The sequence below is a fragment of the Camelus dromedarius genome, chromosome X (genome assembly GCF_036321535.1).
Source record: "Camelus dromedarius isolate mCamDro1 chromosome X, mCamDro1.pat, whole genome shotgun sequence".
Lineage (NCBI taxonomy): Eukaryota > Metazoa > Chordata > Mammalia > Artiodactyla > Camelidae > Camelus > Camelus dromedarius.
The window spans coordinates 17,442,526-17,514,614 of NC_087472.1; the positions used below are offsets into that span (position 1 = coordinate 17,442,526).

Consider the following 72,089-nt stretch of genomic DNA (forward strand, 5'->3'; position numbering starts at 1 on the left):
TCAAAATCATAAAGGATGGGAGAGGGGAGCAAGAAAACACAGAATTTTTTTTTTTTTGGCTCTTCTTTCTTTTTTTTCTTGTTTTCTTTACTCTTTTTAGGATACATTTGAGCCTACATGACTACCAGTCTAGAGCAAACAGATATAGTAAGGGGTTAACATACCTGAAAAACAGGGTAACCACAAATCAAAAGCATACATTAGAGTCACAAAAAGAAACCAAACTAGTACAAAAGAAAATTATCAACCACAAAAAGAAAAAGAAAAAGAAAAAAAGAAGAAATACTAAGTCAACTGGAAAACAAAGTTCACAATGGCAATAAATACACATCTATCAGTAATTACTATAAATGTCAATGTCTAAATGCCACAATCAAGAAACGTAGAGTGGCAGATTTGATAATAAAACAAAAGCCTACAATATGTTGCTTACAAGAAACCCACCTTAGAGTGAAGGACACACATAGACTTAAAGTGAGAGGATGGAAAATGATATTTCATGCAAAAGGAAAAGACAAGAAAGCAGGAGTAGCAATGCTCATATCAGACAAAATAGACTTTAAAACAAAGGCCATAAAGAGAGATTGAAAAAGGACACTATATAATGATCAAAGGAGCAATACAACATGAAGATAATACATTCATTAACATATATGCACCCAATATAGGAGCACCTAAATATATGAAACAAATACTAAAAGACATAAAGGTTGAGATTGATGGGAATACAATAATAGTTGGAGACTTTCACAACCCACTAACATAATTTGACAGGTCTTCCAGAAAGAAAATCAATAAGACAATGGAGATACTAAATGACACAATAGAACAGTTGGACTTGGTTGATATTTTTAGGACATTACATCCCCCCAAAACAGAATATACATTATTTTCAAGTGCTTGTGGAACATCTCTAGGATAGACCACATACTCAGGCACAAAAGAAGCCTCAACAAATTTAAGAGGTTAGAAATAATTCCAAGCATCTTCTCTGATCACAATGGCATAAAACTAGAAATTAACCACAGAAAAACTACAACAGAAAAATAACAGCATGGAGACTAAAGAACATGATACTAAAAAACCAATGGTTCAATGATGAAATCAAACAAGAAATTTCAAAATACCTTGAGACGATGACAATGAAAACACAATCACACATAATCTATGGGATGCAGCAAAAGCAGTCCTTAGAGGGAAGTCCGTAGTGAAACAAGCCTTCCTGAAAAACCAAGAACAAACTCAAATAAACAACCTAACCTACCACTTAAAAGAATTAGAAAAAGAAGAAGAAACAAAACCTAAGGTCAGCAGGAAAAAAGAAATAATAAAGATCAGGGAGGAAATAAATAAAATAGAGATTTAAAAAATAGAAAAGAAATCTATCAAACCAACACTGGTTTTCTGAAGGAGTACACAAAATTGACAAACTTCTGGCCTGGCTCACCAAGAAGAAAAGAGAGAGCACACAAATAAACCAAATAAGAAATTTGAATGGTGAGATTAAAATCAACATCACAGAAATTCAAAAAATCGTAAGAGAATACTATGAGCAACTATACAACAACAAATTTGACAACTTAGAAGAAATGGACAAGTTTCTAGAAACATACAGTCCACCAAAACAGAATCAAAAAGAAATAGATCATTTGAACAGATCAATCACTAGAAATGAAATAGAATCAGCAGTAAAAATTCTACCTGCAAACAAAAGTCCAAGGCCAGATGTCTTCACTGGGGAATTCTATCAAACATACAAAAACAAGCTCATATCAATACTTCTCAAACTATTTCAAAAGATTGAAGATGAGGGAACACTCCCAAACTCATTCTATAAAGCCACCATCACCCTGACACCAAACCCAGACAGACACTATCCAAAAAGAAAGTATACGCTAATATCGTTGATGAACATAGATGCAAAAATCTTCAACAAAATATTAGCAAACAGACTCCAACAACACATAAAAAAGATCACACACCATGATCAAGTTGGATTCATCCCAGGGACACAAAGGTGGTTCAACATATGCAAATCAATCAATGTAATACATCACATCAACAAAAGAGAGGACAAAAATCACATGATCATCTCAATAGATGCAGAAAAAGCATTTGATAAAATTCAACACCCATTTATGATAAGAACTCTAACCAAAGTGGGTATAGAGGGAACATATCTCAACATAATAAAAGCTATATATGACAAACCTACAGCCAGCATAGTACTCAAAGGTGAAAAACTCAAAAGCTTCCCACTAAAATCTGGGACAAGACAAGGCTGCCCACTATCACCACTCCTATTCAACATAGTCCTGGAAGCCCTAGCCACAGCAATCAGGTAAGAGAGAGAAATAAAAGGGATCCAAATTGAAAAAGAAGAGGTAAAAGTGTCACTATATGCTGACGACATGTTACTATATATAGAAAACCCAAAAAGGTCCGCACAAAAACTACTAGAGCTGATCGAAGAATTCAGCAAGGTAGCAGATTACAAGGTTAAGTTTCAAAAATCCGTTCTATTTCTTTACACTAATGAGGAATCAATAGAAAAAGAATATAAAGAAGCACTACCCTTTAAAATAGCACCCAAAGTAATAAAATATCTGGGAATAAATCTAACCAAGGAGGTGAAAGAATTATACACAGAAAACTATAAACCATTGATGAAGGAAATTAAAGAAGACTTAAAAAATGGAAAGATAGCCCATGCTCTTGGATTGGAAGAATCAATATTGTTAAAATGGTCACACTGCCCAAGGCAATCTACAGATTTAACACAATCCCTATCAAATTACCCAGGACATATTTCACAGAACTAGACCAATCATAATAAAATTTATATGGGACCACAAAAGACCTAAAATTGCCGAAGCATTACTGAAGAAAAAGAAAGAGGCTGGAGGAATAACGCCCCCCCCCCCCAGACTTCAGACAATACTATAGAGCTACAGTCATCAAGACAGCATGGCATTGGTACAAAAGCAGACATATAGACCAATGGAACAGAATAGAGAGCCCAGAAATGAACCCACAAACTTTTGCTCAACTAATCTTCGAGAAAAGAGGCAAGAATAAACAATGGAATAAAGACAGTCTCTTCAGCAAATGGTGTTGGGAAAACTGGACAGCAGCATGTAAATCAATGAAGCTAGAACACTCCCTTACACCATACACAAAAATAGACTCAAAATGGATCAAAGACTTAAACATAAGGCAAGATACAATAAACCTCCTAGAGGAAAATATAGGCAAAACATTATCTGACATACATCTCAGAAATGTTCTCCTAGAACAGTTTACCCAAGCAATAGGAATAAAAGCAGGAATAAACAAATGGGACCTAATGAAACTTACAATCTTCTGCACAGCAAAGGAAATCATAAGCACAACAAAACGACAACCTACGGAATGGGAGAAGATTTTTGCAAACGAGGAAACCGACAAAGGCTTGATCTCCAGAATATATAAGCAGCTCCTATGACTTAAAAAGAAAAAAACAAACAACCCAATCTAAAAATGGGCAGAAGAACTAAACAAGCAATTCTCCAAGGAAGACACACAAATGATCAAAAGGCACATGAAAAAATGCTCAATATCACTAATTATCAGAGAAATGCACATCAAAACTATGATGAGGTATCACCTCACACCAGTCAGAATGGCCATCATTCAGAAGTCCACTAATGACAAATGCTGGACAGGCTGTGGAGAAAAGGGAACCCTCCTACACTGCTGATGGGAATGCAGTTTGGTGCAGCCACTGTGGAGAACAGTATCGAGATTCCTCAAAAGACAAGGAGTAGACTTACCATATGACCCCAGAATCCCGCTCCTGGGCATATATCTAGAGGGAACCCTACTTCAGAAAGACACCTGCATCCCAATGTTCATCGTAGGGCTATTTACAATAGTCAAGACATGGAAACAGCCTAAATGTCCATCAACAGATGGCTGGATAAAGAAGAAGTGGTATATTTATCTTTCTCAAAGGTTCTGTTTTTATTGTCTTAGAATTTAATTCCTACCTTATAGTTTATTTGATCTATCCACTAAAGTTTTATTAATATTTCTTCTGTGGTTCTTCAGAGTTCTTTTATTCAACCAAGTTTATATACATTAAAATTTTTAGAACTATGATTAAATTGACATCTAAGTGCATATACTTAGCTAAAAAACAAACAAAAGACTGTAAAACAGTCCATGTCAATGTCAATATAATCACTGAATGAGTAGAAATTCAGTCATTGAAGTGATCCCATGAAACCTTAAGTTCAGCTGAATTTTGGGCAACATAGCATTTTACATAGATGTATTTAATACTCATTTTCCTAATGAAGATTTTTGGTAGAGTTGGAAGACAATGAAGTATCCTTTTTTAAAACATTTTTTATTGAGTTATAGTCATTTTACAATGTTGTGTTAAATTCCAGTGTAGAGCACAATTTTTCAGTTATACATGAACATATAAATATTTATTGTCACATACTCTTTCACTGTGAGCCACCACAAGATCTTGTATATATTTCCCTGTGCTATGCAGTACAATCTTGATAATCTATTCTACATTTTGAAATCTCAGTCTGTTCCTTCCCACCCTCATCACCCTGGCAACCACAAATTTGTATTCTATGCTATGAGTCTGTTTCTGTTTTGTATTTATGTTTTGTTCTTTTTTTAGATTCCACATATGAGCGATTCCATGTGGTATTTTTCTTTCTCTTTTGGCTTACTTCACTTAGAATGACATTCTCCAGGAACATCCATATTGATGCAAATGCCGTTATGTTGTCGGTTTTTATGGCTGAATAGTATTCCATTGTATAAATATACCACCACTTCTTTAACCAGTCATCTGTTGATGGACATTTAGGCTGTTTCCATGTCTTGACTATTGTAAATAGCCCTACGATGAACATTGGGATGCAGGTGTCTTTCTGAAGTAGGGTTCCCTCTAGATATATGCCCAGGAGCGGGATTCTGGGGTCATATGGTAAGTCTACTCCTTGTCTTTTGAGGAATCTCGATACTGTTCTCCACAGTGGCTGCACCAAACTGCATTCCCATCAGCAGTGTAGGAGGGTTCCCTTTTCTCCACAGCCTGTCCAGCATTTGTCATTAGTGGACTTCTGAATGATGGCCATTCTGACTGGTGTGAGGTGATACCTCATCATAGTTTTGATGTGCATTTCTCTGATAATTAGTGATATTGAGCATTTTTTCATGTGCCTTTTGATCATTTGTGTGTCTTCCTTGGAGAATTGCTTGTTTAGTTCTTCTGCCCATTTTTAGATTGGGTTGTTTGTTTTTTTCTTTTTAAGTCATAGGAGCTGCTTATATATTCTGGAGATCAAGCCTTTGTCGGTTTCCTCGTTTGCAAAAATCTTCTCCCATTCCGTAGGTTGTCGTTTTGTTGTGCTTATGATTTCCTTTGCTGTGCAGAAGATTGTAAGTTTCATTAGGTCCCATTTGTTTATTCCTGCTTTTATTCCTATTGCTTGGGTAAACTGTTCTAGGAGAACATTTCTGAGATGTATGTCAGATAATGTTTTGCCTATATTTTCCTCTAGGAGGTTTATTGTATCTTGCCTTATGTTTAAGTCTTTGATCCATTTTGAGTCTATTTTTGTGTATGGTGTAAGGGAGTGTTCTAGCTTCATTGATTTACATGCTGCTGTCCAGTTTTCCCAACACCATTTGCTGAAGAGACTGTCTTTATTCCATTGTTTATTCTTGCCTCTTTTCTCGAAGATTAGTTGAGCAAAAGTTTGTGGGTTCATTTCTGGGCTCTCTATTCTGTTCCATTGGTCTATATGTCTGCTTTTGTACCAATGCCATGCTGTCTTGATGACTGTAGCTCTATAGTATTGTCAGAAGTTTGGGAGAGTTATTCCTCCAGCCTCTTTCTTTTTCTTCAGTAATGCTTCGGCAATTTTAGGTCTTTTGTGATTCCATATAAGTTTTATTATGATTTGTTCTAGTTCTGTGAAATATGTCCTGGGTTATTTGATAGGGATTGTGTTAAATCTGTAGATTGCTTTGGGCAGTATGACCATTTTAAGATTATCGATTCTTCAATCCAGGATCATGGGATATCTTTCCATTTTTTAAGTCTTCTTTAATTTCCTTCATCAATGGTTTATAGTTTTCTGTGTATAATTCTTTCACCTCCTTGGTTAGATTTATTCCCAGATATTTTATTACTTTGGGTGCTATTTTAAAGGGGATTGTTTCTTTACTTTTTTTGTTGTTGTTGTTGATTCATCATTAGCTTTTGGTTTGATTGATGTTTTCCATTGTTTTTTCCATCTCTATTATATTTATTTCTTCCCTTTTCTTTATTATTTCCTTCCTTCTGCTGACTTTTGGTTGATTTTGGTCTTCTGTTTCCAACTCTTTTAGCTGGTGGGTTAGATTGTTTATTTGAGATTGTTCTTCTTTTTTGAGGAAGGCCTGTATCACTATAAACTTCCCTCTTAGCCGTGACTTTGCTGTGTCCCATAAATTTTGTGTGGTTGTGTTTTCATTTTCATTTGTCTCAAGGTATTTTTGAATTTCAACTTTGATTTCATCATTAACCCATTGGCTTTTAAATACCTTGTTGTTTAATCTCCATGCTTTCCTTTATTTATCCATTGTTTCTCTGTTGTTGATTTCTAGTTTATGGTATTGTGGTCAGTAAAGATGCTTGAGATAATTTCTATCTTCTTAAAATTGTTGAGGTTTCTTGTGCCCAAGTACATGATCAATTCTAGAAAATGTTCCATATGCACTTGAAAAGGATGTATATTCTATTTTTGTGGAGTGTAATGCTCTGGAAATATCCACCAAGTCTAATTTTTCTATTGTATCGTTTAATTTCTCTGTTGCCTTACTTATTTTTTTTCTGGAAGATCTGTCTAGTGATGTTAATGTGGTGTTAAAATATCTGACAATGATTGTATTCCCATCAATTTCCCCGTTTATCTTTGTTAGTAGTTGTTTTATGTACTTAGGTGCTCCTGTATTGGGTGTATATATATTAATGATTGTAATATCCTCATCTTGTATTTCTCCTTTAATCATTATAAAATGTCCTTATTTATCTTTCTTTATGGTCCTTGTTTTAAAGTCTATTTTGTCTGAAATCAGTACAGCTACACCTGCTTTTTGGCTTTTCCATTTGCATGGAATATCCTTTTCCATCCTTTCACTCTCAATCTATATGTGTCCTTCTCCCTAAAGTGGGTCTCTTGTATGCAGCATATTGAAGATTCCTGCTTTATTATCTAGTCTACCACTCTTCCTCTTTTGACTGGAGCATTTAGTCCATTAACATTTACAGTAATTAATGATAGATGTGTGTTTATTGCCATTTTGAACTTATTTTTGCAGTTGATTTGGTATTTCCTCTTTGTTCCTTTCTTCTTCCTTTTGTGATTTGGTAATTTTCCTTTGTATTATCATGAATTTTATTTAGTTTTTGTGTCTCACTTGTAAGTTTTTGGATTGTGGTTACCTTTTTTTTTTTTAAAGTCTATTAACCTATTACTACAGCTGTTTGTACTAAACAGAGAGTAATATAATCTCAAACCCATCCTGAAACATCCTTAATTTGTGGAAATTATCTACCATAAACATACAGTAAACATCACATTTTATGATGAAATGGAAGAAATTCCATAAAAATCAGGAACAAAAAAAAGAGTGTAAACTCTCATTGCTTTTATTTAGCATTGTACTGGAAGTTTAAGTAAATGCAATCATACAAGAAAAATAATAAATATAGAAATTAGGAAGGAAGAGGCAAAAATATAACTGTTTTCCTTGAAAAAGCCAAATAAATCAATGAAGACTTACTAGAATGCAAAAAGAAAATTTTTTTTTTCCTTTTTCATCCCTAGATCCTTTTGGCACATTCGAGGCATCAAATATTTGTTAAATGAATGAAGTCAATGAAGCAACCAATTGAAAATGTAATAAGAAAACAAATCTCATTTACAGTAGGAAAAAATAAAGAAGTACTTAGGAAAAAATGTAATACAGCATTGAAATGTGAATAAATCTAATAAGACACATCCAAGACCTACATATAGAAAATTCTAACACTTTACTGAAAGTCTTAAAAGAAACACTGAATAAATGAAGAGAATTACAATTTTCCTGGATGGGATGTATCACTATTACAGAAATGTCATTTGTATTCAGATTAGTCTGTAAATTAAATGAAATTACAATACAAATCCATGTAGGAATATATATAGAATATGAAACTGATTCTAAAACCACCCAGAAAAAAAACTATCCAAAAATAACAAAGATAATTTTGGAAAAGAAAACAAGAAAAAGAAGAATTTATTCTATCAGATATTAAAATATGTTAACAAAAACTACAGTTATTCAGATAGTGTATTACTGATAAAGGAATAATCAAAGATATCAGTGAAGTATAACATAAGGTCCTAAACCAGATGCATGTAAATAAATGGAAATTCAGTATATGATTAAGAAGAAAGCAAATCAGTGGAGAGAGGATGAACTCTTCTTGTTGTCAAGACTTGGTGACTGAAAAAAAATATACGTAGACACACATACATAGAAAGAAAGTGACATTAGAGACAAAGACAGATAAATCTCTACCTTACAGTATAAACACAAAGAAATTCCAAATGAATTAAAGAGCTATATAAAAAATCAACTATTAAAATATTAGGAAAAATATGGTAGAAATAATTTAAAATGAGAGACTTTTTAACCAAGACTTAAAATCCAGAAATCATAAAGAAAAAAATGTGTAAATTTGACAGGATCAAGAATTTTGAACTTCTGAACAATAATATTCATCATAAGGAAAGTTAAGAAAAGAGATTGTAGTCTACGGTTACATAATTACAATTCAGTTATGATTTTAAATTTATAAACATACGCATTTATTTAAATATAAAATTATCCTCCATATTAATGCCAAAAATGTAAACAATCAATAGAATAAATGGGAAAACAATATGAAGGAGTAACTTACCAAAAAAAATGGGGGTCATGCAAGTTGGCAATAAACAGGAAAAACTGTTCAAAGTCAAAAGTAACCACAGATGCCATTTTCAACCATAAGACTGGCAAATGAAACAGTGTTGATAAAGTTGCAGTGAAACTGCTACCTTGTGTGTAACTTGGTTTTACAGAGTAATTTGACAGTATTTAATAAAACCAAAGCATTCAGACCCAGCAATTCCATGTCAGAGAATATACCCTAAGGAAACACTTGCACATCTGTACAAGGAGATGTCTAGGGTTTTCCATTGCATAATTGTAACTGTAATCATTTGTAAGCAGGCTATATATTCATTAGTGGAAAAATAGCTAAATGAATGATGTTATATACATACTATGCATCAGTTATAAAAAAAAAATGAGACAGGTTTAACAGACATGGAAAACAAGCTTATATTTACCAAAAGGGAAAGTTGGGGAGGGATACATTAAGAGTTTGGGATTAGCAGATACAAACTACTATACATAAAATAGATACACAAGGTCCCACTGTATAGCACAGGGGACTATATTCAGTACCTTGTATAAACCATAATGGAAAAGAATATGAAAAAGAATCACTTTTGCTGTATACCAGAAACTAACACACATTGTAGATCAACTATCCTTCAATTTTGAATAAATAAATAAATAAATTAATTAAACAAAAATGAGGCAGATTTATATGCACTGACATGAAAATATCCCCAAGACATACTTTTGAATGAAAAAAAAATCAACTTGCAGAACAACACATATAGTTTGATAGAGTTTATTTTAAAAATAATCCCCACAGGGTGGTAGGTATAGTTCAATGGTAGAGCAGCATGCACAAGGTCCTGGGTTCAATCCGCAGTACTTCTCTTAAAAAATAAAATAAAAATAACTCCCACAAAACTATGTATGTGTATCTGTATGTCTATAGATACATAACAATCATCTGGTAGATTACACTACAAATATAATTTCTATCTTGGAAGAGATATGAAGTAGGGGATTGAAGGGGGACTTTGATATTGTTGAACATTTTTACAATGAGAAAAGACCCACATAGTACTAGTGAAATTTTAAAAATACATTTAAAAAATAAATATCCATTCAAAAAAGTGGCAAAGAGGGCAGTCAGGAACTTTACTGCAATTCCCACATTTTATAAGTGAGAAAACTAAGCTAGAGAGAAACTGGGTGACTGTCTTCAGGTCACACAGTTAATTAGTGGCAGAACTAGAATTGGAATCCAGGCCCCTGGTCTCCCAGGCCAGGAAGCACCACATAGATATTCATCTTCATTATTACTTAGAATCTTGATTGTTCCATCCAACAATAGAAATCATTTTGTGAAGTAACCAGGATTGTCATTTTGGGATCATTAGATCAGTACCCTCTTTGTAAATGATATACAGGCCAAATAGAACCTTTTGACCCCTGTATAATGGAACACAACAAAACATTTTTTTTCTTACCACCTATTAACTTTAACACAAATTACCTTAGTAATCACAATACTGTATGTTTTCTCTATGACGTGCAAAAGGGAAACAATTCACAACAGACCTCATCTAAATTTTTTGTGGTGCTGAATGATTACTTTTATTAAATATGTTTCTGTCTGCCTTTTGTGTTTGATTTATCTCCAAAGTCCTCTGTACAATTCTGAAATATTTTCATTTATACTTTCTGAAAACTTGTTTAGCTTCTGAAATTGTCTTTAATAATTAAAGTACTAGATGAAAGATAAAGGATATATTCTTTGGATCAACATTCTGGGCCCTCTGAAACATAGTCCCAGATAACCATTGCAGGAATTCTTTTCTCTATTCTCCTGCAAGAATTCTTGTATTTAAGTCACACTGGACTGAGATACTTAGTGTACATGGGACACATCTTGTCCACTCTTACCTCTAGGATATTGTTCAAACTTCTATCTCCTTCCATTTTGGAATACTCAGCCTTATTTACCTAGCCACTCCCATGGAAAGGAAATATTATATAGTGGTTAAAAGTACAGGCTCTGTATTAAGACTGAAGTTCAAATGCTCTCTTAGATTTACCTTGTAAAGTGAAGAAATTTATTTAACACATTTGAATTTCTGCTTCTTTATGCTTAAAATGGCAATAATACTTACCTCATATGAAGGTTCTGAATATATGTAACTCCCTTAGCAAAGTGTCTAAACCATGGTAAACCACTATTATCATTACCCATCTTTCAGCAATCTCCCCACGCCTTTTTATCTTCAAATATGTGCAAGAGAACACTTAAGCTGACATATGAGCTTACATGAACTCATGCGTGTGGAGAGGCTGATTCTCAACCTATCAACCAACGAGAACCAGAACAACTGTTCAACAGCCCTGTAATAATATCTTCCCCATTCATACCTCAAAGATGATGAAGGCTTACCTTCAGTTCTCAACTCCACTCTGCATGGACTAGAAGTATTCAGTGGTTGACTGCAAAAAGTAGACTGAGCCAAAACAACTTCCACAAATGGGGAGAAATTATTATGTCACCCATGCCAGAGTTGGGACTTGTTAGGGAAGAGAAAGACCCAGCCACCTCTACTCCAAAATATATCTCCCTGGTCAAATTTACTAGGGCCTGAAAATTTCCCATTAGAGTTTTAAGTATGAAAGATCTGGGATTTGGAGATTGGTGCATGAGTTTCTAAAAAATAAATTGATTGTGGGCATGAAAATTTTAAAAGAAGGACTTATGTCTCCAAATTGACTGACCGGTCTTCATTAAAATGCAAATACATTATGAAAGGTACAGAATTAAGTTGTTTTCATCCATTTATACTACAGTGTGAATTTCTATATCAGGTCTATTCCAAGAAAAATAACCGGAGAAAACAAGCTTTCAAAGAGGGAGATTAGAGAAAAGAAAAGGTCACTGCTGTGCACATGGGCAACTACCCTTATGGAGAAGGACACAGAAAGAGGGTTGTATAGAGGACAGCACTTAAAGATCATGTTCTAATGCAGGGACATCTATTTACAAAGTAGGTTAATCAAAAGATGCATCCAACTTACTTCTTTATGTACCAAGGCAATCTAAGCTCTCCAGACTGATCAAATATACTAGTATGGGGCGATTGCTGTTAAAGGGAATCACATTAGTCAGTTGTGGGCTAATTTCCTAGTGTATTTCCCAGAATTTCAATGGGAAAAAGCATTTGAACAATATACCTTTCTTTAAAGACACTGACTGATGATTCATATGATGAACACAACTCCCTCACTCTATGCAAAAAAAATCCTATTCAAAAAATAAAGTAGTGACTGAGTATTGCTACTCATAGGAAACTGGAGAAAGAAAGGGAAAGGGTGTACCTGGGAGCCAGGAAACATCGATTCTTATAAACTTTCACAACTGGCCTCATCCCCCGACTGGTGAAAGTTTCCATGCTGTAAATCAATCTATAATGATATGACTATTCTTAACATATGACATTGCCATTATCTACTGAAGTCTCAGTACTCCAGAAAACCACAAGCTACAGAAAATCAGAGACTGTGACATCATCATCAACAGACTCTCAACTCTTTGTATAGTGTCTGGCACCTGAGATACACTCAGTGGAGTTGAACAAATGAATGTGTAAGTGAATGAATGAATGTGCAAATGAAGGAATAAATGACTGAATGGAAATCTAGAAGCCAGAATGGGGAAAACTCCTGACTCAGGTCATCCAAAGCCTATAGTTGGAAAAGGATATTCCCCTGTGGGAGACTGAGAACGAATTACTTGCCATCACCCTCATTGAAAATAGATTAGAGATATCAAGTTCAAGCACTTCTGCAAAGCTCCTAGAGTTATAGCAGTTAAACAGAATAAGTCTTCAAAGACCATCCTCCTACCTTCCAACAGTCTTCAGAAGACAACAACATCTCCTGGGAACATGTTGTCCTCAAGCCCCCGTATTCTCCTAAGGAGTGGAAGAAGATCCAGATTTGGAGCCAGATGCAAATCCTGATTCTGCAGTTACAATCTCTAATTTCTTAGGGAAGTCACTTGAATCTTGAGAGATTCAGTTTCACCATCTACAGAATGGAAATCATTAAAAGAGTCTATTCTGCTGGGCTATTTTGCTGATACAATGAGTCAGCATATGTGAAGGCATATAGCAAGGATTTAGAAAATGTTGGACCCTATCGTTTATCCTTTTCTTTCAGTGATACTCTTGGCCTAGATTAGGAATCCTTTAGGGCCTCTTAGATTCTAGAGGCAGATATTTCATCAAATCTGACTTCTCAGATGTCAGCAAAGGCCTTGAGAGTATATGTGGGAGGTAGAGGGGGATGGGTAAGAGCAAGGGGTGGAAACACAGAGAAGTGAAAATAGGGGAATCTGGGGAAAGGAAATAATAGAAGAGCTTATAATATTTTAATTATGAGAGGAGGGAAGAGACAAGCATCAGAGAGAGGTTGATAGCGAAGAAGTTGTAGTTTAGGAGTGATTGGGGATGCTGGAAAGATCCCTAGAGTAAGAAGAACAGTACCCCTTGGCTTTGATTTGTACCCTTATCCCATGGTGGCTGCCATGAAATAGGACTTTAATCTACTAAAAGGGAGGCAGCAAGAAGCTGTCAGGCACACCCCTTCACAAAAGGAGGTGTGATATCCTGCTGTATCTCCCTTGGCACAAGCACTGCCACATCAAAAATTCTCCCAATCCTGGGCTAGAATGGTTGGTTATGAGTTAGAGGGGAGACAGCAGATCTGTGTGGAGAAACGAAGGGTCTGGGCATGATGGATTCACTTGACACTCGCACCCATCATGGCCCTGAGCAGGTTTGCAGTAATTTCCATAGATACCCTGCTTCCTTTCAGTTATGGCCCCCTCAAAGGGAGTTGGAGTTAGAGGAGTAACCAAAGAGGAGTGATCCTCAGGCATCAAGAGACTGGAACAGTATCTAAGAGTTTTCCTCAGCACTCACAGAACAACTCTAGAAGTACCTCCACATCAACTTAATTCCCTAAGCGCTCCAACATGTCCCTAAAAGACAAAGGTCTACTATCTCTTCCCTTTAAAAGATCATATTCCTTCTCAAAGTTTCTTCTTTGGAGGCCTCCTTTGGGTCTGAGATAGCTACATGGTTGCTAAGGGAACCAGCCCCGCCATTTGCCTCTAATCACCTGTTCTAGAGGGATAAAACTTCAACTCTCATTTCTATTAGATGAGATCACATTATCAGTTATGCAAATTTCCAATAGTGTTTCTGAGAATTTCAGCTGGAAATAGCTTTTATGTTTTGTTAAAAGAAGCCAGTTGTTGATCCACGTATTGCACACTGCCACCACCCCTGCCTGCTCCTGTGAAAACCTTGCTGTTTAATACACTTGAGTCCAGCCAGAGAGTGAGTATAAAATTTCATTCCCTCTGGAGTGGGTTTAATACATCAGATGTCAGAGTTGAAACTTTTATATTGTCAAACTACCAGTAACTTTTAAAAACAGAAGCTAGAGAAATGAATCTTCAATTAGGATTACAGGTGAACTATTAGTACACAAAGTTGACAGAGAGTCCCACTTATGTGGAACTGGCTGCAGGTCCCTATGTGTAAAGTACATTTTCTGAATTCTTAGATTTGATCAAGAAGGAAGATGAGAAACCCACAACCTTTCTCTCTTGCCACCCTCTTCTGTGCTATTCTCCTACTAGTGGAAGCTAAAGTCCTTATGACAGTAGAACTGTGAATAGTTTTGTGCCCAGAGACTTGGGGTGAGATGGAAATAACAGCTTCCCCTCCCTGAGATGACTTTCAACTCTCCAGTTCAACTCCCTCTGGCTTCATGATAGAGCCCGGAGTACTTGTCCCTGCTTCTGTCCTCATCTACCCACTCTGCTCTTCTCATCCCTATCATAACCCTGAATGGGGCAGAGCACTCCAGTTGTTGACCCATGACAGTTCAAAGGCCATTCTGCTCTCCACCTCCACCTTCTTGTACTGCCCCATACAGAGCATTGTGCTTAGCACAAAGCCTGTTGTAGAAGCTTAACACAAACAGACAATAAAGCAGGCACATTTGCATTTTCAATTCGGGGAGAAATTGGGTTAAGGGGAACTTCAATGCCTGAATATTGGATAGATGGTAGGAATAGAGTAAAGGACAGGGTCTTCAGAGAGACGCCAGAATCAGTGGTCCAAGAAGGCTGGACTCTGGAGACAGGGAAAAGCAAACAAGGAATCCAAGGCTAGGATAGGGAACTATAAAAAAGGGGGTACAGTTTGCATTATGCCGGGTCTTATTCGTGAATTATTTGTGATTTGAAAAGAGCCCAATGCCCCAGCGCTAAAAATACTGTGTCCCCTCCCCATCTTACAAGGACATAAGAAGGATGAAGAAGGGAGGCAGACCCACCAGAACTATGAAACACTTTGTAGGGAAAAGACTTTAGAGCTACCCGCAGTGCAGTGAATTTTATTAGTGAGCATTATCTCCTTTGCTTTCAGAAAATAACAAATGGCCTTAATAGCTTAAGGCATCATTACAAATAAAACATACACTGCAACTTCCTTCTAGCATTTTTCACTATAGAACAAAACAAGTCAGGTCCATCATGGACTCCATTAAAGCAGCTTTAGTTACTGAAGTATCAAAAGTATCTTGCCATTAGGTGTTCCCAAGGCAAGAAACCTGAAGAGAGTGTAATTGTGATGCCATGGGTAATAAAAGCATCTAGCAAAGTGAGATGCTTTCCTTTGCAGCAATGACTCTGCCAGCTACTAGCAGGACCTACACTGACCTAGGCCCCCTCATGGCCAATAGCAACAAATCTGTAGAACAAAGGTGAGCATAGCTTGAGTCAAGGTCAATACCCCTACCACATTAAATCTAAGCAGGGGTATATGAGGAATTTGACAAGCCCACAAATAAAATATCAGACATCCATATGTTTGTTTATTCTCTTTCTACTTTCCAAAAAATTTGAGGTGGCTTACTATTGGTAAATTCTTGGTACAATTAAACTAAAATCTGTTAACAAAGAATAAAAACAGTGCAAAGGGAAGGAGATGGGGATAAACAAATATACGGACCCCTCCCCCCCAGATATTTCTAGTATGCTAAAACAACTGAGCATAATTTAGAATAGAGCTTCCTGGCAGCCAAGGTGAAAATCAAAACTCAATGTTAATACCTGGATTATAGTAGTAACATCCATGCCAGTCTCCACATGGATTTCTGCAAGATGTGATCCATTTGTCTCATGGTCAGTTAAAAAAGGTTGTGAGAAAGTATGGCTGAACTGGTCCAAGGACTTAGTGGGATTTAGAAAGTCAAATATTTCCTGTACCTCATCACAGCAGGCTTTGTGCATTTCTTTGAAGCTACCAGATCAGTTGATCTTCCTGGACTTCCCATGGACAGTTAGGCCTTTTTTCTGCCTGATTATTACCAGTTCCCAGAGCTTGTTGTTCCTTCACAAATCAGTGATACTTGAGAGGAATGCCCATCTGAGATCTGTTTCTTAAAAATTCCTGGATTTTCCTAATCCTGGGGACTAGGACCAGCTCTTATTTTTCTGCTAGAGAATCCCCTAACATGGGTCATCTTAGAATTTGATGGTGTCATCACTGTTGCCTAGGAATTCTCTGGATTCCCTGTTAGGTCTTTGGTATATGGCTGGTCAGTCCTTCTCTTCAGAATTTTCAGCTTGTCCTGCTTCCTCAGTCTTGAGTTAGCTCTGTGAACTTTCCATAGCTTCTCCCTTACCTCTGACACTTCTCCTCTCAGCAGACTCAAAACTCATTCGGCTGGAGAGTTTATGTCAACACTCTGGCTAGGGTATGGAGGTAGAGGTACTTCTGTATAACGGGTTTCATTGCTTTCATTGTCTGGCAGAAACAAAGTTTTTCCTGGCCCTGATCTTGGAAGGGAATTTGCCATGAGATTTTATATAAGGTGGAGCATTGAGCAATATAATAGATGATGTCCTGGAACAGGAACAAAATATTGGAAGCCAGCTGCTAACTCTACAAAAAACATCAGTGCACAACTGTGCATCTGGTTCTCATAAATCAAAACCTCACTGAGTTTATGCTGCTGTTACTGACACTCCAAGATCACCAAAATTTAGTCTAGGGCCAGGCACTCCCCCAGACTCCCATCCCAACAAATATATCCATGGTTTTAAGAATCTTAGCTCCCCATGTTCCCATTCTCCACTCTCTTCATTGGGCTTCAGCTCAGACCTGCCAGCTGTGATTAAAGCTATTCCTCATGATAAGCATCAGGCGGAGAACCTTGCTTATGAGGGTCCCTACATCCTAGATAGGTAGAAATATTCAGCACCAAGGAAATAGGTTAATTGTTATCAAAGAATGACCCTGTAACTCTTGGTCACTGCTTGGCAACCATCCCCACTTCCTCACCTCCTTCATAATGCTTAATGGAGAAGGCTTTTCTCTGTCTTGAAGTAAGCTGACATGAGGGCTTCTCACAAGGAAATCCCTTCCTTTTAACCACTCTCTATTTATTACCTTAGGCTTCACCTTATTGTAGCTTCACTTCCCAATAAACAGGAGGTGCCTGATTGGCAACAAGGATAGAGAAAAGGAGATTTAATATAGAGATGGAGAGGGAGAGTAGAGTTCACCTAGAGAGGGAGTCTAGCCACCTCCTCTTATCTCTGGAGCCAGAGCCTCAGCCTTTCTTCAAAGTTCCTCTGCCAGAGAAACCACCCAGGCAAGACAGAAGAACAATAAGGCAACCATTTGGGAAGAGAGAAGTCCTACCTTCCTTTATACCTCTCTCCACAGGGGTAGTGTGCAATTAAAGAGAACTTTCCTCAGAAAGCAGGGATCACCTACTTTACTTCATTTCAACAAAATTCAAGTTTATATAACTCTTCTAACTTCCTCCATGCTTATGCCTTATGCTCTAACTCTTGAGGTCCTGGTTCATCTATTCCAGAGATGAAGGACAACTAGTTCCTGCTATAAGGGTACAACTGAGTGTCTTGGATGCTGTGGACAATTGAGTAATGGCCCCCAAAGATAACCAAGCCCTAATCCTTGGAAACTCTGAATGTTACATTATATAGCAAAGGAGACTTTGCCAATATTGATGAAGTTAACAATACCAACGTGAGGCAATTACCTTGGATTATTTGGGTGGCAATAAGTGTCATCAGAAGGATCTTTATAAGAAGGAGGCAGGAGATCGGCTAAGATGGCAGAGTAGAAGGACACTCGTAGCTCACCCTCTCCCACAAATACACCGAAACTCACATCCACTGACCCACCTAGCCAAGCAGAGCACCTGCTGAATTCCAACAGAACATCACCCTCTTCAATAGACAAATACACCACAAATCTGGTAGGAGAAAAGGAAAAAAGAAAGAAGAAAAAGCAAAACAGTGTGGGACCAGTCCCACGAGGAAGGAGCAGCAAAGGAGGAATAGCGCTCATGCTCTGGGTCTCCCCCTCTCCAATGGAGCAATGGAGAGGCCAGCGGGATGGAGGGAACCTCTGAGGCTCGGATCTGTAAAGTACAGCCCTTGACTAACAGAACTAATTTAAATGGGCACAGAGGGTCTCTGCAACCCCCAGCCCTGGAGGCAAAGTGGCAGGTGAGGGAAGGGACACACTGCCCGAGTCGGGCAGAGAACTGGGGCAGGCTGCATGGAGCCAACCCTGGGGACTGCAGGGTGCTGTGTGCCATGGATGAGTGGGTACACAGAGCAGAACAAACTGGGCCCTCCATAAAATACAAAAAAATAAAAGCAACAATGCTGGTGTGCCCTGGGGGGAAGGGCACCATACCCCCATCTGAAAAAACCCTTAGAATTGGCTTTTGGGAGAAGAGAGGCAGGGCTCAGCTACAGCCACCATACCCTCCCGTGCTTAGCACCCAGGTGGTGGAAGGATCGAAACCTGAATCCATACCTAAGGGCTTAGCAGCCTCAAAGGCGAGACAGAGACTTGTTTATAGCTCAAGGTAGATAGGATCTTTCTTCCCTGGTACCTCTGAGAACACTCTCCTACAAGACAAACAAGAAGCTGAGATTTGGCATGGAGCAGGGCCAGGGCTGTTCTGCCATATTCCCCGAGCCTACAGAGCGTGGACCCAAGGCCGGGCAGGCAGCTGCACAAAGCAGGGGAGTGACCAGCACCAGGAGAGGGCAAGTGGCCACCTGCCTTCCCTGCAGGAGCACAACACCTGACCGCAGTGCTGGGAGGGGGAGTGACCCACCCGACCACCTTGTAAGAGCACAGCACCTGACCACAGCATTGGGAGGGGGCGCAACTGGCACTGGGAGCAGCACAGACCAGGGGCACCAACTGTGGGCTTCTGGAAGCAGCGAGCTGAGTTTACACAGCAGGGCGAAGACAGAGAGACCTCTTGATAAAAATCATTAAGAGCGCATAGTCTCCATGAAAACACATCCACTTTTTCCTTCTTTTTTACTTCTTTTTCTCTGTTCTATTTTCCATTACCTTTTTATTTTTTACTTTTTAAACAATTGTATGTGTCTCCAGTTTTAATCCCTTTTAAATTTTTCTTTTAAAATATTATTATTATTATTATTTTTAAAAATTCACCTCAATTTCATTTTTATTTCTCTTGGTTTTGATCTCCTGTTATTGATTATACTCAGGTTTCAAATTTTTTGTTCTTTTCTCATTTTTTAAGATTTGTAAAAGATATCTCAACTTGATTGTTATTTTGTTCAACTTGCTCTTCTGTTATTGATTATACACTGTTTTCAAACCTTATTTTTTCTCCCTTCTTTTAAAATTCTCTCTCTTTTTTCTTTTTAAAGTTTTATTCCTGCATATGCTTTAGATAGATAAATAAATAAGCTCCATAAGGACCACAATAGATAACTGATACTCCATAAGCCACAGTGCCAGAGAGATATGAGCAAGATGAAGAAGCAGAGGAACCACTCCCAATTAAAAGAACAAGAGAAATCTCCTGAAAGAATGATCAATGAAATAGACATTGAGGGCCTACTAGATCAAGATTTCAAAAAAGGAGTGATCAAAGTACTAAAGGAACTAAAAGAGATAATGTTTAGAGATATAAAATATATCAAAAATAAAATTGAAGCTATAAAGAAGAAGCAAGTAAAATTGGAAAACTTATTTGCTGAAATGAGAGCTTATCTAAAGGCTGTACAAAGCAGGCTAGATAATGCAGAGGAACGAATAAGTGACCTAGAAGACAAGACAACAGAAAGTATACAATCAGAACAACTGAAAGAAAAACAAATGAAAAACCAATGAAAACAATATAAGGGACCCATGGGATAATATAAAGCATGCCAATCTATGCAAAATAGGCGTTCCACAAAGGGCAGAAAGAGCAAGGGGATTAAAAAGGTATTTGAAGAAATCATGACTGAAAACTTCCCAAACCTAAAGAAGGAATCAAATATCCAAGTACAGGAAGCTCAGAGGGTACCAAACAGGAAGAACCCAAACAGATCCACACCAAGACATATTATATTCAAGATGGCCAGGGTTAAGGACAAAGAAATGATTCTAAAGGCACCAAGAGAAAAACAAAGAGTGAGTTACAAAGGAACCCCCATAAGGCTTTCAGCTGATTTCTCTACACAAACACTACAGGCCAGAAGGGAGTGGCAAGATATATTCAAAGTGCTGAATGAGAAAAAGATGCAGCCTTGGATAATTTATCCAGCAAGGCTATCCTTTAGAATAGAAGGAGAGATAAAGAACTTCACAGACAAGCAAAAACTAGAAGAGTTTAGCAACACTAAACCCATGATAAAAGAAATATTGAAAGGTCTACTCTAAATAGAAAAAAAGCAGCATGCTACAGAAACGAGAAAATAATAACCAGAAAGGTGATAACTACCATGAATTACAAATAAATAAAATTGTAAAAAGACATCTAAATCATTAAGAGTGAGAGAGGGAAGCAAGAAAATACAAACTTTTTTTTCTTTTTAAAAATTTTATTTCTTGGTAGGATGGGTTTCAGCTAATATTGCAATCTGTTTAATACAAACGGTTATAGTAACGGATTAATAGATTTATAAAAAATGGTAACCACAAGCCAAAAACTTACAAGTGAGTCACAAAAACTAAATAAAATCCAACATAATACAAAGGAAAATTATCAAACCACAAAAAGAAGAAGAAATGAACAAAAAGGAAACACCAAATCAACTGCAAAAATAAGTTCAAAATGGCAATAAACACCCATCTATCATTAATTACTGTAAATGTCAAAGGAAAAAATGCTCCAATCAAAAGACATAGAGTGGCAGATTGGATAATAAAGCAAGAACCTTCACTATGCTGCATACAAGAGACCCACTTTAGGGAGAAGGACACATATAGATTGAGAGTGAAAGGTTGGAAAAGGATATTCCATGCAAATGGAAAAGCTAAGAAAGCAGGTGTAGCAATACTAATTTCAGACAAAATAGACTTTAAAACAGAGGCCATAAAGATAAAATGATTAAAGGAGAAATACAAAATAAAGATATTACACTCATTAATATATATACACCCAATATAGAAGCACCTAAGTACATAGAAAAACTACTAACAGAGATAAAGGGGGAAATTGATGGGAATACAATCATTGTCGGAGATTTTAACACTGCATTAACATCACTAGACAGATCTTCCAGAAAGAAAATAAATAAGGCAACAGAGAAGTTAAATGATACAATAGAAAAATTAGACTTGGTGGATATTTCCAGAGCATTACACTCCGCAAAAATAGAATATACATCCTTTTCAAGTGCACATGGAACATTTTCTAGAATTGATCATGTACTTGAGCACAAAAGAAGCCTCAAAAATTTTAAGAAGATAGAAATTATCTCAAGCATCTTTACTGACCACAGTGCCATGAAACTAGAAATCAACTACAGAGAAACAAATGATAAAAAAAAAAGGAAAGCATGGAGATTAAACAACATACTATTAAAAACTAATGGGTCAAAGATGAAATCAAAGTTGAAATTCAAAAATACCTTGAGACAAATGAAAATGAAAACAAAACCACACAAAATTTATGGGACACAGCAAAGTCAATGCCAAAAGGGAAGGTTATAGCGATACAGACCTTCCTCATAAAAGACAGCATGGATTTGGTACAAAAACAGACATATAGACCAATGGAACAGAATAGAGAGCCCAGAAATGAACCCACAAACTTGGTCAACAAATCTTTGACAAAGGAGGCAGGAATATACAATGGAATAAAGACAGTCTCTTCAGCAAATGGTTTTGGGAAAACTGGACAGTAGCATGTAAAGCAATGAAGCTAGAACACTCCCTTACACCATATACAAAAATCAACTCAAAATGGATCAAAGACTTAAACATAAGACAAGATACAATAAACCTCCTAGAAGAAAATATAGGCAACATTATCTGACATACGTCTCAGAAATGTTCTCCTAGAACAGTTTACCCAAGCAATAGAAATAAAAGCAAGAATAAACAAATGGGACCTAATGAAACTTACAAGCTTCTGCACAGCAATGGAAACCATAAGTAAAACAAAAAGACAACCTACCGAATGGGAGAAAATTTTTGCAAACAAGGAAACTGACAAAGGGTTGATCTCCAGAATATATAAGCAGCTCCTACGACTTAAAAAGAAACAACCAAACAACCCAATCCAAAAATGGACAAAAGACCTAAACAAGCAATTCTCCAAGGAAGACATACAAATGATCAATAGGCACATGAAAAAGTGCTCAATATCACTAATTATCAGAGAAATGCAAATCAAAACTACAATGAGGTATCACTTCACACCAGTCAGAATGGCCATCATTCAAAAATCCACAAACAACAAATGCTGGAGAGGCTGTGGAGAAAAGGGAACCCTCCTACACTGCTGGTGGGAATGCAGTTTGGTGCAGCCACTGTGGAAAACAGTATGGAGATTCCTCAAAAGACTAGGAATAGACTTACCATATGACCCAGGAATCCCAATCCTGGGCATATATCCAGAAGGAACCCTACTTCAGGATGACACCTGCACCCCAATGTTCATAGCAGCACTATTTGCAATAGCCAAGACATGGAGACAGCCTAAATGTCCATCGACTGATGACTGGATAAAGAAGAAGTGGTATATTTATACAATGGAATACTACTCAGCCATAAAAACCGACAACATAATGCCATTTGCAGCAACATGGATGCTCCTGGAGAATATCATTCTAAGTGAAGTAAGCCAGAAAGAGAAAGAAAAATACCATATGAGATCGCTCATATGTGGAATCTAAAAAAAAACAAACCAAAAAAACAAAACAAAACAAAACCGAAGCATAAATACAAAACAGAAACAGACTCATAGACATAGAATACAAACTTGTGGTTGCCAAAGGGGCGGGGGGTGGGAAGAGATAGACAGGATTTCAAAATTTGTAGACACTGACAGGCTTATGTAGAATACATAAACAAGATTATACAGTATAGTACAGGTAAATACATACAAGGTTTTGTGTTAGCTCACAGTGAAAAAGAATGTGACAATGAATATATGTATGTTCATGTATAACTAAAAATTGTGCTCTACACTGGAAATTGACACAACATTGTAAACTGACTATAACTCAATAAATAATTTTAAAAAAATAGAAGGAGGCAGTGGGCAATTTGATTGACTACAGAGAAGTCAGTATGACCAAGGGAGATTTGGAGATGCTACACTGTTGGCTTTCAATTTGGAAGAAGTGGCCATGAGCCAAGGAATCCAAGAAATGCATCCCTCAAAGTTGGAGAAGGCAAAGAAACATTCTCCTTTAGATCCTCTGGAAGGCACACAGCCCTACTGACTCCTTGATTTTAGCCCAAACAAGCTGATTTCAGACTTCTGGCTTCCAGAACTGTAAGAGAATGATTTTGTATTGCTTTAAGCCACTAATTTTGTGGTAATTTGTTGTATCAATAGGAAACAAATACAGGAGTCTTCTCTTCTGCTTAGATCAGGAAAATTAGCTCATTGCATTCTTCTTCCCATGCCATGAGAGATGCCCCATAGGAAAGAAAAGTCAAGGATGTGCCTGAGTATATGGCGAAAGTGAGGATTTGGCCAGAGATAAATTACAGAGAGCCTCAGAATGGTAGAAAGAGTTTATTGAAGAGGGAGTAATGTGTTTCTGAAGAAGAAGATGATGTCTGAAGAGGGGCCACACTTGAAGGAGGGTGCCAATTCATGAGGAAAGTGTGTGAGGGGTTCACAGGCACATGGACTGAGGAAGGATTTTTCTACATAAATCCTTTCCTTCATAAATCAGTGTAATACAATGAGGTGTGTTTCAAAAACTCAGATAAGGACTAAGTTAAAATCACAGCTGAGCAATGTTGGGCAAATCACTTTGCCTCCCTGAGTTTCCATTTGTCTCATCTCTACAGTGTATCAGAATAATGATTTTTATTTCATAAAGTTGCTTTAGGGAATTAAATGAAATAAGGGACAGGACATCACTGTGACTGGCAGGAAGTAAGCTGTTAATTAACTTATATTAGTAGTCCTGTCCTCCTTGTCCTCAGAGAACTCTTTTTAAGAATGCTGCTTTCCTGTTACTCCATTTCCTCTTTCTTGTTCCTTTTACCTTGGATGCAGGTGAAGGCCTCTGCACCACCTACACACAGTTACTGGGGAACTTGGCATACGCCCTGGGCTTAGATTTGGGAACATTAGAAGAGGTGAACTGAGAACAGATGTCCAGGGCCTAGAACTGGCTGCGAGAAGAAGCTACCACGCACAGTCACAGGTTACCATGACAACTAATTCACATCTTCTGAGCCTGAGACACCTCACTTGGGAGAGGGAGGGTGAGAGAAGGAACAGAGAGCAACAGGGCTTGTGCTGCAAGGTTCTGGTTTTGGAGTAAGGGAAGACTCGGCAAAGATCAGAACCTCTACACCCAACTTGGTGTCCTCAAAATTTGTCTTGCTCTCTGGGGCTCAGTCCATCTTGGTTAGAATCTCTCCTCCCAGAATTGCTTCCATTTAAAGCAATGATTCAAGATCAGGAAGGGACATCTTTAGGGAAAAGATACTAGGATATGATGAATTAAGGTTACACTAGTGCTCCTGGCATGGGAAAGAACTAGAGTCAAATATACTTGCCACCTTTGAACACCCTCTATAAAAAGGGAATCAGAACTGAAACTCAAGTGAGTAGGGATAGTTTTTGATCTGTATTCCTGAGCTGGATGGTTAAAGCCACTAAGTTACCTCAGGCATGAACACTTCTTTGAGTATTTAACAAGTCCTTTGCAATGAAAAGTTAGATTGTTAACGAAATAGTTTTAGAGGTCTGTGCATGCATGCATGTGCACATACGTGTGTGTGCCTTATATATGAGTTAGAGTGTTGTCTATAATAGGTGAAAGGATTGAAGGAGTAGTGTGGATACTGCTATAACAATAGTTGTCCACTTCACCAGTATACCTAGAGCCATCATTGGCTCCAAGGCTCTTACGATAAAGTGAGCAGGTAACAGGTAGAAAGATGGGGAAGGACATTTCTTGGCTGTGGCTTTGATCTTTGCCTTTTGGTCAATAAAGACCAGGTTAACCAGGATTCTTTCACTGAACCCTTCTTATGTTTCCAACCACATCAGTCCATTTTACTTCCTCTTTTTTGGTATTTTTTGTGAACGTACTCCCTTCTTAAAACTTCTCAACACTTGAGAAAATCCACCACCCTTTGATAGAAGAGAAAAATCATGGATTTTTGGAGCCAGGTAAATTTGAGGTCACACTTTAACTCTTGGGTGGGAAAAATACATCCATCATTTGCTATTTGTGTGAATTTGTGCAAGTAAATTCTAACCCTCAGTTTACCAATCTGTAAAATGTAGGTAATACTACATATATTGCAAGATTGTGAAGATTACCAACAATACATGTAAAGTCCTGGATATAATAAATGATATCCATTTATTATAGTAATGTGGTTTAGAGGCGAGTGCATAGACTTTATAGTAAGAAAGCCCTGAGTTCAAATATGAGCTCTACTACCTATAACCTAATCACCCACAGGCAAATCATCTAACATTTATGAGTATATAGTTTTCTATGTCTTGCTATGAGCATTCTTATTCATGTATTTTGGTGAACTAATGCATATTAGTATTTAGTATTAGCTTCTTGGGTATATACCTAGAAGTGGAATTGCTTGGTCATGGGGCATGCATATGCTTAACTTTAGTATATATTGCTTGCCAGAGTTTTCCACAGTGCCTGTACCAATTTACACTCCCTTGACAGTGTATGAACAATCCAGCTGCTCCATGTCCTTACCAATTCTGGTATCATTTATCTTTATCATCTTAGCCATTCTGGTGGGTGTTGTTATGCAATATTTTTATTCATTTTCCATGAATAAATAATTCATTTTTCATAGCTCATGTTTCATAGTGATTCTTCTAGATCTTGTCCACTTATTCACTTATTTATTCAAAAAGTATTTATTGAGCTCTCTGTGTGCCAGACACTGTGCCAGTTGCCGGGGACACTCTCCAGAAGCTCTTAGTCCCATGCTCACTCTCCTTCCCTTCTCCATATAATCTATTGATAACACCAAGACATCAGTTGCATGGTGCACAAATTTCCATGAAAATCTGGAATGTTTCCAGTTTAATGCCATCTCTCCATGTCCAAATATTTCTGTAATTTTAGTTGGACTTTTTTTTAATTTTCAAAAAAGTAGATATCACCCCCATATTTGCCAAAGTAAACATTCCACTTAGCTCTTGATTCTACCTTTTCTCACATTCATCAGGATCGCATTCTTGTCACTATCACCCTTGACCTGGCCCCAAATATTTAATTTCTACATCTGCACTAGCAGTTGTTACTTAATAAACATTTTCCTTCAGCTAACAAATGTTCTAGGATCATGCTTACCTTAAGAAGACCTTTCAATAGTCCTAGCACCCCTTAAGTATTTATTTTGCTCCTTTAATTTCACCACACAAAAAAACTCTCCTGAGCATTTTCTACACCCACAGTCTCCAATGTGTGACCCCTACTCTCTCTCATCTTTATCCCCTTGAAATCTGGTTCCATTATGGAACTGCTCCTTGTCAATCACTATAGATGATCTAATCACCCAAATAAATAGTATTTTCTCATCTTTCTTTTTCTCAGACCCCTCTACCATGTTGACAATGTTGATCACTCAACGTACTCGAAATCCCTTTCTCACAATTTCTTGTTTCTCTCCCCTCTCCAACGACATCTTTCATCTATCTCCATTATAACTGTCCCTCTTTGCCACATCAATTCAATGGAGGCATCCCCCCAAGCTTTTACCATTGGATGTTGTCTCTCCCCAAGTTGATTTTATTCATTTCTGTAGTTGCAAGGATCACTTTTTTGAAATTTCACCCAGTTTCAATCTCAAGTACAAACTTCTCTCCAGGGTAGCAGTCCCACTCTCTGTGACTGGAATCACCATTTTTCTAATTAGAAAGTCTCCAAACCTCAGCGTCTCTCTTTCTTTCTTTCTTTCTTTCTTTCTTTCTTTCTTTCTTTCTTTCTTTCTTTCTTTCTTTCTTTCTTTCTTTCTTTCCATTTTTTATTGATTTATAATCATTTTACAATGTTGTGTCAAATTCCAGTGTTCATCACAATTTTTCAGTCATACATGGACATATACACACTCATTGTCACATTTTTTTCTCTGTGAGCTACCATAACATTTTGTGTATACTTCCCTGTGCCATACAGTATAATCTTGTTTATCTATTCTACAGTGTCCTTTATTTAATTTCTACCCCTTCCTCTCCCTCAACACCCACATCCGGTTAGTCACAAACTTATTTTTCTTTTCCTTCACAATGCCTCTCCTCTGTCTATTCCTCTCTTTGGCTTTCTTAGTTAAAGTGCTTAATACACTACCTCACACCCAGGCTATTGTATTGCAATAGCCTCTTAACTGCCACCAGTTTATCTCCTTTCCCATCCATCCTCTGCACTGCTGACAGATTAATATTCTTAAAGCATCACTTTGACTGTCACTCCACTACTTTAAAATTTCCCATGGTTTCCCATTGTTTACAGGATCCAGTCCCTACATCTTACGCTGCCAATTAGATGCTTCACAGTTTGGCTGAAGCTGTCATTTCTCCTTTCCATATGCTCTGTGCTCCAGCCACACTGTGCTTTTTTCACTCCTTTCCATAAGCTGACTTGCAAATAGTCTATTGGTTACTTGCATGCATGGGCGCTGGACTCAGATAGGCCCAAGTTCGAAACCTGGCTCTGCCACTTCATAGTTGTATAATATTGGACTACTTATATAGCCTGTCTGGTCTTAGTTTCCTTATTTATAAAATAGGGATAGTAGTGGAATCCTACCATATAGGCTTATTAAAAGAATTAAATGAGGTAATGCATCTAGAGTGCTTAGCACGGTGCCTGGTGCTTAGAAAACAACAACAACAAAGAAGGAGCAGGAGTTTGCTATTATTTTATCCATATTATACACTCTTCCTGGTTCTCTGCTCAGTCCATTTCTGTCTTGAATGTCCTCTCCCAATCTCACCTACTGAAGTCCTTTGCATCTTTTAAAAAACATCTCAAATGCTACCTCCTCTAAGAATTCTCCTCTGCTTCTTCTAACTTGAGCACTTTGTTTGAATACCTCGTCATTTTTCATCCCACCTTAGAATAAAGCCATCAGCCTTCTTTGGCAGATTGAAAGCTCTTTTTTACCCTGTGTTCTAATCATATTTGTGTCACCCACAATATCTATCACAATAGGTGGTATAGAACAGACACTTAATAAACATCTGTTGCCTGACTATGGCTGGAGATCACATCATTAGATGGACAGGGTTCAGAGATTGGTAAACCATGACTATGGAGTAATTAAAGTTTCTAGTGTTTACACTAGCATCCCCTTTCTTTTCTTTCTTTCTTCCCCTATCTCCTACTCCCGCTTATTTTCTTTTCCATCTTGTTCTTCTCCTGTCCCTAGTCTTGCTAGTGTGCTCCATGGCCATTATTTAATCCTGCTTATGGCCCTTGAGGGCAAAGAGGTTCCTATGACAACCTCAGATCTTGTCCCTTTGTCCTTACCACTTAAGCTTTGATGAAAACCACCCTCCTATCTACTACAAATTCTTACAAGAGGGGTTCATTAAATTTATGATCCAATTCTTCATCTGAAACCTGTGATAAAAATACAGAGCAAGAAATTAGACTTCTTTATGTAATGGCACTTAGCCTGCCCAGATACCAATCACCACTCTATGTCAGTAACATTCTTCAGCTCTTGAAGATTGCCTAGCCCAAACTTTGCTTTTAGTCTGCAAGTAAATTTTGAGATCTAGTTATCTAGTTATCTAATTTTCAAACTTTCCTTCCTTGGAATCTCCAAAGTAAGTCCTGTTAAGTATAAAATTGTGGCCATGTGAAATTATCTGTAAGCTTCATTGATGTCCTCTGAATTTTCCACCATTCACCAAGCCATGTGATTATAGAGACAAATAAGATATGGTCGACCCTTTGATGGAAGTGTACAATCTTGTAAATAAAGATTTTATGAACTTTGCATTTTATATGCCACTGGGTAAGAAATATTGGTTCTCTCAACTCCTGACTCCTAATCACAGCATCAGCATCATTCTGGCATTCTGGCTGCTTTTCTTTGCAGTGAACGAAGCTGTTCATTTTTCCCCCTCTTTTTTCATCAAAGAAACAAAAGGGGAGAGAAGAGAAGGAACTAGTATTTGTTGAATACTTATTTTTAGCTGGTGTTTTGCATAAAAGGCACTTATATTCAAACCACACAACAACCTATTCAGGTGGATATTGTCCCCGTTTTACAGATGAGGTAGCTGAAGTGCCCCAAACTTAAACAATTTGTCCAAGGTCACTCAACTAGCAAAAGGCTAAGTTGGGATTTGACGGCTTCAAAGCACATGCTTTCTCCACTCTACTGAACTACTACCCCTGTGTAAATCAACACCTGTACACCAGAGTAAATCCCTTTTTTCAGCACTTGCACAGTGGATGTGGACCCTTTCCTATAGACTCTGGTTCAAATTTCTACACAGCCATCCCCTACCACCCATGGAAGTCAGAATGCTCTCTCCAACTTCCCAGTCTACTCTGAAGTGAGTCCTCTTGTGGGAACCTGAAAATCTATCTTGTGTCCCATGTGGTCGCCCCCCTGAATGGATCCCTTCATTTTTACCCTAGGAAACAAAGATATGGGAAAATTCTTTAAAATGCATCTAGTGAATTTCTCAAAGCTGCATTCTAGAAAGAATGGAGCCAGATTTTACTCCTAATGGCTTCTTTAGAGAAAGAGGTAACACTGTTTTGGGGAACAAAAGAAAAAGAAGTGTGTTTCTTGAATTTGTCTTAGCAAAGAGATTTTATGGATATAGTGGTAGATGTTTCCTTTATGCTATCTGAAACAGAAAAAAAACAGTAAAATAATCGGCAATAAAAGTCAGTTTAAATACAGGGATAACTCCATTTAAGAAAATCTACTACCTAAAATTCTGTATTCATAAAACAGAGATATAGCAATCAGACAAGTAGTCATATTACAAAATATTCCTCACTTTTCTAAAATTTGCTACAGGACTTCTTTTCTTAGAAAGCCCACCTAGTGCATTTGAAATTGGAGTAGTTTTACAAAAGTTAAAAGATATATATTTGTTAAGGAGCACATATATTATATAATTCAAGATATACCCATAGTGGGACTATGCATGTAGCAGGCATTTAGTAAACATTTTCTAACTGAATAATAGAATGGAAATCTAAAATGCAGCTATTTTCATCTTGAGTATATTCAACAATTTAAATTAACAGCTTTAAATGTTGTCAAATGTTTGAGGCATTTGCTTTAATGAATAGACATAAACCATTTGTAATCAGCAATATTGATTTATACTAGGTATGCTAGATTCTTTTGAGGAGGTTAAGCACGACCCCTGCAACCTTGTTTGCAATATTAATTTTCTCAGTAAATTTTTTCTTCATAGCTAGTGCAATAGTGAAACTCGGTAGATCACTATTCAGAGGATTCCAAATTCACTATGAGTTCTAGAAATTTAACTACAAATTAAAGTCTGAAAAGAAGAACTGATATTTTGAAAAGGGTCTCCTAGTGGTATTGAACCAAAAGGAGGGAGTAGAAGTTTGAAAATACTTTTTGTTAACTATTGATTCAGTGCTGACCATACTCAAGAGGAAGCAATTGTATTTCTGGATCTTTATTTAGTCAGCAAATATTGTGTGTCTACTAGGTACAAATATTTCCATCACAGGTCTATACTCAGTTTTATATTAAGTGAGTGCTTCAAAAATAGATACATATTTTACTACAAATAAAAGAGGAAATATTTTGAAAAGGACTTTCTGAAGTACTGAACTAGAGGTGGCAAGAAAGGGAAAGGGTTCAGAGACAATATGAAACAGGGATCAAGCAAGGTGGAATGTGCTAGAGAAAGAAAGAGAAAGTATAGCTTCAGATCAACCTTTCCCAATATCCCAGTGTTGCTGAAGGTTGACTCAGTTAATCACAACAGAGAAGTCTGGCTTCATAGTAATAATTGGCTCCTCTGAACCCATAAACTTCAGAGTTCAGGATTTGGTAAGAAATTTGTTGGCAAGAGACATTCTGGATGCTCTTTGTATACTCTACCATTTTATTTAACTTTCTCAGTGGAGGAGGAGAACATTACCCTTGGGAAACAGGCTTAAGGGAAATTGATCTTCATGTGAACAACATATTGAGCAAGCAGACAGGACCTTACTCCCTAATGGGAGGAAGTTAAGGCAGGATATTAAGTTGGGCAGTTAGAGCAGCAACTAGACTGAGAATGCTCTTAATGGTAGATCCTGATTCTCTCTCAAGATGAACAAAGCATCCAGACCATAGGGTTATGGGCCAGCCCTTCTGTAGAGGAAAAGGGTAATGAGAGGTAAGAAAAATCTATCGGGATTTCTATCAGCAGTGACGAAAATACAGCTTGTAGATTTTGGCTGGGGTGGGAAGAAAGTCATACCAATAAACATTTATTAATATGCTACTGGGGACTCATTCTTATGTTAGATATGTGAAGGAGATCAGAGGAGAACAATTTTAAAAACTGTAAATTTGTCACAATCAGCGAAGAAGAGGAGTCTAGGAGCAGAAAGTTTCAAAAATAAAATTTGAGTGGTGACAGATAGTGCTCTTGAATGCTGCAAGGTGGGTATTTAGAGAGCAGTGAGTAGGAGAGGTACTGAGGTTTTCTCCATTGTTAAAGTCAAACACCAGGACAATAAATGAAAGATGCAAGAAAATAAATGTCACCACTATTCAAATTTGTAGCACCGTAAGTATATGAGCAGATAAGTATTAGAATGATGGAACAAATGTTTCAGTTCTTTTGAATATAAGGAAATTGAGCAGGCATAGAAAGTTTACCAAATGCTATTTCTTTACTTAGAGGACAAGATGAACATAGTCAATTAGAAAAATATATAACTCTAGAATGGTTTACTAATGGAATGTTTTCTGAACTCTATCAATTTCAGATTTTTGCTATAAAGCAATAACCATGATTAGAGTCTACATTGATAGGTTAAATGAGGAACTTAGATATTTATGCAGATAATTTAGATCTCTCACATTTTTATATGAAGTATTTTGGCAGTTGGGACCAAAAAAGTATGAGCCATTATTCTCGGCACTATTTACTAGGATAATTGTTGCCATTCTTCACATTTAGGCTAGGTATGTCACATAATGACACATCACATATCATTTGGCCCAAGATATTTCCTGGCCTATTTCATTGTCTGTCGTGTTGACAAATGGAACAGAATAGGGAAAAAAGTATTAGGCACCAAAGAATATAGTTGAATTAGAAATATCTGTCACCAGGTCTCAATAATGCTTATCTCCCAGTCTGTTTCTGGGTCTCAGTAGTGTTTGTTTTAGGCATCTCATTAATGCCTATCTCCAGGTTTCAATAATGTCTTTCTCTAGGTCTCAAGGTGCAAAACCACAAATAACAAAATCATTTCCCTGGACACCAAGGGGTTTCTCATATTAAGGTGTGATTCCTTTTAAAAGTGAGTTATCTATAATGTTCCACAAGTTCTGTTCAAAGAAAAATAAACTTTTAACCAAATTTTCCTGTTGCCTGGGACAAACTTGAATTATTCAAGACACTACTTACAGTAAGTTTTTTGACAAAAAAAAAAAAAAAAAAAACCTTTCATCTATTGGCAGAAGAGCTAGTAGAGTACGAGTTAAGGATTTCTTCTCTACTCTGCTTTTCCAAAGACTCTGTTTCTGGGTAGTTTTCCTGTTCACCAGCCTAGTATCGCTCAGATACCACTTTCAGGAACAGGTTTATATGTATTTGGACCAAGGGATGACCTAAATAGTGAGGACTGGGCTACTAAGATGATCTTCTGTACCTACCAGTTATCCTTGATATCATTAAACAATTTCCCTGATATCTGTATAGTATAACTTTGGGGAGAATAAATTTAGATCGAAGGGCACATTTGCATGTTATATGTTTGTCAGTTATATTTTTAATGGATAGATCTGGAGGTGTAAAGAAAGGGAGAGCACTGGGTTTCTGATTGTTTTAAGATGTATAACATGATGATTTAATGTATGTATACATTGTGAAATGATGACCACAATCAAGTTAACACATTCATCACCTCACATAGTTACCTCTTTTTTGTGGTTAGGACACCTAAAATCTACTCTTAGCAAATTTCAAGTACACAGTGCAGTGTTATTAGCTATAGTCACTGTGCTGTTCATTATTCATATTATAACTGAAAGTTTGTACCTTTTGACCAACATCTTCCCATTTTCCCCACCCTACACACCCAGACCCTGGTAACCATGGTTCTACTCTGTGGTTCTATGAGGTCATCTTTTTTAGATTCCACATATAAGTGAGATCATACAGCATTTGTCTTTCTGTGCCTGATTTATTTCACTTAGCATAATGCCCTCTAGGCTCATCCATGGTGTTGCAAATGGAAAAATTTCCTTCATTTTAGGACTGAATAATATTCCATTTATATACATACCACATTTTCTTTATTTGTCAATCCACCAGTGGACATTTAGGTTGTTTTCATATCTTGACTATTATGAATAAAGATGTAATTAACATGGGTATGCAAATACCTCCTTGAGATATTGATTTAATTTACACTGAATATATACCCACAAGTGGGATTGCTGGATCCTATGGTATCTGATAGGTACAGCCAGATAATTGCTCTTCTTTATCAAGCTGTATATTTTTCCTCTAGAGCAGTTAACCTTCAGCAATTCTTCAGAGTCCTCCTCACTATCCCCTTTTCCAAGAGATTTTCCTGGATTGACTCTAGAAGAGGTAATGAGTTTGGGCTTCTATAGTTAGTTTCTTACTCCCTAGTTATGTTGCTACACTTTCAATTTTATGATTACACTTTTGCAACTATTAGCATCTTGGAGACGGTGAGGGAGGTGAATTTGGGGGTTTTATTTAATATTGGGCAACAATTTTTCATGTTAATGAATATCTTTTTTAGTGATTATAAGCACATAGGAGAATTAATACCAAGACAAACCCTGACTAAGAGAATACCACAGGAAAGGGGGAAAGGGAATATGTTTAATTAGATTTTCTGGGTAACTGAAGGTTAAGAATAAAGCTGTTTTCCATTGTGTTGGCTAAGAAAAAGAAATATTCCACCAAGCTATCTGAGTCCACTGTCCTGACTTAGTAAATCAAGTATAAGTGATATACTTGAATCACTCTTTACTGATTGAAGATCTTTCAGAGCCTCCAGCCATTATTTTGAGCATTAATTCTGATTGACCAGAACTAAAGATGAAATTAAGGGAAAAAGAGTAGGACTGAATGTATTCCAACCCCAGGATATCTCTTAGAAATTGTTTTCTTGACTGAGCTCATTTCATTATCTGTCTCCTTCATGCAAAAGCAAAATGAGAAAAAACAGAATTTTTAAAAATCTCAGATAATTGATAGCTCTGGGTAGTTGGATTGCCATTAATGAAGGTTTCACTGAGACTCACATTGACGGGAGTCTAACAGTTCCCCATGGAATTGTGCTTTTCTGTGCTTCATATGCAGAGGATGTTCCTGATACGCGATCGCTCACCCTGTGCTTTGGGCAATTTTTACAGAGTAAGTAAAGGTTACACTGACACTTTCACTCCCTTCCCTGGTCCCTTTTGAGACCAAGGACAAGAGTTTGTCAGACTTTTGCTTAAGAGCTTGTTGTGTGGCCACAGTGAGAGCTGTCTCTCAGAGCTGGGGCTCTGTCTATTACCAGATTACTGATCCATATGCAGATTGAAGCGATCATCCCAGGAATGGATCACAGCCCAGTAGATCTATCAAAAAGGAAGGAAGGAAGGAAGGAAGGAAGGAAGGAAGGAAGGAAGGAAGGAAGGAAGGAAGGAAGGAAGGAAGGAAGGAAAGAGAGAGAGAGAAAGAAAGAAAGAAAGAAAGAAAGAAAGAAAGAAAGAAAGAAAGAAAGAAAGAAAGAAAGAAAGAAAGAAAGAAAGAAAGAAAGAAAGAAAGAAAAGAAAAGAAAGAAGGAAAGGAAGGAAGGAAGGAAGGAAGGAAGGAAGGAAGGAAGGAAGGAAGGAAGGAAGGAAGGAAGGAAGGGAGAAAATTCTCCTCAAACTAAATTACCTACTTAGTCCACCCATCTCAGGAATAGACATGATCATCCATGCAGTTGCTTAGGCCACCCTCTTTTTATGCAATCCACGTCATTTCATTAGAATAATCTTTTTATTAAAGTTTAATATGCATGCAGAAAAGAACAAAAATATGTATCAATTCTACTATGCAAAAAGCCTTAAAATTAATCCACCTTACTCCAGCCCAACTTGATCCTAGCTACTGTCTCTTATCTGGATTACTATATTAGTTTCCTCATCAGTTTTCTCACTTTCCTTTTAACTCCTTGCACCCTCCACGTAGAAGCCTGAGGGAGCTTTTCAAAATGTGAATCACATCATGCATTCTACAAACTCAACTCCTATCACTCTTTCCCTCACCTGCATTACCTGTTGCCCTCCGGCCACAGTTGTTGTTTTTGCTGTTTGCTTGTTTGTTTTAATTCTTCCAGTATTCAAGTACTTATCTCACTCAGGGCCTTTGCACATGCTGCCTCCTTACCTGTAATACCTCCCCTCTGACTGTTCTTATAGCTGACTACTCCATATCCATCAAATCTTAGCTTAAATATGACTTCCTCTTCAGAGAGATCTTTGCTAACCATCTTACCAAAATGAGGTCACCTCTCCAGATATATTATTTTTGTATTAGGACCCTGTATTTCTCCCTCATAGCATTGATCGCAATAGTAGTGTTACAGTTATTTTAAAGATCACCCCTGCTTCTAGGATGTAAGCTCTGGGAACACTGAGACCATGAATTTCCTCTTCTTAATTTTATCTCCAATGCCTACCTAGCCCAATACATGACACATAGTAGGTGTCCAAAAATATGTGCTGAGTAAATAAACTACTGATTGAAAGAATGAATAGAATTCTGAGCTGAAACCTTTCTTTTGTGATGACATTAATCTATCTTCACTGCAAGAAAAGAGAAGATGAAAGAGGATTAAGGGGGCTGATGCACCCTTAAACTTGGAGGCACCAAGGAGCATGCCTGTAAACCAAAAGGGAAAATCAACTTTATTCATTATTAATTAATGAGACTTGGGATTGAATAATAAAAATCTAATGATGCTAATTTTGATTCTGAATGCTGGCTGCCAGTCCCTGAAGACAAGGTAAAATGGTAGGTAATAGGACACTGCAGTTTAATTCCCCAATTAGGAAGCAGTTTTCACCCCCAGGGACAACTCTAGTTGCAGATTGATTTTCCTTACACACTATAATTATATTCGGTACCACCTTAGGCACCTTAAATATCCTGAATACCCCTATTACAGGTGGATCTTCCTTAACACAAGCTCAGTGTATTAATAATCCATATTGGTACAAAGGGTAAATTATGTAGAAATTCTTTCATGTCACAGAAGCATTCTTAATAAGAGTCCTCTGAATAGCCAGTTCCCTGAGTGGATTTAAAATAGAATTTTATTTACAAAATATGACTTAATTGTAACCTTTTAGGGACACATTGTCTCTACCGAAAGCAAAGCAGCAAAGATGTCTTTGTTCTATTCCTTGGCCACAACCTAGAACACCAACTGAACTAAGCTCCTAATTCTGGCCTCACACTTACCCCTAATTTAGGCCACAACATAGACCAATTGTTAATCTTATCACACAGTCCAGGCACTAAGACCGGCCAGCCATTTCAAAAATATGCCTCTAAGCTCCAGGGTTAGGGTAGAGGGGCTTGTGGGGACAGGGGAGTTGCATCTATGACTCACTGCTAACCCATCCCTGCTGCTGGAAAAAGAAAAACTAAATGCACATCCTACTGCTTGTGAGTCAGGAATGTCATTTTCATTTATGAAGGATGGAACATTATTTTTCTCTAACATTTTGAGTGAATAACTTTACATACATTTCCCTCCAATTTCCATAGGAATTCGATGCCATGGAAGCAATCAGCTACACATCCCCAGAGTCTGGCAGAAACTCTTATTTTTCTTACAGGTAATTTAAGATCAATAGTTCTGAATTCCCCTCCTCCCTCCAATTACATTCCTGGTGAAACCCACCCTGACTTAGGGGTTCAGTGGGAGTTAGGGTCATGTGAATTTCAATGTTATTTTACAATTTTGGACTAACATTTCCATTAAGTCTTAAAAGCTGTGTTTCAGAAGTTTAGAGAAGCTTCTGCACCATGTCCCCATTAAGAGGTGTTTGCCTCCCACTGTGAGACTCCCAAAGGTAGAATCATCACCAGTTATGTCAAGGAAGAATGGAAAAGAGAAAAGGAGATGCACTCTTTTATAACTCTCCAGGGCATAGTTTCTGATTCTACTATAACTGTTAGGTAAATACATCTAGTAGAACAAAACAGAAAATTTGTTCCAGAGGAGAAAAGACAGGGCCTTTGAGTTTTATACTATTTGGTATTTCTGGTGCTGTTGCCCTTCTCCGATAACATAACCCTTTTTCCAACTGGTTGTATTTCTCTTCTTTCTCTAGGTCTAAAGCATGAATCTCACAGATATGGGTAATCTGACCATGATCAAAGATTTTCTCCTCCTGGGATTTGGGAGTCTCCATGGGTTACAGTTTTTTTCTTTTTGGGATATTTCTGGGAATCTATGTAGTGACCTTGCTAGGGAATATTCTTATCCTTACAGTCATTTCCCTTGACCACAGCCTCCAAACCCCTATGTACTTCTTTCTGTCCAATTTCTCCTTCCTTGAGATCTGGTACACTACCTCCATTGCCCCTAAGATGCTGCAGACCCTTCTCTCAGGTCCCGAGGTGATTTCTTTTGTAGGTTGTGTGGCCCAGTTTTACTTCTTCGGGTCAATGGCAGTAGTTGAGTGTTTTCTACTGGCAGCCATGTCTTATGACCGCTACCTGGCCATCTGCAGCCCCCTCCAGTACTCATCCCTCATGAAACTCCACACACGTTTCCTGCTTGCAGGTGGGTCTTGGCTGGGTGGCTTCCTAACCCCTGTGGTCACTGTCACCATGACTTTCCAGTTGCCATTCTGTGCAGCCTATAAGATTGACCACTTCTTCTGTGATCTTGCCCCAGTGATAAAGCTGGCCTGTTCTGATACTGAGAGTAGAAAAAACCACTTTCATCCTGGCTTCCTTCATTACCATGGTGCCCTTCCTACTCACTGTAGCCTCCTATATCCACATTGTTGCTGCTGTCTTCAAGATTCCATCAACTGCAGGAAAGCAACAGGCCTTCTCCACCTGCTCCTCCCACCTCATAGTGGTAACTCTGTACTATGGAACACTGGGAACAGTGTATGCCATTCCCACAGAAACCCAGGCTGCTTCCCTGAACAAGATCTCCCTGCTCTACACTGTGGTCACTCCCATGGTCAACCCCATTGTGTACAGCCTGAGAAACAAAGATGTTAAAAATGCAGTAAGGAGGCTCATGAGTCAATGGGCATATACTAAGGAAACCTAATGGCCATCACCATCCCCAGAGAATCTTTTTTCTTGGAGCAGCCTAGGCTTCTTTGAAGGAACTCAAGCACTAGGCTGAGTATTTAGGGGCTCAGACCACTGCTTCCGTCCAGGGAAATAACCAGCAGAGGAGGGACCTTCCCTCAGTTCCTACAGCCTAATGCCCTTGAGACTTTCAGGTTAATTCTTGCGTGGTAAAATTAAGCTTGCCAGACAAATGTGACTCCATCCGGCTATTCTACCATATTTAGGTGTCTTTTAGGGGAAAATTCAAGACCCAAGTTTGCTTGTCACAAAAGTATCTCTCTGTCTCTGTCTCTGTCCATGTCTCTTTCTCTCTCTCTCTCTCTGTTATAGAAATATATGTTGGTGCTAAGGCTTTTTATTTCATTATGTGCATGTGCCCAATGTGCTTATGTGTACACATGCACACACACATACACACGACTACATACATGCATAGTCACCATACCCGTTCAAACTTAGGGGCCCTTCACTGTGCCTCTTCTCATGGTTCATGCACACTTACCTCATCTTTTGTTGTTCCACTCACTTGAACAGTTAATTAATCAAGCCCTTTGAAGACTGAAGTAACATCATCCTTATTCCTCTTAATGTCCCCTATCATGTTGCTCTGCACAGATGCAAAATAATTATTTGTTGATTGAATGAATCAATAACTACTCAAAGCAATGGATGTTTGGTGGACGAAGAGAGTAAAGTAAGTCACTTTTTCCTACCTACACTGGCCCCTCCTCCCCAGCTTCCTCCTCCTGGTCATAGACACCCCCAGCTCCCTCCACAGGCAGCTCTGACTGAGCCTCCCAACCTTGCTCCTTTCCATGCCCCCTCAACCACCCTCCGAACAGTGGCCAGATGTATCTTCTAAAACCAAATCTTAACCCTATCCTCTCCATGTTTATAACTCTCCATGGTTTTCCAGTGCCCCCAGGATGGAGTCAGACTCCTCAGCCTGACTTGTGGCTACCTATTGAGCTCACCCCTCGCCAGTCTCCTTCTCCTCCTTTATGCTCTAGCCACACCAGAATCCTCAAATAGAGTTGGAAACTCCTTAAAGGGAAGATCATATGCACACCATCTCTCTCCCACAGAATCTAGGTCCAAAGTGGGATAAAAAAAATAGCTCAAATAGGCTACAAATAAGTTCAAATAAGACATCTTCAATTGAATTTGTTTTTAGTGAGTTATAGTCAGTTTACAATGTTGTGTCAATTTCCAGTATAGAGCACAATTTTTCAGTTAACATGAACATACATATATTCATTGTCGCATTCTTTTTTGCTGTGAGTTACCACCAGATCTTGTACATATTTCCCTGTGCTATACAGTATAATCTTGTTTATCTATTCTACATATGCTTGTCAGTGTCTACAAATTTCGAACTCCCAGTCTGTCCCTTCCCATCCTCCTGCCCCTGGCAACCATAAGTTTGTATTCTATGTCTATGAGTCTGTTTCTGTTTTGTATTTATCTTTTGTTTTGTTTAGTTTTTGATTCCATATATTAGCGATCTCACATGGTATTTTTCTTTCTCTTTCTGGCTTACTTCACTTAGAATGACATTCTCCAGCAACATCCATGCTGCTGCAAATGGCATCATGGTGTCAGTTTTTATGGCTGAATAGTATTCCATTGTATAAATATACCACTTCTTCTTTATCCATCATCTGTCGATGGGCATTTAGGCTGTTTCCATGATTTGGCTATTGTAAATAGTGCTGCTATGAACATTGGGGTGGAGGTGTCATCCTGAAGTAGGGTTCCTTCTGGATATATGCCCAGGAGTGGGATTCCTGGGTCATATGGTAAGTCTATTCCTAGTCTTTTGAGGAATCTCGATGCTGTTCTCCACAGTGGCTGCACCAAACTGCATTCCCACCAGCAATGTAAGAGGGTTCCCCTTTCTCCACAGCTTCTCCAGCATTTGTTGTTTGTGGATTTTTGAATGATGGCCATTCTGACTGGTGAGAGGTGATACCGCATTGTAGTTTTGATTTGCATTTCTCTGATAATTAGTGATACTGAGCATTTTTTCATGTGCCTTTTGATCATTTGTATATCTTCCTTGGAGAATTGCTTGTTTAGGTCTTCTGCCCATTTTTGGATTGGGTTGTTTGTTTTTTTCTTTTTAAGTCGTAGGAGCTGCTTATATATTCTGGAGATCAAGCCTTTGTCGGTTTCCTTGTTTGCAAAAATTTTCTCCCATTCCATAGGTTGTCTTTTTGTGTTACTTATGGTTTCCTTTGCTGTGCAGAAGCTTGTAAGTTTCATTAGGTCCCATTTGTTTATTCTTGCTTTTATTTCTATTGCTTGAGTAGACTGCCCTAGGAGAACATTTAAAGATGTATGTCAGATAATGTTTTGCCTATGTTTCCTTCTAGGAGGTTTATTGTATCTTGCCTTATGTTTAAGTCTTTGATCCATTTGAGTTTATTTTTGTGTATGGTGTAAGGGAGTGTTCTAGCTTCATTGATTTACATGCTGCTGTCCAGTTTTCCCAACACCATTTGCTGAAGAGACTGTCTTTATTCCATTGTATATTCTTGCCTCCTTTGTCGAAGATTAGTTGACTAAAAGTTTGTGGGTTCATTTCTTGGCTCTCTATTCTGTTCCATTGGTCCATATGTCTGTTTTTGCACCAATACCATGCTGTCTTGATGACTGTAGCTCTATAGTATTGTCTGAAGTCTGGGAGAGTTATTCCTCCAGCCTCTTTCTTTTTCTTCAGTAATGCTTTGGCAGTTCTAGGTCTTTTGTGGTTCCATATAAATTCTATTATGATTTGTTCTAGTTCTGTGAAATATGTCCTGGGTAATTTGATAGGGATTGCATTAAATCTGTAGATTGCCTTGGGCAGTATGAACATTTTAACAATATTGATTCTTCCAATCCAGGATCATGGGATATCTTTCCATTTTTTAAGTCTTCTTTAATTTCCTTAATCAGTGTTTTATTGTTCTCTGTGTATAGGTCTTTCACCTCTTTGGTTAGATTTACTTCTAGGTATTTTATTACTTTGGGTGCTATTTCAAAGGGGAGTGTTTCTTTAGTTTCTTTTTCTGTTGATTCATCATTAGTGTAAAGAAATGCAACTGATTTTTGAACATTAATCTTGTAACCTGCTACCTTGCTGAATTTTTCAATCAGCTCTAATAGTTTTTGTGTGTACCTTTTAGGGTTTTCTATATATAGCATCATGTCATCAGCATATAGTGACACTTTTACCTCTTCTTTCCCAATTTGGATCCCTTTTATTTCTCTCTCTTGCCTGATTGCTGTGGCTAGGGCTTCCAAGACTATGTTGAATAGGAGTGGTGATAGTGGGCAGCTTTGTCTTGTCCCAGATTTTAGTGGGAAGCTTTTGAGTTTTTCACCGTTGAGTACAATGCTGGCTGTAGGTTTGTCATATATAGCTTTTATTATGTTGAGATATGTTCCCTCTATACCCACTTTGGTGAGAGTTTTTATCATAAATGGGTGTTGAATTTTATCAAATGCTTTTTCTGCATCTATTGAGATGATCATGTGGGTTTTGTCCTTTCTCTTGTTGATGTGATGTATTACATTGATTGATTTGCATATGTTGAACCACCTTTGTGTCCCTGGGATGAAACCCACTTGATCATTAAGACATGTTCAATTAAATTGTAATGCAACCCCAAACTTTATTTCCTCTTTGTTTCCATTTATGGGCTTCTGGCCTATGAAGAACTTTGACCTGATGAAAGGTAATCTTTATTGGCTGTCAGTGATGTGAATGAGTGTGTGTGTGTGTGTGTGTGTGTGTGTGTGTGTGTGTGTGTGTATTTACCTCATTCCACTGGGAACACTGGTAGACTCCTCCACCAAAAAAGCCTCTTCCTACAACTTGAGTCAAAGAATGCCAAGCAGTGTGGGAAACACTTTCCCAGCTGGTTCTTCCTACACCCTTCTTAACCACCCACAGAGTTCCCTCTTGTATAGGGTCTAATTGTCTCTTATCTAGTTTTAACTTCTTGTAATTACCCTCAATTAAGAAATAGAGCCTGCAGAACACACTCCTTGTGGTTAAGACGTGGATCCAGAGTAGAAGTGTAATTACTTTTCAGCCTCTCATGAATTCTTCCTAGCCTTCTGTGCTGATCTACAGAGTGGAAATGCTTCATCCGCTCCATCCATACGTGTCTTTCTTTTTTTCTTGAGTCTAGGTTTCTGAGATAGGTCAAGGGCTCTGTTTGGTGTGTTGGCCATTGGGAAATTTCTAAAAATCTGCTAGCGTAAGGTCTACTGAGCTTAGAAAACTTCAATGACTTCCCATTGCTCTTAGGGTCAAGTCCAAATGCCCTGTGGATGTGACCAACATTACTTGTCATAATACCCAAGGACATGTAGCCCATCTAGAGCCTGTCCACAGCCAAAAAGATATAACTCTTTCCTTGATCTCCAGTCTAACGCTTTGTTGCTTTACTTTTCTCTGAACTCCTTTCCTCCCTGGATGTCTTTAAGTTCCTCAAATCTAATTGCCCCCTTGTAACTTTCACACATACTGTTTTTTCCCCTCCCTCACTCCACTTTACACCTGGCTCATTCTTTGGGTTCCACTCGGTCTTTTTATCATACGTTCTTAGAGCACTCTGGCTTTTTCACTTTTTCATTTTAAATTTCTCACAATTGTATTTGAACATTCTGTGTGACATATAATATAGATATAGATATATATCCTCTATGTGGACTATAAACTTCACAAAGGCAGGATCTGTGTTTTGTTTGACCACTACATCCCTAGTACCCAGCAAAGAGCTTAGCAGAGAATAATTGTTCAATAAATACTTGTTAATAAAAGAATGAAAAAGAGCCATCTCAAGTTATTTCACTTATTTGATAAAGTATTATGTTGTTTTCACTCAAGATTCAGTTATTTAATCTTCTTGTGCCCATTAGTTTCACTCGGTTCCCCAAACCAAAGTGTACCTCCTTATTCTCTGCCAATCATCACACAAATGTGTGTAGTGCCCCTGAGAGAATGGAGGAGGGAGGAGCTCAAGACAGCTCATTCCTGCTGGTGAGGAACATATCAAAGTGCATGTCCTGCTCACAGTGATAGTACAGCCTCCCTGCGGAACACAAAAAGCAATACTTTTTTTATTATGGTGCTTTGGTTGCTACACTGCTTCTGCAATGTGAATAGATTTTCTCTATTCAGTGAAACATTATGATAATGATTGGACAGAGTAATTAATAGCAAAATCAGATTAGATTTTCATGTCTCTGTACAAGCCAAAGAGAAATTATCCCCATTAACCTGATCAGTACAAACTGTCATACTAGATTAGAAGAGCTCCAGCTCCAATTTGTACCTTAACCCTCACTGCTTTGGCCAGATGGCTTGCTTGTACCTCAGTGGCTGCCTAGGAAAGAGGGAAAAGAAATCTGGAATGGGCAGTTCAGGGGTGAGGACAGACAACATGGGCTTCAGTCTTGCCCTAAAGGAAGTTTGTCAGTAGTATGTTCCACAATATCAGAAACCCATCTATGTTAATATTTCTATACAAAGGGGCCAGGCTAGGAAGCAGGGAAGGCTACATGGTTCTCAGGGCAGTGGCATTAATTGTGAAAGGTAATTATTGTGTTCCAGAAGAGAGAGAACCTAGAGACAAATTTCAGAACTTTTAGAGCAGAGGACTACCAAGAGTTAGAAAAGTATCAGGAACTCAGACAAATGAATTGGGGCTCAAAATGGGATTCAAAGGTTAATTTTAGTATAAACCAAGAGTAGAAGCAAAAAATATTTAGGGCATTCTGGCAGGGGGCTCCAAGATTCCTAAACTTTAACCCATTATCTATTTCTTCTGCTTCTCAGGCTCCATAGCCTCTTCAAGTTTATCTTCTATGCCCAACTTCATCTGTAGTGCAAGATTGCTGCTGGCATAAATATGAATGAAGACACAAGCAAAGTGGGGACATAGTGTCTGGTCCCACTACTCTTCTAGCTGGTCAAGATTGGGGTTTAATAAAGCTGATATCAAACTGTGTTTCACAGAACCATCAAATAGGAGGGATTGTGTGACAAGCCCATCAGAATTTATATATCTAAATGTGTGTCATCCCCTTCACAGAAGTCCACTGGGGAAACTATACACTTATTCCATTGATGCTAAAAACAAAGTCATTCGAACTTATTTTTGAGTATTTTCTTTAGGGTCTTCGATATGTTCTTTTGGATTTCTTCAGCTAAGGTTAATGTTCATCTTTTGAGGATGGATTTACATTCTACAAATGGCCAAAAGTCTCTTTGAGTTTGTTCTAACTAATAACTATGGAGATTAAGTTGAGTGATATCATTCAAATAATTTGAATTCTTTAACTAGTGTTCTTATAGTTACAACCATTAAATGTTGTCCAAGCCCATGGACTAAATCAGAGATGGCAAGAATCTAAAGATCAGACAGACCAGTTGGACTTACCTAAGCTCTGAGCAGGGCCTAAATAAACTCAAGCAAGTGACCAAAGTGTCACAGAGACCTGGCAGTGGCAATAGTAGAGATCAAGGCAAGAAATACGCAGAAGGAATTCAGGAGTCCCAAGAGCAGATAGAATTAAATTATTAAAGTAAGGATTAGAAAGGCCTGAAGAGAGGCAAATCAGAATCCGACTCTCAGGGGAAATGGATTATCAATTGAGGAACCAAAGAAGAGATTTGGATTCTAGAAGAAGTTATAGGAAATTAAGCAGGAACCCCAATAAAATTATGGGAAGAAAAAGTCAGAGTAAACCTGAATTTCTAATATTTCTCCTGTGCAAAACTAAGATTGTTCCAAGAGCCAAGATTAAAGCTGAACCCACAGGGATTTTTGAATGCCCTTAGCACAACTAAAATTGTAAAAATTGTCAGCCACAGCACTGTCATGGTGAAGAAGCCTGTCACATAATTCCAGTAGTACTTTAGAATGTCTATCCTATTAGCCTGACTGCCTGCCTTTGAGAATTGAATTCTACATGGACAGTACCATCATTGTTGTCAGAATAGCACAAATCCATTATCCTCATGTGTAGTTGGATTCTGCAGCCATTTTGGAATCTCTGGCATGCTGAAGTTTGCCTCTGAGGTTTCTAGCACTTTCGCTTTTTGGTCATACCAGAAAAGACGCCTTCCACCCTGGTTACTATGCTGCTTGAGAACACCTTGTTTTGTTGAAATTCCTTTGAAAGTTCAAAACAAATGTCAAGTCCTTCCTGTTTCCATTCATCATTCAAAATGCACTGACATTTCAGAAATTTTGCTTGTGGTTAAGGATTCTTCCAGAAAGTTAGCTTCTCCATCCAAATTGGATTCCCAGACATCATTCTTACAGTTGCAAGGCATTAAGAAATTTAACAAAGCAGAAGTTTTACTTTTTCAATATTTCCATCAGGGTCCCATCAATGACTAGATGATCAATTCGTGCATTATAATAGACACCTTTCCTAAACCTTTTTTGACAGTCCCAATTCTTGCTCTTGATACTATTCATCCCTTGATAATATCTTTTAACACAAAAACTATCTCACAAATTCATTTCACATAGTATTGATATTGATCCTTTTCTCTAAACAATAGCCACTCATTTTTTTTTTCAGTGACATGAAAATAGCATGCATTTCACCAACAATGCTAGGTAGTACAAGTCTGATTTGCTCACGTTGACAATTTTGTTCCTGAAAGTTAAAACATGTTGCCAGTTTGGCCTTGATCACAGTTCCAAACACTGAGTAACAACTTCCCTTTGGCTGTGTAGATGTAGACTCAAGAATGATTATTCTAAAAATTAGGACACTTATTTTGTCCTTTCTCTTTCGTATACTTTGTAAACATCATCCCAGCCAAAACTAGCTGAAAGTCATTGCCCTTATGGGCTTGGAGGTAGGTAAGTAGAGCTTGGGAGGGCCATTTAGCATGAGTCTCAGCTTAGTTACTGACACATACCTGTTATAGCACCTTAGAATATTTGTCTTATCCTGTCTCTTGAGGAACTACAGTGTATGGTAGTGGTTAAGATAGCAGGCTGTGGAATGGGTTTGAAACCTAAGTTGATCATTCACTACTTTGGTTAGGTGAATCACTTTCACCGAATTGCAGTTTCCTTATTTACACAATTAAAATACCCACCTGCAAAGTTCACAAGGCTTAAATGAAAAAAGATATGTAAAACACTTAGCATGATACCTAGCACAAATTGAGCTCTCTACTATTAATTGACGGGAAGACCAGTCTGACTTAGTTAAAAGGCAGAATATCTTTCAAAGCTGTAAAATAACACCTCTACTAATATTGACTCTTCTTGTTCAGAAACTTCCTTCACAGAGTAATATCAGAAACATATTCCATTCCAGCCATGCTCCAAGGGGAGGCTGTGACTCTCAGGCTTGTGGGATATATCTCTGTTTCCTTGGAACAGGATCCAATATCAGTTATTCTTGAGCTAAAGTCACTGCAGACCTTTAACGTCCCCACTAAAATGGACTTAGCTCTCTCTTTTCTTCAGCTGCCACTATCACTAGCCAAGGACCGAGAACTTTCATTAATTCTCTATGTCTCTATGAACCAGGCTGACTTTATTCAAATGAACTTTCTCCTCAATGAATCGATTAATTTAGGTATCACTGTTTGTTATTGTTACTTTCAAATATACACAGTGAATTGTATTACCCAATAGTTGTCTTAATGGGATCTATATTAATAAACAGATATAGTCAAGTTTCATGTGCAAATGACACTTGCATTGCCCATGTGATTCTGTTTAAGATATTAATTTACCAAACATGTCCTTTCTTTTTGTAGCTGGTGAAATGATAAACTTCAAAACCTAGTTTATAAATAAGACAGTCCCATATTATGAATTAGTGAAGTCCAAATTAATGAGGTTTAGTTTATCTATATTAACCCTAACTGCAATGATATATCACTTACCTGAAGGTTCCCTTCCTAGAAACCATAATTGTCTAGTACTCTTAGAGCTAAACTCTGAGAATTAACCTTTAAAAACCTGAGAACAGCCAAAAGAGATGATACAAAAGCTATACACCAATGCACTATACACTCATGCAGAGTACTTACAGAAAAACTCCTAAGGCTCTGAATTTTACTTTATACACAATTGTAACTTAGCTTGGTTTCTGAACCTAGGTTAGAATAGAAAATGTCAAATGGCAAAAGGCTACTGAAGGCAAAAACAATATTATCAGCAAGCAAAAACTTTAGAAAAAAGACAGGATACTTCTTTAAAAATAGACAACCAGGAGCCATTTGTTGGATGATTAAACAGTCTGATACACCCCAACGTAGCTCCTAAGGACATCCCTTATATCCAAGCCCAACTCAATGATTAGTGTCTATAAAAATGGCCTGGAATCAACCTGAAAAGGGCAAATTGTGTCAAGTTCACTTGGCATGGAAAGATAGGGATGGACAAAATAGGTGAAGGAGATTAAGAGATAAAAACTTCCAGCTTTAAAATAAACACATCATGGGGATGCTATGTACACATAGGGAAAGTAGTTGATAATATTGTAACAACCTTCTATGGTGATGGATGGTAACTGGTCTCATTGCGGTGATCATTTCATAATGTATAAAAATATCAAATCACTGTGATGTACACCTGAAACTAATATGTGTTAATTATAAATCAATTTTTAAAATATAAAGACATCCATTTGAAACAATTACAATGAAAAAGACTTGGCCACTGCAAGTACACTTCTATTATTTGGGACATTCACTTGCAAACATGTCCTTGCCAGCCAATGCCAAACAGATCAGGTGTTAAGGTATCTGCCAACCAAGGCATGTCACAGTAGGTTCTGCCAACCTGATTTCGATGAACAGATAAAGGTTTTTGATGAGCACATAGTGTATATGTAAATAAAGCAGATTCTGGTGAAATTTTTCTCTCCCCTTCCTGAGGTGGTACACATGTGAACATCACCAGTATAAATGGTGTCCCAGTTATTTACAAGTTTGAGTTAATGAGGTGGCTGTTTTGCTGCATGTATGTTGGTGGGGGCATGGCTGTTCTCCAAGGATGAGTCCTGAAGCTCCTGAGAGTTTATTAAGGCTGTACTTTAGACAGAAAGGATACTTGGGGCTGGCCATTTTGCTACACCACCTCCCAGGAGAAATGTGTTTCAGCAAGAAAGAAAGGTATTGGCAAGGAAAAGTTATTTTTCCAGGTTTCTAATGAAGTCAGGGAATTTCCTCTCACCTTGTTACCAATAATAAACATACCCTTTGGTGGGGAGGGGGAGAGTGCAAAATAATGGCATCCTAAGGAGCTGTTATTGCTTACTTTTAATAACTCCCCCAGAGCCCATCTCCCAGTGAAGTTCTTTGTAGTTAAAATGCCTCCTTTAACTAAGTCAGGTGTGACCAATTAAAACCACCAACTCTGCAGTGAATGCTACACTAACTACTTAATCCCAAGAGTCAGTGTGCAAAGGAAGGAAGGAAAATGACGAAACAAGCAGGCTATTGGCTATAAGAAAGGGAGGCACTTACAAACCTAGCTACAGGGAGTGCATAGGTTGCTTGTAAGTAACTGCACTGTGCATGTATCTACACAGCATGTCTTATGTGCATCTTGTATGGAGATATTTAAATGAAAAGATGATTTGTACGTATATATTTATGCACATACATATCTGTACACATATATGGATAATATGACTGTCTATGTAAATAGCATATTTACACTGGGGGCATTTAGTAGAGGGGTAAAGAGTTCACTACATTCCAACATCGCTCCTAACAACACCCTAAGTTCACCCCAGAATCAAATAATGAGTGCCCATGAAGATGGCTTGGAATCATCCAGAAAAAGTTGTATCAGGTTCATTTGGTATGAGAAGAGAGAAAGCTATCTGAGACAAATTTCAAAGGTTTTGTTATTTCAAGTGATGCTTCTGTTATTTGTGACATGCACGTATAAAGAGTACCTCCTTCCCAGCAGGTCAGTTGCAAACAGGTCAGGTGTTACAATTATCTGCCAACCAAAGTAAGTCATACTAGGTTCTGTCACTGTGGGTATGGGTCTGTGTATCAGCATTTTGTGTCTGTAGTGTGAGCATGTGTGTGTGTGTGCGTGTGTGTGTGTGTGTGTGTTTGTGTGTGCATGCTTGCTCAAGTTGGGCAGGTGGGAGGAGATGTACTTTTTTAATTAATTCAATCTGATGAGAACACATGGTCTCTGTTTGGCATCTTGCCTTGATGATCATTGTTCCTAGTTTCCCTTTCAGGTGCCCTATTTTACCTTTTTTCAATGGAGATGCCATGGGTCAAATTTGGCTCAGTTAAAGATTGCTCAGATTATCTGACCCTGCCCACCTGTTGAACGTAGCAATCCCATTGCCCCATCCTGTAGCCTCAGCTGCATCCTCTTGCCAAAGTTGCCACCTGTTCTTTGGCCCATTCTGGCCAGAGCTACTTCCTTGAAACTTACCTAATGACCCTACTTAGGCTAAGTTAAGCATTAGTCCTGGTAAAACTAGGGGCAGGAGTAAGGTGACAAGGTTGATTGCAGGGCTCTACATGGTGTGAACCAGGCTCCCTTGGGGACAGTAGGAACCTGGATGCATGAGAGGCTGTCTAAAGTGAGGACTAGTGATTTTGGGTAGGAGGGAGCACACAAGAAGCTTCCAGGATCCTTGATCCAAAGAGAAAACCAAGTGGAGAAGTGAAATGAGTGCCAAGTGTGGAGGGAGATAAATCATCAGTGAGAGGAAGGAAAAGGGGAGAAGAGTAAAAGCAAAATATGGAGTGTCCTGGAATATCATCCCAAAGAGAGCTAAGAAGTCCCAATGTTGTCCCTAGGATACACCAGACAGCCATTTATTGAGAGACTACTATATGTCAAGCACTTGCCAGGCACTGGGTGTATCTCAGTAAATAGGACATAGTCCCATCCTGCATATTTGAGATCAAGAAGCAAGCTCTTTTTCATGTTTCTGTGTGACAAGTTCCACAATAGATGTAAGAAAAGGCTTTTTAGAAAAATGGAATTAGGCAAGTGAATAGTGGGGAGGGGAATAAACACTTAAAGGCCACCCTTTGGCTTCAGGATAAAGCCCAAATTCCTTGGCTTAGAATAGGCCCTTCATGAATTGGCTGCAGCTTCTCAGTTCTCAGTTGTCACCGCCATTGCCCACACAGTCTGCATCCAGCCATGTTGGATTACTTGCAGTAGTTTGGACATGTACACTCTCTTTTACTTCAAACCATCACAGAGATGATCACTGTACATAGAATGACTTTCCCAAGCCCCACCCATGCAATCCTACTTATTTATCTTGATTCAGTTCAAATAACAACTCCACTCGGAAGTCTTCTCTTAACCTGACCCACTCCGCCCTCAGATTGGTTTGGATGCCTGTATTAGTTTGCTAGGTCTGCCATAATAAAGTACCATAACTTGAGTGTGCTAAACAACAGAAAAACTTTTCTCGAAGTTATGGAGGCCAGAAGTCCAATATCATGGCAGCACTGATTCCTTCTGAGGGAAATGAGGAAGAATCTGTTCCATATCTCCCTCCTAGCTTCTGGTGGTTTGCTGGCAATCTTTGGTGCTCCTTGGCTTATAAACATATCATTCCGATCTCTGCCTTCATCCTCACGTGGTGATCTCCTTGTGTGTGTGTCTTTCTGTCTAAATTTCTCCTTTTTATAAGAGTGCCAGCCATATTGAATTAGGGCCCACTTGAATGACCTCACTTTAACTCCATTACCTCTGTAAAGATCCTATGTCCGAATGAGGTCACATTCTGAGATACTGGACATTAGGACTCCAACATATCTTTCTTTGAGGGACAAAATTTAACCCATAACAATGACTCTCCCTCCCCAGCACTGACATATGACCCTCTATTTATCATAGCATTAATCAATTTAATTATAATTTTCTGTTGACTTATCTGTATCTCACCAAACTGTGAGCTCCATGAGGGTACGAACCATACTTTATTCATTTTTTAAAACATTTTTTATTGAGTTATTCCAACCCTAGTTCTTGAAACAGAACCAAGCACATGGTAAGTATTCAGTACATATTTGTCACAGTAATCACTTGTTACTTCTTTGATCAGAGGACCATAACTTCACATATGCTCTGGACCTTGGAACTTCCAGCCTTTGCAGGGGCCATAAAATACTATATCCCTCTGGTTTCCTGCATCTTAAACTTCTCCCTTTCTAATAAATTCTTCTAGTAGTATTCAAATATTTTCTATCATTTCACATTATAAAAACAAACACCTTCCTTTAAGTTCCTTATTCGAGCTTTCACCAAATCAATTTCCTTTCAGAGCCAGGTTTCTCCAAAAAATTATCTACATGTAGTGTCTGCTTTCCTTCACCTTTTATTCATTTCTTTATCTCACTCCAGTATGGCTTCTGCACACATCACTCTACAAAAAGTTGTTTTAGTGAAGTCATCAATGTTCTCCAAGTTATCAGATACAGTGGACTCTTTTCTGTCCTTAGCTTACACCTCCTCTTAGCAGCCTTCAGCATAGTTTACCAGGCTTTCCCCCCATAAAACACTCTTCTCTCTACTTGCATGAACGTACACACTTATGGTTTTCCTGCTACCCTTCTATCCCCTCCTCATCCTTCTTCTACATGACCTTTAAATGATGGAATTCTCAGGGCTCCATTCTGGGATCTCTTCTCTCTCTAAACTGTTTCTCTACATGATTTACCCAATTTCCATGATTTTGAATGCCATCTACATGCTGATGGCATCTAAATTCATATATCTAGACCAGTATATTTAGCCACCTACTTAACATCCACTGCTATATCAGAATACTTTCACACAAGATTGATCTCATAATTTCTCTTCTCCCCCAAACCTGGTTCTATTCCAGGGTTCTTTCATCCTAGTGAGTAGCATAAGCATATTTTCAATTCACAAACCAGTAACCTAAAAGTTATTATTGATGCCTCCCTCTGTAATCTATCACTAGATTCTCTGATTTCTACCTCTGAATATATTGAGTTCAATTCATTTCTCCCCGTCTCTGCCACTACTCTCTTACTTCTCACCACCATCATTTCCCAGAAATAACATTGTAACAGTATCCTAACTGGTTTCTCAATGTCTACTGGCCCTCTAGTCCCATTAAAAGTCATTTTCCACATAGCAGTGAAAGTGATCTTAAAACATAAAAGGGATCATGTCACTCTACTAAAAACCATTCAATGAGTTCCAATCTAACTTACAGAAAAATCCAGTAAGTACTTGTATTATATGGTTCCTGCCTACTTTCCTAGGTCAATCTATTATGCTCTCCCCTTTGATCGCTACATTATAACCACACTTGCCTTTCTTTGTTCCCAAAACATTCAAAGGTCTTTACTACTGCAGGACCCTGCTGCTATCTAGTATCTCTGTTGAAATCCTCCCCTTCCTTATCAGAGAAGTCTTCTCTGATATTTCAATCCAATTCAAACTATGTATCCTTATTAAACACCTTCCTAACAGCCTATGCTTTTCCTTTATAGCATTTATCACGGTATTAAATTATGAGGGGGCCATCAGTACATAGGAAGTACTTGAAGTCAATGAAATAATAAACTTGTAAGGGAAAAAGACATGTAACTATTCAGCTACCCACTTAGCTAGTAGTCATTTGCTGTCTCCTATGCCAAGAATAGTTCTAGGCACTGAAAATGCAGTGGTAATCCACCAGATAATGTGATTACTGCTTAAATCTAGGTCCACAATGAATCCCATGGAGATACAGGAGAGTATCACTTTACTCAATGTGTTGGATGAAAGAAAACAGTCAGGTAAGGTTTCCTGGTGAGGATGTTGATAAGTCCAAGAAAATATCATGGGGCATTAACCCGGAGAAAAACAAATATGGGCAGGAATTTTTAGGCAAAGGGAATGAGAAAGGATGCATGAGTGTGATATGGTAAATTGTGAGATGGAGTCTGGTGGGACATGAGATTGGGAAAGGAGGCAGAAGCAGGGTCATGGAAGACTTTGAATCCCATGCTGAGGAACTTGGGTTTTATCAGATATCAAGTGTCTACTGTGTGAAATGTGCTGTGCTGGGTACTTGGAGGTATAGCTAGAAATGACCTTCTATCTTTGTCTTTGAGGATTTGTAATATCACTGGAAGATAGGTCATATACATATAATGTGAAGATCAGTGCATGCTTACTTGTCAAATGAAGGGGAATAAAGTACTTTCCAGGGGACAAAATGACATAAGCAGGGCAGCAGGGAGAGTTCCAAGAGAAGGTGGAACTTGAGCTGGGTCTTAAAGGGGAAAAAGGGGTGGATTTAGCTAAGTAAGGGACATTCTGCACATTGTGCTTGTTCATATGTTTTACTAAAAGCTTTGTTATGTCTTTAAATTATGCTGTTTCATATTAATTATATATTTATTATTAAAATTAAGATAACTAAGAATATTGGGGTTTTATGTATAGAGATTCTCTTTATAGGCAGTGCTTTCAAGAACTAAATAGTCTATAAACAATGTAAAAATAAAAATTCTGAGCAATTTGAACACCAAGACCATATTTTTTAGATCAAAAGCTGTGTCTACATTGTTCACTCTTCTATTCCTATCACCTAGCCCAATGCTTGGATAATATTAGGCTCTCAGTAAATATTATTGATTGAATAATTGAATACATGTATTGTCTCCATTATCAGAACAGAATTTTTTTGCTTTTCTTTCTTGAAATGTAGCTTGAATACACAAGTTGATAATGTTAGGTAGCTGGTAGCAGATATAAAAATAAGAAACAAAAACACAAGTGAGGCCATCAAGGCTAACTCAAGTACACAGCAGAAGGAGGATCTGAGAGGGGAGCATAAAGAGATGAAAACACAGTGGGTAGCTATAAATGCTAGAGAAAATTCAACTTAGAAAAGAGTGCCTTGAGGCAATCTACATGTCTAACAAATTGCTATAAGTGCTTAATTCGTATTTGTCCACTACTAGTCTTCTAATGAGTTTCTGTATATTTTATTAGATTCCACTTTTATCTTTCTTAATCCTAAGCCAAGTAGAGGTACAGTATTATTATTATCCATTTCACATAGCTTCACAGCCAGAACTCTAGTGTGAGTACTAAGCAGATAAATATGGTCCCTTCATTTAGGGAGCTGAGCTTCCCTATTCTAATGAGGGTAGCACAGTTATTACTCCTCCCCCAACCCCAGGATCTCCCATTCTGATTTATAAAACACACACACACACACACACACACACACACACACACATACAGGAAACTGAACACAACTAAAGCACACTTGCTAATCCTTACCTCTAAGATTGAGCTTTTTGAGGGATTATATGCAGCAATTATTTATTTTCTATCCCAGAATGGCTACCCTCTTATCAACTAGGAAGTGCTCCTCCCTTCTAGATGTATAAATATGCTCAGGAAAACTAAATCATTTCAAGGAGACCAAGACAAATCTACTAACTCTTCTCCTAAATCAGTTAAGTGGAATAATTTGGGGATTAACCAATATTTCAGGTTATAAAGATCATAATCTAATCAGACTGAGAGTTCCCTGAGGATGGGGAGAGTGCCTTGACCTTCAGTCTTCCATCATTTCTGTTGACTGAATGAAGCTCATCATTGTAAGATCAAACCCTCAGCTTCTTCAAGGCCTCCTTGACATCGTTGTTTCTGAGGCTGTAGATAAGGGGGCTACACATGGGGGTGAGAACAGTATAGAGCAAGGAGAAGGTTTTGTTAAGAACTGGCACCTGGCCAGCAAAAGGCAGAGAATAGACTAGGATCAAGGTCCCGTAAAACAAGTTTACAACCACTAGATGAGAGGAACAAGTGGAGAATGCCTTCTGCTTATCAGTCATGGAAGATATATACAAGACTGTGGAAAGAATCTTCCAGTAGGAGACTAGGGTTAGTCCAAAGAGGGATGATGTCACCAGTGCTGTTAGACTCATACAGACCAGGCTGACTAGCTGGGGATCTGAGCAGGAGAGCTTCCACAGAGGCTTCAAGTTACAGAAGAAATGGTCAATCTTGTTGCCACTACAGAAGGTCAAGCTAGATACCATAGCAGCCTGGAATGCAGCTGTCACTGTGAAGTCACTAACCCATGAGCCAATTACTAGCCCTACATATATGGTTCCATTCAATTCGGTTGGACAGAGCAAGGGCCAGCAGATAGCCAAGTATCGGTCATATGACGTCATTGCCAGAAGATAAAATTCAGTGCTGCCCAGGGCCCCAAAGAAATAGAGCTGAATAATACAACCTATGATGGAGATCATTCTGTTCTGTATCAACAAGTCTATAAGCAACCTGAGCATGATATTGGATGCATAACAGACCTCCAGGCATGAGAAGTTTGCCAGAAAGAAGTACATTGGCGTCTGGAGCCCCCGTTTAGTGCTCACCAGGACCACACAGAAGAGATCACAGAAATGGTGGCTAAGTAGACAATGCCAAACACCAAGAAGAGCAAGAGACCCAATTCCTTGAGGTCTCCAAACCCTGGTATGATAAATTCAGTCACTATTATAGTGGTATTTCCTGGCCTCACAGAAGTTCCTAGGGATATGTCAGTTCCTCCATACTGTTTTTTCAGACTGCTCTACCATTTATTTCCTACATAGTACAATTCTATCAGCGGTTGGAGTTCTGCACTGATTAGGGCATTTCTTGAGGATTGGCCCTCATTGTAGCTAGTTAATTTTACCTTCAGAAAAACTTTTATGGAAATCAGCTGAACCTGTAATCTGTTCAGGGGATGGAATAAGAATGAGAAGACTAAATGGGAGAAGGAATGGTTCAGTGAAAATCTATCCCCATCCTTAAGGAAATGATCCAGAGTACAATTGTATAAGACCTTCAGATTCACATTGAACAGAGATATGGAGAGCCCACACTTGGCATCCTTTATGTCATTTTGGACAGAATAAATTCCCAAGGAAAATTCCTACTAAATGTTGACAATTCAAAGAAATGGCGGGCCAGATAGAAAATCATATTCATGATCTTTATCAGAGCATGAAATGGAAGGTGAAATGCCATGACTGAAGCAGAGAACCATTCCATTGATGTTACTGGGCCATCCATGCTTGTTGGTAGTGACATTTCTGTGATAGCAGAACAGTAATTGCTGGAGAGAGAGTAGATTTTGGAAAACCAGGTACATTCTATAACAAATTAAGGATTTCTTGTTTTTAAAGCTTGCCCCATAAAAGGCTGGATTTTAGAATTCTGAGGGGAGAAAGCCCAGCAGTTGACATCTGAAACTGCTGGTTAGATTCATATGCACATATTTGAACACACAGAGACACACACATACACACACACACACACACACACACACACACACACACATCTGGATCTACTCAGTCAGGTATAGATAGTCACACGTGCTATTATCTTTGCCATCACTTTTCAATTTCATTTTCCAAGAATAGTATTATACAAGTGAAATATTTGCTGCATGGAATGTTGCTGTAAATCAGAAATACTGACATTAGGGAGGTAGTGGCCATGGATTAGATCACAAGGTCTGAATAACCAGGCTTTTCATATACATTATGGGCAGTAGAAGAGAAACTAACATGTTCTCTTATTTAATTATTTTATTGCTTTGTTTTGTGAGGCAGTGTAGTATAGTAATTAAACACATGAACTCCAGTGCTACACTGCCAAGGATCAACTCTCAGCCTCTCCATTTCCTGGCTGTGTGACCCTGGGTAAGTTATTGAGCTTTCTGGGCCTCAGTTTTCTCATCTGAATAAATGAAGAAAATAGTAGCTTCACACAGTGTTGTTCTGAAGAGTAAGTACACGTAAAGTAATTAAAATAATGCTTGACACATAGCACTAAATAAACATTAAAGATTTATCTTTACAAAATAATTTTTTATAAAAACAGCCCCACAGAAGCATTAATCAACATTACTAATCACTATACTTAAATAAGATGATGCTACACAAATGCACAAGAGGAAAATTGTACATCTCTCATTACTTATTAACCATTACCTACCACTACTTAATTTCACCTCATAATTTAAGTTAAAGGTAATTTAAGATCACACTAGTGTCCATCTATAGAGTTATAAAAGGATTAGATGAGATCATGAATATAAAGTTCCTGCCCCATAGAAAATGCTCAATAAATCATGGCTAATAACAGTACTAACAAAAAAATTGCCTAAACTCATCAAACAAGTGAGAGCTGAGATGCAGACACAGTTCTGTGTGACTCCAACATTCATGATCTTTCCACCACACAAATGGACTCACTGCCTGCTATTATTTATACATATGTGTTCATCTTTGTCTTATGTGCAAGGAGTTTTTAGAATTCTATCTAAAAGGATTAAAGACAAATTTATGATCTTATACCTTTAAGCTAGCCTTCTTCCTACATATCTACTTTGTGCCAGGTATCCACCACACATGAGCCATGGGCACACACACTGTTCTCTCAGTCCCTTAGGCCCCGGTTCCTGCCCAGCTTCTGACCCTTGATTCTGCCTCCTCTGAGAAGGAACTTGAAATTTTTATTAGGTACTCTCAGCCCAGATTCCTGACTCCTCCTCAGGAGCTATGGCTCAGAGTTATTCTCCTTGGTTTCCCCAATATTGAGAACAACCTTAACCATTTCTTTTAAAAATGAATCCCTATCCCAACTCTGTCACTATCTTTCTTTCTTGATTTATTTTTATTTATGGCACCTATCATCTCTAACATACAATGTGTTTTACTTAATTCCTTTCTAATAGTCTGTCTCCTTTATTATATTTTTCACAAGAGCATAGATTTCCTTTCTCTTATTCGCTACTCAAACTCCATCACCTAGAACACTGCCTGATGCAGAGTAGACACAATAAATATTTGCTGAATGAATGTGTGAGGCAGTATGCTAGAGTGAATATTTTTGCCTTTGGAGCCAAACAGAGCCATGTTCAGATCTTAGTTCTGCCACTTACCAGTATGTCACCTTGGGCCATTCACTTGAACTCTATGTGCTTTCCTTTCCTCACCCATTAAATAAAAATTTAACAGAGCCTATTGGATTCCAAATATCCATTCTCTCCTTCCTCTAGAGCAGGGGTTGGCAAACTTTTTTCTTAAAGGCCAGAGTTTTTAGGCTTTGCAGAACATCCAGGCTTTGTTACAGCTACTGAGCAATGCCATTGTAGCAAGAAAGCAGCATAGATACTGTACAAATAAATGGGAGTAACTGTATTCCAATAAAACTTAATTTATCAAAAAAAAATCTTTAAACCTCAGGCTGTAGTTTGCTGCCTAGCTAAAATCCACATTTCCTTTGCAACCGGGTCAGGTCAACTGGGTGTGAATGGAATGATGTGTACAATTTTAGATTGTGTCCCTAAAAGAAAAGTACATATCCTTACCTTCCCCTTTTCACCATTCTCAATGGCTGGAATACAGACCCGAGAGCAAAATCAGCAGCTGCCACCTAGGACCATGAGATAGAATCTGGGTATTGAAAATAACACAGCAACAGCACAGAAGCAGCCTGGATCCTCAATGTGGTATGCCAAAGTAACCTTAAACTGCCTGCTTGGCTTTCTTGTGGAGGTAAACACATTTCTATTTTGTCTAAGGCCCTGAAGGTTTTAGTCTTTTGATTATAACTATCTCCTGGGTTTTTGTGATTAGTCAACAAGACAATCCATAGACAACACTTAGCACAGTGGCTGGCAAAAAAAATAAATGGTGACTCATGATTTCTGACATTTGTGAGTTCATTCCTCATCTCCATTCTTCCCTTTCTCTGTCATCTTTAAGTATTTTATCCTAATCTAATTTTGGTTCCCTCGAGACCCAATGTTTTGTCAGTCCCAACTACTTTTGCTATGGATTCAACAATTCCCTGTTTCCATGGGCACAGAACTTCCTCACTCATGCAGGAAGGAAATTAAAGCACAAGCAATCAGATTTTGCTGTTTTCCTGGATAAAGCACAAATAACACATTTGACTTATTTGGGCTTTGTTCATATTCTTAACAAACTAGATAATCAATCTTCAAGCTGGGGTATGCAGAGCCCAAGATCGATGGTGCTCAAGTGTGGGAGATTTGCACACACTCCTTCCCCCAGACATTTGGCAATATCTGCAGATGTTTCTGGTTGTCACAACTGGAGAGGTGGGCTACTACTGGCATGTAGTGGATAGAGGCCAGGGATGCTCCTAATCACCCTATAATGCACAGGACTGTCCCCTACAACGAAGAATTATCTGACCCCAAATGTTACTGGTACTGTTGTTGAGGAACCCTGCCCTAAATGTACACAATGACTTTGGAAGGAGGTATTCAGAGAGGGAGAACTTTAAGAGAATTAATTTATAATTTATACATGGACTATTCTCTAAAACTGATCTACTGTGAATGTGCCTGAGGTTGAAGATCATTCTGGTCCTCCTTTCTCACTTCTCTTTTCACAATTACCCTTCTCTCACTTTACAAGAGAAAAGTCTACTCATTAGGCATCTTGAGTCTTACCATTGTTGCAGTCACTTCTGTGAGATCCCAGAGTACAGCAGAGCAGAGTGGATAATATCTTGAAGTTGCAGCATAGTCGCAGGTTCTAATTAATTCTCTGTCACTCACTAACTCTGTAACTTATTTGCTTGTTTATTTTAACACTTTTCAGACTTCTGGTCTCAGCGCTTTTTAAAAAAATTCAGCGCTTTTTAAAAAATTTTTTAAAAATTTCATTTGTTAAGATGTATAATAGTATGATTGAGAGAAGACTTTCAAGTATAAAAAAATAGGACATTAGGATAAACTTACATGTAAGTGAATGGAAATGTGAGTTCAAGAAGAAAAGGTAATGGTGTCAAATGTCTGACGGTTAGAGAACTTATCCATTTATATTTTAATGGGTGACAGTGGATATCAAAATACTACAGTATTTAGAATCCATTGAAGAAGTTAAAAGAGTGATGCAAGAGTTTAATTTTAAGCTGTCAATATTTACAAGGTGATAGAAATTATGCAGTGTTTGCATCTATTTGAACTTACGATGAAAAATTTTGAGATGTCAATTTGAAAATGTGCAAGGGGACAGGGTACTGCACAAAATTTAAAGAGCTAGATTACTGCTGAATCCCCTCTGTGTCCTTTCTTGCTTGATGAAAAAACAGAAAGAGGAAAAAAAAAACAGTCACATAGAGATGTGATTAAAATGCAGCAGCAAATCCTACTGCACAAGACCGGTTTTCTCCGGTCCACACTCACCCTGCCAGCTAGCTTCCAAGTGTTTTTTCTCTTGTTCAAGAAGTTCTTCATGCTCCCCCAGCCTTCCTTTCAAACCAATACCTATTTTCCCCTTTTTATCAAATAATGGCTCTCTTAGTCATCGCTGCAGGTCTCCTGGACTCTTACAACCTGCCTATGACTCAACATGCTTTTAGCAAGTGGGCCTTCAGATACAATCCATGATTATCATACAGAACTTTGAAAAACATATTAAAAGAAAAGGAAAAGTTTTAAACAGTGAAATAGGGTGGTCCTCAAATCCACATTCACACACACATACAAGCTGCACTCACAGAGTTTTCTTCCCCATGCCAAGAAGACTACTGGGAAAATGGACAAGATAACCAAATGAATTAACTCAGTTGTTTGTTTTTATGCAGGAAACGGCAAAATATGGCTCTTTGGGGGATTGCAACCTTTATCGTTTCAGGCAAATTGTGAAACCGGTGTGTGTTCACAGGCTCAGGAAAGTAATTTCACATGCACACATAAGCACATATCCGCACACTGGGGATGGTGTGATTGTAGCTGTAGTGTGCAAGAAAGGGTGTCCTTTTTTCCATCCACCAGCCCAGACCTACATTTGCGCATTGAAATCAAAGAACACAACCTTAAAATAGAAATGGCAATAAATAAAATAGTTCATTTTCATCCAGATTGGTTTGCAGAGCATAGTTCTACACTGGACTCTGGCCTGGTAAATGTCTCTTGCCTCACTGGCAGTCTGAGCTGTTTGATTCTTCCCTGTTTGAAGACAGCTTCTTTACACTCTGAAAAGAGCCAAGGGAAAAAAAAATCCTTCCTTATGCACTCACTCAAGACCAATCAACAGGTATGGATTTCATTTCCAGGTTATCCTATACTAGCTATGTGACCTTGAGTAATAGTCTTAACATCTCTGTGCTTCAGTGTTTTCATCTGTAAAATGGGAACAATGCTGTACGCCCTGACTGATTTATACATTGAGTGCTGGGGATTAAATGAGACACATTGTTTTTAACAATTATTTAGAAGTACTATATATAAAATACATTAGAAAAACAATTATTAATATTATAATAATTCATTGTTATTAGTAGCTCCCAAGACCATATATTCCGCAGTTGATAAGCTGTAGCTATTAGAAATAAACCAAAATCAGAATCTCTTTAAATTCATTCCTGGTCTGCTCGCTGATTCTGTACAACATAGATCTAATCCTTTTTCTAATGCAATAAATACTATCTTGATCTTTATCTTGATCATCAGATAATTGAAGAGAGATACTGTGGTCCCATTCTACTCCTACACCTAGGTTTTCTTTGCTCTGGGATAAAAGAAAGCTAATCTAATCAATTGAGAAGATTTTAAAGAAGAGGAAAAGTACAATATCTGTGGATGCATGCTGCTGTTCTCAACGTTATTGTTTAATTGACTGATGGCTTCGGAGGTTGTTAACACATGGAAATGATGTTTGTTGAGTCTGGAAAAGTGAAAGAAGATGTTTCAGTTTGCTCTTTTATTCTCAATACTAGTCATGGTTTAGTACTCTTTTGATGTACTCATGAATAAGTGGATGAAAATCTGTCATAGATTTTTTTTCCTAAGCATGATGGCCTGGAACTCCCAAGTCCTGTTGCATGGCTCCAGCATGATTGAACCCCAGGATCCTGAACCTTGATTCCAGCCCACATTCACAGAGCACCTGGCTTTGCCCCTCTACTCTTCTAAGAGGGTATTTCACAAACTTTGGGAAACTGATGGCACATGGGGCCATCTGGGGCCAGTGTCAGTAACTGATAACAAGTTAAATCATTTTTTTTCTTTTCCAAGGGGCAAGTGGGGACACAGCAACCTGGTCCTAAGTTCTCTTTTAGACAAAGCAAGTGGGTTAACTATCTTATTTGCTTATTAGGTATTAATGCTGCAGCCTCAACTTCAGAGCAGATGACTTAAAAAAAAAAATAGACTGAGCCCTTCAAAGCCAAAGAAAGAAAACTTCTGTGGGACCAACTGGAAAGAAGAATTTTGTGTGTTTGTTTATTTTCTTTGTTTTTTGTTTGTTTGTTTTGTCTGGTGTTTGTTTACTTAGTGTGTTTTAATCATACACACCTCACCCCTTCTCTATAATTTGGGTGAGCATAGCAAGCAGGAAATTTCTTGAGCTGCTTAAGTTATGAAGCTATGTCAAAGGCAAAAAGTCAGCACCTTTCATCCCACCCCTAGTCCTTGTTCTCTGCTTCCTCAACCTGATCAGCTCCATAGATGAAGGGTATTAAGAGGTACAAACATCCAGTTACGTAATAAATAAGTCACAGAGTTGTAATATACAGCATAAAGAAATTTGTCAACAATATTGTAATAACTTTTTATGGGGACAAGTATTACTAGACTTATCCTGGTGATCATTTTGTAATGTATACAAATATCAAATCATTATGTAGTACATCTGAAACTAACGTAACATTGTACATCAACTATTTTTCAACTTAAACAATCCTCCTTTTGCCTAAGATCTTAAATACTACAAGTTAAAGAAAACAAAGAAAAATCACATTAGGAATTGTATATAACACAAAACTCAAACATGACTGTGGAGCTAGCTTTCTCTAAGCTTCAGGTCCTGTACGTCCCAGAACATTATAAATTGTAAATTCCATGAGAGTAGGAGCAGCGTCTATCTTAAGTATGCTGTACCTCAATCTCTAGCACTATGCCTAGGCTTTTAGTATACACTCAGTAAATATTTTGGGAAGGAATAGTATGAAGAATGTAAGGAAAAGAAGGACAGAAGGAAGTTCTAAGAAAAATACCTAAAGAAGGAATGGTGCTTGAATAAGGCACCATACCAGTGGGACCATAAGAGCCCACTGGTATCCACCATTTGCATTCATACAGGAGACTATCTGAACCATTCATCACTCCATTTTTAAGAATTCATTGGACAAAATCTCCATAGCTCTCTTTGCCTCCCATTTTTATTGCCAATAAAGTCATGCTTACACATTGGTCTGTAACTTACTGAAAATTTCCGGACTACCCATGCAGGTTCACTATTCCCACTTGAGCTATCAACGTGCTACTTAGGAAATTTACCTGTATTGATTTAGTCTCCAGAGCAGCCAAACAACTGGTCAATTTTCAAAAGAAAAAGAATTTAATCAACTAAGTTGTATTCCCTTTTCCTTACTTTGTTGAATATACATGGCACCTAGATAAGTCTACATAATGAGCTGTCTGGTTTATTTAGAGACAGAGAAAAGACTCTAGTAAAATTCTGATTAGCTAAGACTCAACAGAACTAGGAAAGTTGAATAAACTTTGATATTAAGGGAAAGAGAAAAATTAAAATAAAAGCAATCACAGTTAAAATTACAAAAAATATTAAGGCCTCTCCTGCATTCAAATTACATTCAGTTCAGTTTCCTATACCTTCTATAGCTGAAGCTTTGGACAATGGTAACAAAGGGTATGAATGATCCTCCTATGGCCTTGCAAGAGTCTCAGTGTATCAGGTTTCAATGATGATCCCAGATATTTCATAATAATTCAAGCAATGTGGACCCAGGCCCCTTGGAAAGGTTTGAAAAATGGTGTTTGAAATTAAGAAAGTTCTCAGCCCACCCTTTAGATATCTGGAATTATTTATGGACAGAATACCCAATTCTTTAACCATCCTGCAATAGTTTTGTCACATCATTATCATTGTAGTGGTAGAGTATAGTGGTAGTGATCATAGCAGTGACATCTATTGAGCATTTACTACGTGGTGAACTCTATGCTAAAGCTTTTAGATGGATTAATTTATTTATTCATAAATAATGTTTTTTAATCTTCAGAACAACCCTATCAGATAAATATTAATATTATATTTACTTTGCAGATGACAAAACTAAGGAAAAAAGATGTTAAGCAACTTTCCTATGGTTACTAACAGGGAAATTCAGATTTAAGTTTGGCATGAAGCTCTCTGCCCCAACCACAAATACAACCCACCCTTTGGCCCTCTCCAAATCATACTCTCATACTCTAACATACAAATTAATAGTGATTAGATGATAAGTTTGAAACCGGAGAAAATACCAGGTTAAAGTCAGAGGACCTTAACCCCAAATAATACCCATTTCTATAAATATAGATAAAAACTTTCTCCTTATAGTGAGTAAAGAATAGTGTTTTTAGATGCTAAGGAAAGCATGACATTAATATGTAAAACCATAATTTATATGAAAATGATTTTCTAATGATTGTTACATTTTGAAATATCAAATTAATCTATTCATAATTCATCATAATAAGGAAGAATTAGGCAAGCACTTTATATCTATTAACTCTGTGAACTTTTGTCATCCTATTAAAATCATTACAATTCTGATTATAGGCCAGGTGTACAGACTGCCTTCTAAATTGATAGCAATATAAGATTAGCACCTCATTCTTTAAAATATTCACATAGTTTATGCAAAAGCACGATTGTTGGCTGGATAATAATTGGCTTAATTAAGGAAAAGGAGGCAAAGGAAACAAACATTTACTGACCACCTGCATTATATTGTACTAGGTGCTTCCACATACATTATCTTGTTATGGTGATAATATATATCTCACATAGTTGTTCTGAAGATTAAATGAGCCCACATAGATGAAAGTGCCCAGGGGAGGCAGAGAAAGAGACCTAACATTATAGATCACATACTATACTCCAGGTCCTGTGATGTGTGCTATCATATTATTTATTTTAATCTTCACAACAGCCCTGCACACTTGGTGTTGCTACCTAGATTTTATGCATGACAATGCTAAGTCTCAGACAAATTTTTAACTACTAAGGTCAACCAGATAGTAGATGATTGAGTTAGGAGTGTAGACCCTGAATTGACTGAATTAAACATCCATGATCTTGCTGCTTAAGGTATAGCAAAAGCCTTTTTAACAACACTTTATCATAGGGAGGGAGGGAAAGAAAAATATCAGTATCTGTTCATTCATTCAACAAATACATCTTCAGCACATACTGTGTGCCAGGCACTGAGCTAAATTCTTTCCATAAATTATCTCAGTAAATCTTCACAACACACCTAGGAGTCAGGTACCAGGATTACTTTAATTTTATAAGTAAGGAAAACAGGGCTCAAGGAAGTTAAATTGACTTGCTTAGCATCATAGAATTAGAACATGGCAGAATCTGGATCCAAAATTAAGTTGTTTGTCTTCAAAGCCTGTACTCATTTCAGAATATTGTGAAACTTTTCTAAGGTAAATTATTCAAAGAAAAGTATTTCGAATCATCTCAAACACCATTAGGAAGATCAGTTTGATAGCCCCCAGTCCAATGGCTCTATTACATGGACTGAGATCTGTAGGTTAGGAGAGAGGGACAGAGACAGAGAAAAAGAGAGAGAAACAGAGAGAGAAGTATTCAATCATGTTGGTCACCTTAGAGATGGAAGGGACCATAAGAAACCATCAGGTCTAGCCATCTGCTTTGTGAAAAAGCATTTCTGAACTACCTGCCTATTCTCATACTAAAGATTTATTGATGCCATCCTAAACCCAGGAGTGTTCTGTACACACTGTTGGCATCAGACCAAAGCATGACATGCCCCATGCAAATCCATCTCCACCACCAGTTGTAGAATGTCATGGCTCCTTCTACTAAATAAAGAGCAACACAGGAAAGGTTGCTACAGAGTGAATGGACTTAATGGATTTCATAAGAAGACTATTTTCAAGTCATAAAGTTGCCCCCAAAACCAGTCTTCTGTCATTCACCTCAGCAACATCCCTTTTAACTCTACAATATGTAGGCCAATGACCGTACTTCTGGGTAGGCAAGACTCAGCCTCCTTCTTCCTTCCCTAGGGTCAGTGGTCATTCTCATCTCTGGTTGTAGCTACTCCCATAGCCTCCACTCTTATAACAGTTCTCAGTATTCTACCAGCCAAGGATATGATTTTCTGGATTAAATCCTGAGCAAACAAACTTGCCTTTTCTTTTATTTAAAGGTACCTGTCTTGGCTATTCCCCACAAGGCTTTCTTCCCATACCTGTATCAGGGGAACAGAAATGGAAGTCAGAGACTCCAGGGAATCCCTGCCAGGTAACTTGAAGACTTCCCTATGAGATAGTTGGCCCAGAATGAAATTCTGATGTTAATAAGGCCTAGATGGAGTGTTCAAGCTCTGTGGAATCAATTATAATCCTGCACAGTGAGTCTGTGCCATAGCTGAAAACTTTGAGTTGCCACCTCCCAAATGCAGACCCTGGATCACAATGAGGAACAGGGTCAGAGAGTAGAAGGCCTCCAAGCAAACTCTTCAAATTGCATGTGCTAATGGAGCAGGTAAACAAGGGAAATAACTGCAGACTTCACAATTCAGAGGCAGTATAATGTTACAGGATATACAAGGCCTTTGGAGCTAGAAATCTGGGTGACTTGGGGCAGTTACTTAATCTCTCTGAGTTTCTGTGTCTTCATTTTAAACAGTGGTGAGCTGGGTAGAGAGGAGCTGAAGTAGGAGGGAGGACATCACATTTACTGAGTGCATACTTTATGCAGGCATTGTACTCAATACTTTACAGATACACTCACTTCACCAGCCCAAAATTTCTTCACGTTATGAATTATTATTGAAATAATGTACAATATAAGAGAGTGCCTAGCTCATAGTACACTTAATATATGTCAGCTCCTTTCCTTTTCAAATCTATAGGGAAATGACAAGAATTCCAGTTCTCAGAAAATACATCTATTCAGTGTTCTCCCTAGTGCTTTTGAAGTTTTCAGTTTACAGTTTGAAGAGGCCTCAAAGAAATCATTTCTAGAAGTAATCATAGAATGTTAGAGTGGATGGGATCTTAAAGATTGTTGATGTCCGAGTCCTCAATGGATAGGAGAGGGAGATATTTATTTGTTACTGGCTCTGCAGCAAGGGCTACACCAGAACCAAGGTGTCCTCCCTCCCAAGTTTGTGTGCTCCAATGACTCTTAAGGGCTGGCTCAGAAAAAGCCAAGAGTAACTTTGCATTAGCAGAGGTGAAAGGCAGCATTAAGACTCAGGGTGGTTGCAGGACATAGAAGCTTCTTGGGGTTCAAGAGTTGCTGCTCCAAAGGAGTTTCAGGAAATGGCTTTGGGGCATGGGAGGCAGGGAAAAGATACAAGGATTCACCACGTTGGGGTAGCCACTTTGGAAACAAAGGCGGAAACAAAGGCAGAAACAAAAGCAGAACCATGATTTCTTAATAGCCCCATCTTTGGAGTTTAGGGAAATTCACAGGGTTCCACTTTCTTTGTTGGGTCTTGGAGTCCACTGCCCTCTCCCATGAGCTAGTTTGCACTTCCCACCACAGGTCACTCTCAGCCATTGTCTTCTGAAGACCCTTGTCAAAACGAATATGCTGGCAAGAAGAATTCTGTTCCCAAACCTGGAGCTATGCATGGAAAGTACTCTAGAAATATCTACTGAATGAATTAATCAATTAATCAAGGCCTGCTTAGGGAGATCTTTCTGCTCTCTCACTGGAACATAGGAATAGGGCTGAATTTCTTAAGCAGCCTATAGGCATTGTTGGTTAGTTCTGTTTCTCACCTCCTAGCCTAGAGCTGGAGAATGGGCCTTCTCTTGTGGAAGCAAAGCTTTTCCCCAAAAGCAAAAAAAGGCCCAGTCTCTGTGACTCATCCTGAAATTTTCCAAAAAGAATGGTAAGGAGAACGCAAGGCAGACAAACATAAAAGAACTGAGGCCAGAACTACAATTCCTCAATAATCTAAGGGGATTAGAAATGGAGAGCAGAACCCCCTGTTATGATGACACCTCATCTGCTACTCACTTAAAGGAAAGATGTGAAATTATTCCATTCATTCTTCATGAGAATGCTACCCTTTGTAGAGAAATGGCCTGAGTAGCAGTGAGAGTAATCAGAGGGCTACATGGGCTGTGAGGGTAGGGATGGGGAGGAAGCATTGATCAAAGGAATTGTCTTGAAGTGGTAGAGCAAATTCTAGTCTAGTCTATAACCTCCTCAAAATGAACAATTAACCCTTTTTGCTCACAAGCTTACTCTATAAAATAAAGAGTCCATAGATTACCAAAGTCTTAAAATAATCCCAGAATCCTGGACATGTACATATACATGTACATGAACTAAAATGTTCACAGGATACACAGGCAGATTCAAACACATACAAAATGTAACAAAAGCAACCAGGTCAACACATACTATCACTCGGATATAAATCCATATACATGAACATATAAAAACAAAGAAATGACACCACATATACAAGCACACACACACTCTTCCAGACACAGATTAGCCACAGTTTCTGGGCTAATTGGACAAACTGAATACTCCCAAAATGATAGCTTGCTACTACTCCCAACTCTTTATCTGCCCCAGCATTTGAAGTTTTCCCTAACTTTTTTTTAAAAGTTGTTTTTAAAAGTTGTAACAACTCCCAGCAGCTAGTACTTGAGGACTTCTAGAGTTTTTACTTGAAGGATGACTTTCTCTTGAATAAAGTGAAACTCAGAGATGGAAATAAGATAATACTTTCACAAGCCCAATTTTTTTCTCCATTATATTATTAAATGGGAAATCATCTTCCGTAAACTACACCTCCCTGTCCACAGGATATGTTGGCGGATCCAAATTTTTGCAAACCATGTTTCACTTTTGCTTAGACATTTTCCGAATTCTTGCTCCAGTCCTGCTCCTACTGAAGCAACTTCACATCCAGGTTCCCTTGAGTAGCACTAGATTTGAGACAGATACTAAGGAAAGAACAGAAACTTGAGACCCTAAATCATATGTCTGTGACCACTGTCTTAAGTCCCTTTTTGGGCAAGAATTGAGTTGGTAGCAACTTGATTAATTATGATTTTGCTAAGAGTGAGAAAACAGGGAACTTCTTTGCTTCACCCTCTGGATCACTATAATTACAAACCCACACCTTTTTGTGCAGCTCTTTATAGTTTACTATGTGCTGCTGTTCCTTTGTTGTTCTTTTACTCCTCTGTTCCTATTGTTCCTTTGTTGGTCCATGAGATAGCTCTCTGAAGTTATTCATGCAAGTTTGATGACTGATTTTACTGATAAAGAAACTGAGGTCCAAGAAGGTGTGATGACATGCCTAAGATCCACAAAGCTAAGTAGTGTCAGAGCTAGGTCTTGAACCTGATTTTTATGACTCTGCTGCCAATATCTTTAAAATTATACTACTTCATTCCTTGTTGTCTACCCAATGCCACTTCCCCCACCCCACAACACACATACATACACACACACAAACACACACACACACACACACAGAGTAAGGCTATATTCTAGTTTCACCCTTTCCAGACAACACCCTAGTCTTTTGCCTTCTCTTGTTCCCAGCCAACTTAACCTATTTTACATCTCTTCACCCTGGACCATCTTCTCTATGCCTAAGTAGACAATATTATCTCATTTAATCTTTAGGAAGAGTTAAGTAATTTGCCCAAAGTCACACAACCAATAAATTATGGAGTCAAGAATGCAATTCAGTGGGCTTCAGTGCTTATGTATTTTTATGTATTTTTTGTAACATTATACTGCCTTTCAGAGTTCATTTGCTAAACTAATCTGCTAATGGGCTAATATCATACAAAGACCAATCAAAAGGATGCTATAATAGCTGCATTTGTTTTATTATTGCAGTCAGTGTGACACAAGAGTGGTTTAATACATTTTTTTCTAACTAAATTCTATTGCCATGGCATTGGATGCCTACTGTATATCTGGCTAGACCCTATGACACCATTAGGGAACAATATAACACAGTGTAGTAAAGTACTAAGTAGTACACGTTTAAAGGTCCACTTGTAAATTGGAGGCAAAAATAGATTAAAAATAAGCTATAAAGGAGATCAACAAAGAAGTAGTTAAAGTTGGCTGGAATTATTAAGAAGGAAGTAAAAGTTGAATTTGTCTAGGGAGGATTTGAGAACTTATAGGAAAGAAAAAAGCGCTTTCCATACAAAAGGGACAGGATAAGCAAAGACACAAAGACAGCTTTGAATATTCCATGTATGGGAACAATGAATAGACTGGCTTCATTTCCATATAAGATATACAGGCTGGGGAGGAGTTCAAAATAGTATGTTGTGTGGAATAGCTGGCTGTCCAACACAAGGTAAGTTCACATTCACACATATACTGTTGTTCATACACTTACATTGGCTATTCACAAAAAGGATGGGAGAAAGACTTCCCTGCAAGCTTTCTCAGACTCTTCTCTCCTATTAAGCAAAAGCCTTAAGATGCTAGGCATAAGGCAGAAAATTCTCTCACATCCATGGCACAGGCAAAGATCTATTGCTTTGAGGGTTGGCGGAGGGAGAGTTGAAGGCAAACTTGTCTGTCTCTAAGGAAAGCATAAGGAATCTTTTACCCAGAACTCAAGAAAAATCCTTTGCCCCCAGGGGAAGAATATAAGCAAATCCCTCTACTTCTGGAACAGAAGCAGGAACCTTTCTTGGATCCAGGATCCTACAAACATAACACACACAGCTCTGCTACAACTGGAAGAGGGACAGGAAACTTCTGTCCAAGACCAAAAACAGATACAAGGCAGAGTTTCATTGCCAGTGTGAGGATGGCTGGGAGTACTAAGAAGCTTCTTTCCTGAAGCCCAGGTGTACAGGGCCTATCTGAGACTGACACTGGACCAAGAAAACAGAGAACATGCTATGCCCCCATGAGAATCCCAGTGCAAAATAAA

General features: G+C 38.1%; 1 pseudogene; it reads left to right on the forward strand.

Annotated features, from left to right (window-relative positions):
* The first annotated feature begins 38,141 nt into the window (after positions 1-38,141).
* On the forward strand, positions 38,142-39,076 carry LOC105098829 (olfactory receptor 10A5-like; annotated as a pseudogene).
* Positions 39,077-72,089: the final 33,013 nt, after the last annotated feature.